General features: G+C 42.6%; 5 protein-coding genes and 1 pseudogene across 5 annotated transcripts in view; 5 read left to right on the forward strand and 1 right to left on the reverse strand.

The window, feature by feature from the left end:
- KRT33A (keratin 33A) overlaps positions 1–3085 on the forward strand; it is a 5385-nt gene extending 2300 nt beyond the window's left edge. Inside the window, exons 3-7 of the mRNA XM_006041485.4 lie at positions 253–409; positions 1565–1726; positions 1821–1946; positions 2118–2338; positions 2557–3085. Of these exons, the coding sequence (XP_006041547.3) occupies positions 253–409; positions 1565–1726; positions 1821–1946; positions 2118–2338; positions 2557–2674 (784 nt within the window). The 3' untranslated portion in view covers positions 2675–3085. The remainder of the gene's footprint in view (positions 1–252; positions 410–1564; positions 1727–1820; positions 1947–2117; positions 2339–2556) is intronic.
- A 25283-nt stretch (positions 3086–28368) lies between these two features.
- Positions 28369–29173, forward strand: LOC102416247 (keratin-associated protein 17-1). Its single transcript, XM_025279224.3, has one exon. The coding sequence runs from the start codon at positions 28433–28435 to the stop codon at positions 28766–28768; it is 336 nt and encodes a 111-aa protein (XP_025135009.3). The 5' UTR covers positions 28369–28432; the 3' UTR covers positions 28769–29173.
- A 7825-nt stretch (positions 29174–36998) lies between these two features.
- On the forward strand, positions 36999–39420 carry LOC112583516 (keratin-associated protein 16-1). The gene has a single exon (XM_044938971.2). The coding sequence runs from the start codon at positions 37068–37070 to the stop codon at positions 39021–39023; it is 1956 nt and encodes a 651-aa protein (XP_044794906.2). The 5' UTR covers positions 36999–37067; the 3' UTR covers positions 39024–39420.
- Positions 39421–40473: 1053 nt separating this feature from the next.
- On the forward strand, positions 40474–41152 carry LOC112583517 (annotated as a pseudogene).
- Positions 41153–47149: 5997 nt separating this feature from the next.
- On the forward strand, positions 47150–48602 carry KRTAP29-1 (keratin associated like protein 29-1). The gene has a single exon (XM_006051527.4). It carries the CDS (start codon positions 47188–47190, stop codon positions 48253–48255), a length of 1068 nt encoding a protein of 355 aa, XP_006051589.3. The 5' UTR covers positions 47150–47187; the 3' UTR covers positions 48256–48602.
- A 19642-nt stretch (positions 48603–68244) lies between these two features.
- On the reverse strand, positions 68245–69118 carry LOC112583676 (keratin-associated protein 9-9-like). The gene has a single exon (XM_025280155.3). The coding sequence runs from the start codon at positions 69055–69057 to the stop codon at positions 68470–68472; it is 588 nt and encodes a 195-aa protein (XP_025135940.3). The 5' UTR covers positions 69058–69118; the 3' UTR covers positions 68245–68469.
- Between the last annotated feature and the right edge of the window lie 2086 nt (positions 69119–71204).

Raw genomic sequence — 71204 nt, forward strand, 5'->3', positions numbered from 1 at the left:
AGGGTTGATTTCCTTTGGGATTGACTGGTTTGATCTTGCTGTCCAAGGGACTCTTAGGAGTCTTCTCCAGCACCGCAGTTCAAAGGCATCAATTCTTACCAGTGCCTTTTCCTCCAGGCGCTTTGGCTCCATGTTGAAAACTTGAGTCTATGAGATGGCTGTAAAAACCACAAGCCCCAGCTCCCAGATGTCTGACAAATCAAACCAAACTAGAGTGAAGGCCAGGCCTGACCCTGATTCTCTGCATCATAGGTACGAGACAGAGGTGTCCTTGAGGCAGCTGGTGGAGGCAGACCTGAATGGCCTGCGTAGGATCCTGGATGAGCTGACCCTGTGCAAGTCTGACCTGGAGGCCCAGGTGGAGTCTCTGAAGGAGGAGCTGATCTGCCTCAAGCAGAACCACGAGCAGGTGAAGCTCCCCAACAGGACCAAACTTGCTGAGGCCTGTTTCCAACCACAGTGGGGTGCGGGAGAGGTTCAACGAGCCAAGGAATGTTTTCCAAACAAAAAGGGATTTGTAGAGAATGAGTCATCTGATAGGAAGCAAGGGTTTTTCTGCTGGTGGTGAGAATAAGGGTGAAGGAAGTTGGCAAGCTCAGTAATAAGGAAAGGTCAACAGCCAAGCAGCACCCACAGCCTCTTCCATTCCCAGGGTGGAGCACATGGGGCCACAGAAATCTTTTACCCCAATTCTTCAGTTAGTCACTGGGGACACCAGCAAGACCACCCTGCAGAGAGGGCTGAGCTGGAAACACAAGCCCACTCTACTCATTCAGAGCTCCTTCTGTTATTCGCAGAAAAGCACTCACATCATTGCTTCATTAGTTGCATGGTAAAGAAGACAGATATTTTGTGCAAATTTTAAAATCCAGAACAATGTAAATGGTGATAGTTAATATTAATTGAGTGCTTGTTGTGTGCCAAACACTGTGCTAAGTGCTTTAGAACTCCAGAGATAGTTCTCATCTTACAGATGAAGCACTTGAGGTTTCTAAAAGCGTCTAGTCTAGAAAGTGGTAGGCATGAGATCCAATTTGTTAGCCTTGAAATGAGCAGATAACTATTTCCTTTATCAAAAGCTAAACTGGTGAAATCAAGAAATGACCAGTTAGGTCTATTCTGTCCCAGGATGGCAGATTATGAAGTATGCATTCTTTGCTTCCTCTTTAGCTGGGCTCTATCCTTTTTTTTTTTTTTTTTTCTTTTTAAACTCATGGCTAAGATTCAAACCATAGGCTATATGGTATACTGGCAAGAACACTAGACTGGGTGTTCGGGCTTTTAAAATTATGGTCTAGTGCATCTCAACTCAGTCCAAACCACTGCACCTCCAAGTAAGGACTGGTATACTGAGTACAAGGGTGGAAAGAGGCCATGGACTTGAAAGCACTCTGTAAAGTAGAAGACACAGGTTACTCACTGAATATAGAACCCAGTTAATGAGAGGATCAGATGGAATGGGGCTTCTGAAAGCTTAAGAATAATCACCAATGGAATTGCACTCTCCCAGAAGAGAGCATCAGGATCTTCTGAGATACTTTGAATTGTCCCCTTCCTCCACCAGGAAGTCAACACCCTGCGGAGCCAGCTGGGAGACCGCCTCAATGTGGAGGTGGATGCCGCCCCCACTGTGGACCTCAACCGTGTGCTCAATGAGACCAGGGCTCAGTACGAGGCCTTGGTAGAGACCAACCGCAGGGACGTGGAGGAATGGTACATCAGGCAGGTGAGCATCTCGGCACATGGTCTCTCAGGACCCTCAGCCCCTTGGGGCCCTTCAGGCAGGGTCTGATCCTGCCTTCTGCCCTTTGGTGTTTCAGACTGAGGAGCTGAACAAGCAGGTGGTGTCCAGCTCAGAGCAGCTGCAGTCCTACCAGGCGGAGATCATCGAGCTGAGACGCACGGTCAATGCCCTGGAGGTGGAGCTTCAGGCCCAGCACAACCTGGTGGGTATTGATGAGACTCCTGGTGAGGAGGTGAGGTTGGGGAGTCAGGGGCACTGGGATGCCCTCCGGACCACCCTCTCCTGAACTCTTGGAGCTTGTGACTTGTTTGGAAGCAATGGAGAAGCCCCTGAAGGAGCAGCTCTGTGACTTTCCTCCCCTTCCCTCTGACAGAGAGACTCCCTGGAGAACACCCTGACGGAGACGGAGGCCCGCTACAGCTCCCAGCTGGCCCAGGTGCAGGGCCTGATCGGCAACGTGGAGTCACAGCTGGCGGAGATCAGGAGTGACCTGGAGCGGCAGAACCAGGAGTACCAGGTGCTGCTGGACGTGCGGGCCCGGCTGGAGTGTGAGATCAACACGTACCGGGGGCTGCTGGACAGTGAGGACTGCAAGTGAGTAGGAGGCTAGTAATGTTCTCCTTGGGGGCTCATGAGGTGGCTATGAGGATGAAAGATCTTCTTGATAGAAATTAACTTATAGTTTCAAGCTTTTGACTGGAGGCACTGGGAGGAAGTAGCAATACAATACTCTTATACAAAGTGTGTTTTGTATCTTTCTAACTCTTCATTTCACTTTCCTGTAACATGCTGTAATGGTGTTCTGCCTCCAGGCTCCCCTGCAACCCATGTGCCACAACCAACGCTTGTGAAAGGCCCATCGGGCCCTGCATCTCCAATCCTTGTGTCTCACGTGCTCGGTGTGGACCTTGCAACACCTTTGTGCACTAGAGGCCTCAGTGCCAGCAGGAGGTCAAGGGCTCTAAAGTCACATCTCAGTTCCACTTCTGGGACCAGCCTTCAACCAGCATCAGCTTCCACTGAATTCCCAGCTAGATCCTTTAACACAAGGGGCTGCAAAGTCCACCAATGGCTCAGCCTGTCTTCTGAGTCCCACGAAGAAATCTACAGCAGGATCAAGTAATGTCTATGCTCACAATGATATATTTGCTTAATGTGTTATGCTCTAGCAAATACTTATCTGTGATTTTAAATAATTACATTAAGTATGATTGAGCTGGTAGGCAAGCTGTGAAACTGAACATAATTGGAAGAAATCTTCCTTGTCACTCTTTTGGTCTTTGGAGAAGTGATAAATATCCCTTGTTAATCTCTTAATAAATTCTTATTCTGGCACAAAAATAGTAATTGTCCTTTTCATTCATTCATTTCAAAATTGGGTGTCTTCTGTAGATAAAACAGAATCAGTGTTCTTCCCATCAGATGAAGGAGTCATCACCCCAACAGATGGTCTGTTGTTCAGTCACTAAGTTGTGTCTGACTCTTTGCGACCCCATGGACTGCAGAATGCCAGGGTTCCCTGTCCTTCACTATCTCTTGGAGTTTGTTCAAACTCATGTCCATTGAGTCCGTGATGCCATCCAACCATCCCATCCTTTGTCATCCCCTTCTCCTGCCTTCAATTTTTCCCAGCATCAGGGTCTTTTCCAATGAGTCAGCTCTTCACATCAGGTGACCAAAGTACTGGGGCTTCAGCTTCAGCATAATTCCTTCCAATGAATATTCAGGGTTAGTTTCCTTTAGGATTGACTGGTTTCATCTCCTTACTGTCCAAACTACCCTCAAAGGTATCTCCCTCTGCCGTGGATTTTGTGTTTTGGAGGAAGATGATAGGAAAGGGATGACAAATCCACCGGAGAGTATCTGCAAGCATTTTCTGTCAAGTTCTTCAGAGGGAATCTGAGAGAATCACAGGAAGGGAACAAGAGCATCATGTACCACTCTGCCCTCAGGGACCAGAGTCCTGTAGGACGGAGAACAGATGTTTCTAATCTACTCCAAGATTTGAGAATCAGCCCTTTTCAGCAGAGAGGATCACTGGCTGAAATATCGGCAGAGGACCACATGCACAAAACAATTCTTTAGAGTTTGGTAGAGAAGAATCAGTAGAAAATATTAAAAAAATCAACTTCCAAAATGATTAACATGGATACAAGATAGGTCTCAAATCCACATAGAAAGTCACATCATCATTATTAATAAATGTTGCTTGCTTAGAATAAGAAGAGAAATAAATGGGTCTGGAACTCTCTAGTTCTAGTTAAAAAACTCTCTAGTTTCTTAAATTGTCTTTCAGCAGCAACAAAGAGGCAGGAAGAGAAAAAGAGAGCTCTCTCACAGGTAAGGTCCTTCCATTCAACTCTGGGCTCTCCAGGCTTAAGATCAATTTCTTTCTTCCATGGGGGCCTCAGCCCACCATCACCAAGGTCGTCAGTTCCTAGACACAGTGCTGCCATAGCCCAGAAGCAAGAGTACCAGAACCTGGGAACTGCCTCCCAACCCGTCTCTTCCCTCCACGTGAAACATGCAACACGAGGCTGGGACAAGTCTTACTCACCAGATGACAGCATCAGATGTTGTTTACTTCCTTAAATTTCAGACTGTTCCTTTGAGAGAGCACCTGGGGCTGGTGTCTCATGCTATGATGGTCCCTGTACTTGGAGGCATGGCATACATACACATAATAAAAGAAAAAAAAGTCACCAGAGAAGCTCCATACATGTAACAAGCCTTAGTATTATTGCCATTGACCCTTTTAACCTTGAATACTAATTCTTGGGCTCTGGGTCTAATTTTAAGATTGTATATTCCCAGCTTCCTCTTAGGTCCTCTTTCCCTCCCTTTGACTGGTGTAACCTGGACTCCTGTTTTTCAATGTGGAGCTGGGGGTCATGCAAGACTAACTTTCCCTTCTGTAGAGATGACTAATCTCTCCCATTAGTCCTGGTGTCCCTCTTCCCTGCTTGCTCATGGAATTCTAGGGCCCAGAGTAGCATGAGTTTGACATGAAAGGAGGAATCATAGAGACTGGAATGTGATGGGGAGCTTTGTGGTGAGCAATGAAAAGAATATTTTCTGTGGGGAAATGTGGGAAGATGTGGGGTAAGGAATGTGGGATGGTCTTCCACATCTCTCCTCCTGGATGCCTGTTTTAACCTCTTGTCCCTTACTGGCACCTGCATTAGTTCCCTTTTGAGGGTAGCTATATATGGGTGGCTCTGAGAAGGAGTCACTCACAGGATGGATTATCAAGAGGCTCAAGGGAGGACCTTGAGCAGAAGCAACCTGGAAACACCTACGACCTCCACTTGACCAAGAAAATGTGGAATATCCACCTGAGGGGATTGCCGTTTGCTCTGGAAAATCCTATAGCTGCTAAGGTCCGGAAGTCTTGTTCCATTGTTCTGTTGAAGAAATTAACAGAATTGTTCTCAGTCAGTTCAGTCACTCAGTCATGTTCAACTCTTTGTGACCCCATGAACAGCAGCATACCAGGCTTCCCTGTCCATCACCAACTCCTGGAGCCTGCTCAAACTCATGTCCGTTGAGTCGGTGATGCCATCCAACCATCCATTCCTCTGTCATTCCCTTCTCTTGCCTTCAGTCTTTCCCAATATCAGGGTCTTTCCCAATGAGTTAGCTCTTCGCACCAGGTGGCAAAAGTATTGGAGCTTCAGCTTCAGCATCAATCCTTCCAAGGAATATTCAGGACTGATTTCCTTTAGGATGGACTGGTTGGATCTCCTTGCAGTCCAAGGGACTCTCAAGAGTCTTCTTCAACACCAAAGTTCAAAAGCATCAATTCTTCGGTGCTCAGCTTTCTTTATGGTCCAACTCTCACATCCATACATGACTACTGGAAAAACCATAGTTTTAACTAGACAGACTTTTGTCGGCAAAGTATGTCTCTGCTTTTTAATATGCTGTCTAGGTTTGTCATAGCTTTTCTTCCAAGGAGCAAGTGTCTTTTAATTTCATGGCTGCAGTCACCATCTGCAGTGATTTTGAAGCCCAAGAAAATAAAGTCTGTCAGGAGCCTTCATTTCCTCTCAGGAGCCTTCATTTTTCATCCAAGTCCTTGACTATTTCTAGAATAGTCAAGTCAATTTCAAGAAGCCAATTTTGCATGGTTTTGGGTGCACCCAAGGTGGGATCTACTCCATGAAGTCCTAGAATACAAAATGCTGTTGATGTTGAAAAAGACTCAATCCCAACCCCTGCCTCAGGCCACTGTTTGTTCCTCATCTGCCCATTTTGAAGGTTTACCCCACGTCCATGCCTGGTGGGTGGGACAACCTTGATTATCCAACTTGCGGAAGAGGAACCTGCTCACGGGTGGGGTGGTCTGGTTCCAGAACACCTGCTTCCAGCTGCTCTCCCAGCCTGTGGGTCTTGTGCTGGTGAGGGCCCAGAACAGCAGAACTGCTGTGGGTATTGGTACTTCCTTCTCAAATATCCTCTTATCCACAGCCACATCCGGGCTTGTTCTATGTGCCAGCCGGGGATACATAGGCATCACTATCTCCATTAAAATAAAGCTTCATTGATGGATAACTGACATACAATAAACCACACATATGTAAAGCATGGAGAAGGCAATAGCACCCCACTCCAGTACTCTTGCCTGGAAAATCCCATGGGTGGAGGAGCCTGGTGGACTGCAGTCCATGGGGTCGCTGAGAGTCAGACACAACTGAGCGACTTCACTTTCACTTTTCACTTTCATGCATTGGAGAAGGAAATGGCAACCCACTCCAGTGTTCTTGCCTGGAGAATCCCAGGGACCGGGGAGCCTGATGGGCTGCCATCTATGGGGTCGCACAGAGTCGGACACGACTGAAGCGACTTAGCAGCAGCAGCAGTAGCATGTAAAGCATGCAGTTTGGTAAGTTTTGACAACTGTACACACCAGAGAAGCATCACCACACATATCCACCATCCCCCAAAGTTTCCTTGTGCTGCTTTACAATCCTCCCACTCCCACTCCTTCACCGGCCCCTTCTCCATTTTACAAACAGGCAAATTGAGTTTTCTGAATATCTGGAGCAAGAACACAGACCGCCTGGCTCTTCCCTTCTCCCTGCATATGTGGCTCATAAGGTCAGCAAGGTGGCCAGTAGCAACAGGGTAGGGCTTCCAATGCTTGATAAGAGAGGAGCTTTTATCTATTTACTGCCTACTTTTTGCTTTAAACCAGGGAGAACAGGGAATTATGGTCACTCCGTAGATGGAAAGCTGAGAGTAGATGAAGGAAACTTGGCCAAAACCTGCAGGTCAGCGGTGGAACCAGGTTCTCATCTTCCTACCCGTGAAATCCGGCTTTTCTCCCCATTCCAGCTTGGATCTGGTATGGTTGCCTTCACCTCCATGCCTTCAATGGAGCTGTTTTTAAAAAATTGTTTATTTACAAATAAATAAATTTATTTATTTACAATAAATAAATTGTTTATTTACAAATAAATAAATTTATTTACTTACAATAAATAAATTGTTTATTTACAAATAAATAAATTTATTTATTTACAATAAATAAATTGTTTATTTACAAATAAATAAATTTATTTACTTACAATAAATAAATTGTTTATTTACAAATAAATAAATTTATTTATTTACAATAAATAAATTGTTTATTTACAAATAAATAAACAATTTTTAAAAACAGCTCCATTGAAGGCATGGAGGTGAAGGCAACCATACCAGATCCAAGCTGGAATGGGGAGAAAAGCCGGATTTCACGGGTAGGAAGATGAGAACCTGGTTCCACCGCTGACCTGCAGGTTTTGGCCAAGTTTCCTTCATCTACTCTCAGCTTTCCATCTACGGAGTGACCATAATTCCCTGTTCTCCCTGGTTTAAAGCAAAAAGTAGGCAGTAAATAGATAAAAGCTCCTCTCTTATCAAGCATTGGAAGCCCTACCCTGCTGCTACTGGCCATCTTGCTGACCTTATGAGCCACATATGCAGGGAGAAGGGAAGAGCCAGGCGGTCTGTGTTCTTGCTCCAGATATTCAGAAAACTCAATTTGCCTGTTTGTAAAATGGAGAAGGGGCCGGTGAAGGAGTGGGAGTGGGAGGATTGTAAAGCAGCACAAAGAAACTATTTATTTGACTGTGTTGGGTCTTAGTGGCAGCACACAGGATCTTCATTGCATCATGAGGATATTTTGTTGCAGTACATGGACTCTCTAGTTGTGGTGCATGAGCTCAGCAGTTGTAGAGAGTGGGCTTAGTTGCTCCACAGCATGTGGGATCTTAGTTCCCTGACCAGGGATTGAACCCGCATCTCCAGAATTGCAAGGCAGATTCTTAACTACTGGACCACTAGGGAAGTCCCTCCAATGGTGCTTTGACCTTCTCCCTCCATTCACAGGGGAGCTGAAATCATGATTTTTCCTAGACTGACACCTGTCCCACTGTGCCAGGCCTCCCAGGTACATGCATTTAAAGTACCCCTGCAACGTGAGTCTTCCTTCCTTTGAAACAGAATGCCAGATGACACTTTGGAGATGGTCGAGAGATTCTGGAACTTAGAGATGAATGAAATGGGAAATGGACTTCTTCTAGGCCAGGTTCATAGAAGAGACATATCTACAACATTACTTGGGCTTCCCTGGTGCCTTAGTGGTAAGGAATCCACTTGCTAATGCAGGAGATGTGGGTTTGATCTCTCTACCCACTCCAGTATTCTTGCCTGGGAAATCCCCATGGACAAAGGAGCCTAGTGGGCTACAATCCTGCTGCTGCTGCTTCTGCTAAGTTGCATCAGTCATGTCCGACTCTGTGAGACCCCACAGATGGCAGCCCACCGGGCTCCCCCGTCCCTGGGATTCTCCAGGCAAGAACACTGGAGTGGGTTGCCAGTTCCTTCTCCAATGCATGAAAGTGAAAAGTGAAAGTGAAGTCGCTCAGTCGTGTCTGACCTTCAGCGACCCCGTGGACTGCAGCCTTCCAGTCTCCTCCATTCATGGGATTTTCCAGGCAAGAGTACTGGAATGGGGTGCCATTGCCTTCTCCAGGGCTACAGTCCATGGGGTTGCAAAAGGGTCAGACACAACTTAGAGACCAAACAACATCAACAACATTACCTAGAAGTTCGATCAGTGGGAGTACTGTGGATGTTTGGATTCATTTGTTTGTTCAATGAATACTTATTAAGCACTTACCCTGGGCCTGTTCTTGTTCTCAGCACCAGAGTGTCTCAGTGAAGAAGACAGGAAGGATCATGCTCACCGAGACTTCACAGAACAGTGGAGGACACAGGCAGTAAATAAGATGCACTGAGTAAACCAGTCCAGCAGGAAGAGGATTTTATTTTCTTTATTTATTTAAGAAGAGGCTTTTAAACAATGGAAAGCACCTAGAAGAAAGGAAACCAAGGTGATGGATGGGGTCTGGGCAATAGTAGTTACCATGGTCAGGGCTGGGCTTTCCAAGAGGTGGTATCTGAGCTAACCCTGGAAAGTGAGAAGCTGCAGACCAGAGGAAAAGGGCATTCCAGACAGAAGGACATCAAGGGAGGGAATGAGGCTGGTGCCTTTGAAGGAGGAAGGAGGGCCAGTGATGGAGTGACAAGCCAGGGAGGAGCCATAGGACCTGGGGCTAGCAGTAGCCTCCCCAGCTCTGGGAACATCTGATTGCATTTTTAAGTGAAGAGGAAAGCCTTAGAAAGGCTAAAATGGTGCCCCTAGCACCAGAGACTTGGCAATATAATGCTATTTTAAAATACTCAGTTAGGTAAGAAGATTCTGCCTAAATCAAACATAGAGATGATTCTTGGCTGAATTTAACATTGAGAACTGTATTACCATTTAGAGATTGATTCCCAGTATTTACCTTCAATTGGCCTCTTGAGGGCATTTATCTAGTTTGGACTTTCTTCTCATTTCAGCTCTTTATAAAGTGTTTACCTTCTCTGAAAAGAGTTTGGAGCCCAAATAATAATTTTTCACAGAGATATCCAAGAACTCTTGTAGTGGCTAAAGGAATATCTGACCAAATGGAAAAGAAATAAAATGGTAAAATTATAACCCTGAAAAACGTTTATTTTGGGGTTGTCTCAAGCAGGCTTCTGGGGGCTAATCACTAAGTCATCAGCCAGGGAAATGATCTAAGCTGAAGATACTCACTATTTTAACCCCCTGAGATCCACTGATGCTTAGAAACATTGATAAAAAAAATTCCGTATCTCTGATCTTTCACACAGAGCACAGGATAGGAATTGACTAAATAATGATCAAATTTCCACCTCCTTCCCCTGTAAAAATAAGACAATAATCTTTCAAATACAGTCCCATGTTTGGCAAGTGATTTCACAAGAACACTTGGAAATCTGAGGGAAAAAACAGGCTAAAATGACGGATTTGATTGACATTGATGTTAAAAGGAGCAATTAGTGGCTGAGTGGGAAACAGATCAGCTGACACTAACATTTAAAACTAGAGGGTAGTGGATGACTTCCCAGGTGACGCTGGTGGTTAAGAATCCATCTGTCCTATTTGAAAATTACCTACATTATCAGTTTCTAAGAATAAAAAGATTCTTCATAAAAAAAAAAAAAAGAATCCACCTTCCAATGCAGGAGACTCAAGAAACGTGGGTTCAATCCCTGGGTCAGGAAGATCTCCTGGCATAGGAAATGGCAACCCACTCCAGTATTCTTGCCTGGAAAATTTCATGGATAGAGGAGCCTGGCAGGCTACGGTTCCTGGGGCTGCAGAGAGTTGGACATGACTGAGCACAGAGCACAGCAGATGATGTGCGTGTGCATGTGTGCGTGTGTGTGTGTAAGTTGCTTCAGTCGTGTCCGACTCTTTGTGACCCTACGGACTGTAGCCCACCAGGATCCTCTATGGGATTCTCCAGGCAAGAATACTGGAGTGGGTTGCCAGGCCCTCCTCCAGGGGATCTTCCTCACCTAGGGATCAAAGCCACGTCTCATGTCTCCTGCCTTGGCAGGTGGATTCTTTACCACTAGCACAGTGGATGGCAGTTCTAGTCAAATGCTTTGTTCTGTTTTGTTTTGTTTCAAAGAGTGTCACTGTGCTAACAACATCTCACAGTCCTCATCCAAAACAGGAAAGTCAGATAAGAAGTATCCAAAGTTAAAAGAACTGATAAAAAGAAGACGTGATCGTGATGAGACCTGTCCCTTGTTATTGTGAAACTCACAGACACCTTGATGAGAGTGTGTCCCAGGCAGAGAGATGGGCTCTTACCTGAGCCCACGGCAGGTGTGCTGGAGGGTATTGGTCTCTTACTCTCACTTTTTGACGTGCAGGGACAAGCACGGGTCTGAAATTTAAAGGAAGTCAGGACAGATTCGTTGCTCTCTTGGTCAAAGACAGATTTATAAGACATTAAACCATGTGCTCAGCAGTGGCAAGAAATGTTGGCGTCTACGTGAGATGATTTCATGTAGCAGCAGAAATGAAATTTGTGGTGGCCCTGATGAACTAAAGCTTGGAACATGACACGCTGAAGGGTGCATGTATTTAAAGTTTTTAAAATGGTTCAAAGACCAAAAGAGGGAGAATATGAAGCAAGTCCCAGAAAAATCTTGGCTTTGAAAAAGTTTACTTCTGTTTACCATCACACATTGAGGACTGAGATTCAGATTGAGGCTGCTGGATGAATCCTAATCTGGAATCAGGATTGCTGGGAGAAGTATCAACAACCTCAGATATGCAGATGATACTACTCTAATGGCAGAAAGTGAAGAGGAACTAAAGAGCCTCTTGATGAGGGTGAAAGGAGAGAGTGAAAAAGCTCGCTTAAAATTCGACATTCAAAAAATTAAGAGCATGGCAACCAGTCCTATCACTTCATGGAAAATAGATGGGGAAAAGTGGAAACAGTGACAGGTTTTAGTTTCTTGGGCTCCAAAATCACTGTGGATGATGACGACAGCCATAAAATTTTAAAAGATGCTTGGTCCTTGGAAGGAAAGCTATGACAAACTTAGCATATTAAAGAGCAGAGACATCACTTTGCTGACAAAAGTCCATGTAATCAAAGCTCTGATTTTTCCAGTAGTCACATACAGATGGGACACAACTTAGTGACTAAACAACAACAGCAGCCGTTCTCTATCTGAATGGCAGCCTCTATCTGAACCTCAGCCCTCAGTGTGTGGCTTGACCTGTCTGAGCTTCAGACTCTTAATCTTTAAAGTGGGGAGAATAAGACCCACCTCATAGCTTTTTAAATAAGGATGAGATGATGCTGGTAAAGGTGCTTAACCCAATGCCTGATACACAGTATGTGCTCAGTCGCTTCAGTCATGTCCAACTCTTTGCAACCCTTTGGACTGTAGCCCATCAGGCTTCTTTGTCCATGGGATTCTCCAGGCAAGAATACTGGAGTGGATTGCCATGCCCTCCTCCAGGGGATCTTCCTGACCCAGGGATCGAAACCTCACTTATGTCTCTTGCATTGGCAGGCAGGTCTTTTACCACTAGTGCCAATTAGGAAGCCCCTGAAAGAGAGTAAATTCCCAGTAAGCATTCATGTCCTTAGGGTCCTATCCCTGTGCTGTGATCCCCAGTTCTATTGACCAGGCCCGAGGCACAGCCTTGAGATTCAAAGGTTTTGCTGACTCAGATCTTTTGATGCCCAGATTAGGAAGCTTGCTTTAAGTTAGCTCAAGTTCAGGGCTGTAGGAAACTGGCAAGATGAAGGTAACAGGCTGAGGAATCTGAGCTGGAGAGCGGAGACTGAGAAATAAGTGAATTCAGATGTGTGTGTGTGTGTGTGTGTGTGTGTGTGTGTAGTGTTGGGAGGGAGGAGGAGGATTAAAATATCAAGCTAGTGGAACTTTCACCAATTGTGGCAATCAGGATTTCCAAACTGAAAGATAAAAATAAAGCAGAAATCTGGTGTCAAGGTCATGGTCATTTAAGTCATGCATGCAAATTGGTTTCCACTTATATCTATCTTCTACATGGGGAAGCAACATTGAAGTTTATTGTGAAAGACCTGGATAAAATTTAACATGTATCTCATTTTAATAACAATTTCATACTGGCATATGCTACCTTTATCATTGTTTGTGGAGCCTGGCTGGCTGTTGACCATGGAGACAAGTTTGTGCAGAAATATTGATTATCTGCAACCTGGACACTGGGGGATGGAGGCACGTGTGGTCCATCCTGCAAGGGCACTCTCGAGCCATGTGCAGTAAGAGCAAGTACACGCCACCACGGAGATAGGGTCTGAGGAGGGTGTGCTCTGGGGGCGGGCAGAGAGCATTGGTGGGAGAGTTTCACGTCTGTTCTTGTTAGAGTCTTAATGAGGTCGGTTCTCCAAGGCAGCGTACCTTGTCCTGAGATGCAGAAGCACAGGTGGGCTGGTGGGACGATGGGTGGGGAAGTCTCCAGAATCACACAACTGAGATATGGTGAGCCCCATGCTGGCAGGACTGGCTCCTGAGGCTTGACATTTGGACTTCAAGGATTTTAGAAAAGAGAATGTCTGTTTTGTTCCTCGTGTTTATGAGGGTTCACCTTTCTGCTCTGAGGCTGGTACTGAGAGAGAAAGAGACAGAGAAAGGCAAAGAGACAGAGAGAGGAAGACAGAGTTAGAAAGAGAGAGAAGAAGAAGAGGAAGAGGAAAGAGGAGGAGGAGGAGAGGGAGGAGGACAGGAAGCAAGCAAAGGGCCAGGCAACCCGACTGACTCTACTGCAGCATCTTAGCCCCTCTCAGCGTACTTTACCACTCTGGTCTTTGTGACCCTGTTTCTGCTCTATCTTGGCCTAATCTCCCACTTCTAGTCTCAGGTTTGCCCTTTATTTGTTGTCATGTAGTCACTAAGTCATGTCCGTCTCTTTGTGACCCCATGAACTGCAGCACGCCAGGCTTCCCTGTCCTTCCCTATCTCCTGGCGTTTGCTGAAACTCCTGCTGCCTCCTTCACTTCTTTGCCCTTTATATTTAATGGGAAATCCAGTTTTTCTAATGCTCAACTTTGGTGCCCAGGGATACTGTCTGCCCCCATCCTCCAGCTCACGCTGCTTTTGTTCTCCCCATTCAGGTCTATAATAAGCCATGTGTGCCATTGGTGAAGTGGATAAAGGCTCTCTTTCTGGCTGGACACAGTCCACAGGTGCCTGGTTTGGCAAACAGGACATAAACTGGCTTTCAGGTTCTATGCAACCCCACAGCTGGGTGCTCTTGTGCCTGGCATGACTCTTACAACTGTGTGTGGCAACCATGAGATACAACCTGCTCCAAGTCTGACCCCTGGACTCCATACAGGTCTTTGTGTCTAAATAGGCCCTTGAGTCAGATAGCTTAACAACTTTGAAGAATTTTCACATTTCCTAACTAATCCTCATGGTGCTTTGTATGGCAGACACATAGAAGACACACAACATGTGCTCTGTAAGTAACAACCTGCCTGCCTGAAATTGCCAACTCATTTAGGGCAGATGAGGCAATGAGCCCAGAGAGGTTGCCTGAGCAATGTCACACAGCAAGAAAATACTTTTTACTCATTAAGAGGAGATGCTCTTGGGTATCTCTGAGAAGAACAAGAAACATGCAGGTACACGGTTATTTTTTTCTAATGAGAAGGGAGTAATTCCTGTTTCTTTTAACCTTGGCACTGTGTTCTTTGAAGGCGGTATGTCATTTCTACATTAACAAACATGGCACTCACAGGATTAGACATGAAACTTCATTGTGAAAGAATTTTGGTGACAAGAACGGGGTACAGAGAGTAATTTTTGAAATAAGCCCAATATAAAAGAGACATTAAGTAAAGAACTAAAGTAGTTTGACTAAACAAAGATGGGATTAATGCCAAGAGTTTTTCTTGTTCTTCTTGGAGGTGCTTAAGTAGGCCCAGAAAGGTGTCTGTGATGCTCATAACACAGTGCTGCCTGGTGAGCCAAGACTTAAAAGCTTTGGTCTCTCCCTGTTGCTTTTTTTACAGAGGGCAGGGCTCATTCTGCTAAACAAAAAGCTGATCAACAGTGACAAAGAAAGGTACACATTCTAGAAAGGTTTGAATTTTAGTTGAGAGGGGCAGGGTGTGTCTAAAGAAACTTGTTTCTTCTTTAGTTAAGCTGTGACTAATAATAAAGGAAGACCTGGTGAAAAATGAACCTTTTGATTGAAACAAAGAGTTCTTTCAAACTCATACTAATTGCATATCCAATTAACTAACTTGACTGAAAAATGCTAGTTAATGTTTATGTCTGTAATTTAAAAATCTTGGACTTGTATATATCTTTATAAAAGCATGAAATGCTAGAAGGACATACAATTAAATTCATGATTGTGTTTGTCTCTGGGAAGAAGGGAGTGGAATTCAAATGGCTATGAAAGTCAAAGAAGTTCTCTATTTTATCTCTGATGCTGAATTTACTTGAATTCTTAACATAGAGCAAATAAGAAAAAAAAATATTGACACCTTACGATCAGTATCCTAAGTAGAGAAGCACAGACCTTAAGATATATTTCCTCTGCTCTTTCCTTCTTCTTCTTCTTTTTTTTTTTTTTTTGTTTTAATGTCAAGGTCTTTAAGTTTTGTTGTTGTTGTTGTTGTTGTTCAGTAACTAAGTCATGTCTGACTCATTGTGATCCCATGGACTGCAGCATTCCAGGCTTCCCTGTCCTTCACAATCTCCTGGAGTTTGCTCAAACTCATGTCCATTGAGGCGGTGATACTACCCAACTGTCTCATCCTCTGTCATCTCTTTCTTCTGCCCTCAATCTTTCCCAGCATCAGGGTCTTTTCCAATGACCTTTTTAAAATTCTCGTCAAAACAAACCAGACACAGAACTGAGTAGAAAAGCAAGCCAGTCTCTTTATTTCAGCCAGTGCTGGCTGCGGTAATCCCGGGCATTAGACCTTCAAATCTTAATGGTGCAATTGTTTACCTGATGGAAACTTTTGGTAGAATAAGCTGAGTAACCAAGGGGATACACGTTCTTGTGCTAGGTCCTGGACTCCCAACAGCCACAAAGTGATGGCAAATGACATTTGGCCAGATCCTTGCAATTAGGTAGTCCTGTAAAGATATCTATGATTTTCATTCTTATTATAATAAGGGTAAGGGAGGGTAAGTGAGATAAAGGCCTCATTATAAAAGATCTAGCTGTTTTATGCTTTTAATCTAACTGCTTTTTCTTTATGTGCAATATCTGAAGTATTTAATATCTCAAAGTTTATTGAAATTAGAGAAATGTGAGGAGCAGAAAAGATAGTCCATGGTGAATTGTTGAATCTCCATTCTCAAGAAGTCTGGGGTTCTCCTGGAAGCACTATACAAGTTTGTACATAACGAGCATCCCTCGCTCCATGATAGACTGGGAAACACCATATTCAAGATGAATACGGAAATGTTCTCAAGCAGAGAAGCATCAGTAAATAAATGTATGGTTACCAAAGGTGACTACACGTGGGCAATCAAGTTTCTCTAAGACATCTGTCTTGTGGACTCGTTATCCTTCTTGTTCAGATCAGAGAAACTTTTTTTGTTCAGAATGGAGTTTCCTTTTTCAAATACAATTCCCTGATTTTTACTAAAAATATCTTCCAATAGTATGCTTCTTTGTGAGAACTTTTACAACAGATGATTAATGTTATGTATCAACTTGATTGGGCAAAGGGATGACCAGATAGCTGGTATACATTATTTCTGGGTGTGTCTGAGAGGATGTTTCCGGAAGAGATTAGCATTTCAGTCAGTAGTCTGAGTAAAGATCACCCTCCCCAATGCAGGTGAGCATTAGCTGATCCACTGAGGGTTTGAATAGAACAAAAAGGTAGAGGATGAGTGAATTTGCTCTCACTGCCTCCGCTGGGAGATCTATCCCCTCTCGCCCTTGGACACTGGCACTCCTGATTCTTAGAATTTCAGACTCTGACTGAAGTTACACCCCCAGCTCTCCTGGGTCTCTGGCTTGCAGATCATAGATCATGGGACTCAGCTTCCATAATCACGTGAGCTAATTTCTATAATAAATTCCCACTTATCCTTATATCTATCCTTTTAGTTCTGTTTCTCTGAAGATCCCTGACTAATACATGGAGGCAGGGTTCCAAGATGGAAGGTACTAAAGTTTGTGGTGGCATGAATATGCCCCAAACACAAAGCACAGGATTGGGAAGCTTTTCCTGGGAATAGGAGACTGGGAATGGAGATGCATGTGTATTCAACATCAACCATCTTTTGTGATCCTCAGAGTTCTCTGATGTTGGAGATATTGAATTTGCCTTCAGAGCTGGATGAAAGGGCTTCTCTTCCTTTTTTTTTCCCCCAATGTCCTTCCCATAATTTCTTGCTAATGGAGAGAGAGAGAGAAGAAATAGACTGAGATGTGAAGTATGGTTCTGTTAAAGAGTTATTAGCCAAGCTGAAGAAATGGCTAGTATCAGACACCTTTGGCTTTGGTTTTGTTGTTGGGGAGAAAGAAGGGAGAACAAGCAAAAAATAATGACAGTAGGTCATTAGCATTCGACAGGTGGTTGGGGGAGGATTGCTTTGGAGGGGAGAGAGACTGTATGAGGAGAGAACTGCAACAATGTCTCTTATCTCCTGTCTTCTTACAGCAGACTTTGCTGGTTTTCCTGTTGACATAAACCCTCTCTAGGAATCAAGGTGAGTTTCTGACTGTAGAGGAAGTGACACTATGTGACTTTTTTTGATAAAACATGAACCATTTATTTGTTAAATTATTATTTACACATAATAAATTACTATTATGTGTAAATATATATAAATAATTCACAAGAAATAATAAAATATAAATATAATTCACAAGAAATAATAAAAACACATAATAAAGCAAGAAAATGCTACTTCAATAAAATTTTTTAAAAATGCAAGTCATTAGGTTAAATATTAATTTCAATGTATACAATAATGGTTACCTCTGCTATTTAAGGAAGACATTATTCTACTGTGTAGTCGACAAGCACATTTTTTAAAAAAGTATTTATTTTAATTGGAGGATAATTACTCTATGATATTGTGACAGCCTCTGCCATATATCAACATTAATCAGCCATAAGCATACATGTCGGAGAAGGCGATGGCACCCCACTCCAGTACTCTTGCCTGGAAAATCCCATGGACGGAGGAGCCTGGTAGGCTGCAGTTCATGGGGTCGCTAAGAGTCGGACACCACTGAGGGACTTCACTTTCACTTTTCACTTTCATGCATTGGAGAAGGCAATGGCACCCCACTCCAGTGCTCTTGACTGGAAAATCCCATGGATGGCGGAGCCTGGTAGGCTGCAGTTCATGGGGTCGCTAAGAGTCGGACACGACTGAGGGACTTCACTTTCACTTTTCACTTTCATGCATTGGAGAAGGAAATGGCAACCCACTCCAGTGTTTTTGCCTGGAGAATCCCAGGGACAGCGGAGCCTGGTGGGCTGCCGTCTATGGGGTCGCACAGAGTCACATGACTAAAGTGACTTAGCAGCAGCAGCAGCAGGCACATGTGTATCCTCTTTCTCCTGAACCCCCTCCCACCTCCCTCCCAAAAGGGCAATTCAGCTTCCACCTGGTTCTCCTGGACTGCTATGAGGAGACCCAAGCAGCATTCAAGTAATCCCCAGCTTAAAATCTTTCCAAGTAAGGCTCCAGACATCATGGAGCAGAGACAAGCCATCCTACTGTGGCTTTTCAGAATTCCTGGCCCATAGAATCCATGAGCATGATAAAATGTTTGTTGATTTATATCACTCTTTTTGAATTGTGTATTTTGCAGCAGTAGAGATTGGAACAAGGACTTTCTCTAGAGCCTCTGGTCTGTCTTCACTTTAAGAGGGAACCAAAATAAAGCATCAGTTACATCATGACTTCCCAAGAAATTCTAGGGGCTGGCTTTCTTTTGTCAGTTGTATTTCCAAAGACCATGCTGCTGCTGCTGCTAAGTCACTTCAGTCGTGTCTGACTCTGTGCGACCCCATAGACGGCAGCCCACCAGGCTCCACCATCCCTGGGATTCTCCAGGCAAGAACACTGGAGTGGGTTGCCATTTCCTTCTCCAATGCATGAAAAGTGAAAGTGAAGTCGTTCAGTCGTGTCTGACTGCTAGTGACTCCATGGGCTGCAGCCTACCAGGCTCCTCCATCCATGGGATTTTCCAGGCAAGAGTACTGGAGTGGGGTGCCATTGCCTTCTCCTCCAAAGACCATGCCTGTACCTGTAGGTATTTTCTAGCTTGTCTTTTCTTTCTTTAAAGATAGCACTGTACTTGATTATAATTTGTGTTTGATCATCTCAGTGTCTGAACCGTAGTCTATTTATGATCTCTCACTGCTACTGGTTCTCACTCATGGTGTGCTTAGTCGTATGTATGACTGTGAGCTGGTCATTGTATCTGTGAGGGTAGGCTACATTGCAGTTATTGCAGTAATAAACAACTCTCAAATTTCCCAAATCTTATCACAATGAGAGCTTATTTCTTGCTTATGCTCCATGTCCAACACAAGTGATTAGGAGGCTCTACTTACTCAAGAACTCAGACTGACAGTAGCTCCAATTCTAGATATGCTTCCACAGATCAGCCTGAGAGGGTGAAGAAAAAGTGGCAAATTGCATATTGCTTCATAAACACATTTACATGTTATTAGACAAAGCAAGTCCCTTAGTCATGCCTAACTTCCAAGGAGACAGAGAGGTGCATTACTGCAATGATCCTGAAAGGCAGAGAGAGAGAGGAAAATATTTGGTGATAGGACTAATGATTGCCACACTAATTTTCTTTGGAACATCATTTGTGGGACTTTGTTGAGGTAGGATGATGGTATGTTCCTCCAGAAAAGATTTGCTTTTGTTTCTGCCAGTGCACTGGGACACCATCAGTCAAAGCCTTCTTTCAGTTCATGGCCTGAATTTTTATAATCACCCAGGTAATATATAAGACAAATTTCCCTAAGTGCCTTGGTGGTAGGAGTGTGCGGGTGGAGCCTGTGTCTGGGTCGAGCCTGTGTCTGGGTCACCATTGCACCAAGGGTGTGGCCCTTTGGGGGGGGGTCCCAGCTTTATGGAGGAGAGTTTCTCCTAGAGGCATCTCCACCTTGGGTAGATTCTGGATCTTCTGTTTCTGTCTGAGAGGTCATGAAAATTGTAGTTCAAGTTTTCCAACTTTAGCAAAGTTTTTGAGAGAGAAGCATTTTTAGTGTTCAGTTCACCTCTCTGAGTACCTGCTTTACTTGTTCTTTGATAATCACTTGGCACTTTGTACTATCTTGTCAGAACTTGATGCTTTTAAGAAGACTCAAACCTAAAAAAATATGGCATATTTAGTTGTTTTCATGATGCAGGTTAATCCAAGTAATCTAACCTGACATACCATCTGAAACAGACCCTTTGGGGCTTTACTGTGTAATACAGAAGCCACTGGCACATGCAATTATTTCAATATAAATGTATTAGCAATAGATAATATCAAAAATTCAGTTTCTCCATCACAAAAGCCACAGTTCAAGTGCTCAATGGCTGTAAGTGTCCAGTGGTGATCCATGTTGGACAAAGGAGATGGACATTTCTATTATTACAGAGAGTTCAGTACTGTATCTGGATCCAGGATTGAGTGAATCATTGATTGAAAATGATGAAAGGTGAGTGAGATCCCATTTGTTTATTTCCACTCCTGTTGCCCTTGCCTGAGAGACAGATTCAAAAAAGTATTCCTAAGACTGAAGTCAAAGAGTTTATTGCTTATGTTTTTTTCTTAGCAATTTTATGATTTCAGGTCCTACATTTAGGTCTTTAGTCTATTTTGAATTTATTTTCATGTATTATGTGGGAAAATGTTCTAGTTTGTTTCTTTTACATTTTCTTGTTGTTGTTCAGTTGTTCAGTTGTGTCCGACTCTCTGTGACCCCATGGACTGTAGCACACCAGGCTTCTCTGTCCTTATCATCTCTAGGAGCTTGCTCAAGCTCATGTCCATGGAGTCAGTGATGCCATCCAACCATCTCATCCAATGTCATCTCCTTCTTCTCCAGCCTTCAATCTTTCTCAGCATCAGAGTCTTTTCTAATAAGTTGGCTTTTCACACCAGGTGGCCAAAGTACTGGAGCTTCAGCTTCAGCATCCGTCCTTCCAAAGCATATTCAGGATTGATTTCCTTTAGGATTGATTGGTTTGATCTCTTTGCAGCCCAAGGGACTCTCAAGAGTCTTCCCCAATGTCACAGTTCAAAAGCATCAACTCTTTAGCCTTCTTTATGGTCCAACTCTTATATCCATGCATAATTACTGGAAAAACCATAGCTTTGACTGTATAGACCATTGTTGGAAAGGTAATGTTTCTGCTTTTTAATATACTGTCCAGGTTGTCCAAAGCTTTTCTTCCAAGGAGCAAGCGTCTTTTAAGTTCATGGCTGTCTTTACAATTATTAAGGTAATATATAAGACAAATTTTATAATATTTGAAATTAAACCTTAACCCTAACCCTAACCTAACCCTAATCCAACTGCAGTGATTCTGGAGCCCAAGAAAATAAAGCCTGTCACTGTTTCCATTGTTTCCTCATCTATTTGCCATGATGAGATGGGACCAGATGCCATGATCTTAGATTTTTGAATGTTGAGTTTTAAGCCAGTCTTTTCACTTTTACATTTATCCATCCAACGTTTCCAATACCACTTATTGAAGAGACAGTCTTTCCCCTCATTGGATACTCTTGCTAACTTTGCTGTAGATTAATTGACTTAATGTGTTTGGTTTTATTTCTGGGCTCTCTATTCTGTTCTACTCATCCATGTCTCCAGTCTTGTGCCAGTACCATACTGTTTTGATTACTATAGCTTTGTAGTATACTTTGAAGTCAGGGAGTGTGATACCTCCAGCTTTGTTCTTCTTTCTCAAGATTGCTCTAACTCTTTGGAGTCTTTGGTGGCTCCATGTAAATTTTAGGTTATTTGTTCTAGTTCTGCGAAAAATGCCATGAGTATTTTGATAGAGATTGCATTGAATCTGTAGATATCTTAGGGTAGTATGGACATTTTAACAATATTAATTCTTCCAACCTATTAACACAAGATCTGTTTTCATTTTTTGTGTTTTCAATTTTTCACCAATGTCTTATTTTCAGAGTACCGGTCTTTCCCCTTCTTGGTTAAATTTATTCCCTGGTATTTTATTCTTTTTCATTTGACTGTAAATGGGATTGTTTTCTTGATTTCTATTTGTAATAGTTCATTATTAGTATATAGAAAAACAACAGATTTATGTATATAATTCGGTATTCTGCACCTGCATTCATTCATTAGTTCTAATAGCTGTTTTGTGGAGTCTTTAAGCTTTTCTATGTGTGGTGTCATAGCATCTGTAAATAGTGAGAATTTTACTTCTTCCCTTCCAATTTGGCCTTTTACAAGTCTTTTATTTGTCTGACTGCTCTGGCTAGTAAGTTTTTGCACAGTGAAGCAAACCAACAAGACAAAAGGCAGACAACCCACTGAATGGGAGAAGATATTTGCAAACAGAATGCCCAATAAGAAGTTAATATCCAAAACATACAAGGACTGTATACAACTCAATATAAAAAAAATAAACAACCAGATTTCAAAACAGGTAGAGGACCTAAATAGGCATTTTCCCATAGAAGACATGCAGGTGGCCAAGAAGCACGTGGAAAGACACTCTACACCACTAATCACCAGGGAAAAGCAAGTCAAAAACCACAATGTGATATCATCTCACACCTGTCAGAATGGCTATCATCAAAAGATAACAAATAGCAAGTGTTGGTGAGATGTGGAGGAAATGGAACCCTAGTATACTCTTGGTGGAAATGTAAATTTATGCAGCCTCTATGGAAAATAGAATGGAGGTTCCTCAAAATATAAAAAATAGAACTGCTATGTAATCCAGCCATTCCACTCCTGGGCATTTATCCAAAGAAAATAAAAACATGAATTCAAAAGATATATGCACCCCAATATTCATTGCAGCATTAATTACAATAGCCAAGATATGGAAGTAACCTGTGTCCATCAACAGATGAATTAATACATAAAGAAAATGTAGTATATCTATCTATACACAAACACGATAGAATATCAGTCAGACTTAAAGGAGAGTGAACTTTTGTCTTTTGCAGCAGCATGAATGGACCTGGAGGGTAAGCTCAATGAACTAAGTCAGACAAAGACAAATAATGTGTATATTTCACTTATATGTGGAATCTTAAAAAAAAAAAAGCAAATGAATAAACATAACAAAACAGAAACAGATTCACAGATACAAAGAATAAACTAGTGCTTACAACAGCAGAGAGGGTTGGGAGAGGAGCAAAATAGATGAAGGAGATTAAGAGGTGCAAACTAGCAGTTATAAAATAAATAAGTCACAGGTATATAACACACAGGCCTGGCGTACATGGGGTTGCAAAGAGTTGGACATGACTGAGCAACTGAACTGAACAAGGGATATAGTCAATATTTTATAATAATTTTGTGCAATGTATAATCTATAAAATATTGAATCACATTGTACACTAGAAACTAATACAATATTATAAATCAACTATACTTCAGTTAAAGAAAAGGTGAGTGAAGAAAGGTGACAGAGACCTCATTCTCCTCTAGTTGAATGCTTTGATTGTATTGCACTGCAGGGAGTGATCTCACATTCATTTATGACTTATTTAATTCTTTAAGGAATATTGTACATGCTCACCATACAGTGGCCACTGGATGTAAACTAGTGAATAAAGCAGCTATAATCTCTGTGGTTGTGAAGCTTACAATTACTTTAAGACATTCTTACTTGAGACTTACCTTAAGACAAAGAGGGATTTTTCTGTGGTATCTATAAGAAAGCCTGACATAGAAGAGGGGATGGACTTCAGAAGCAGACAGATCTGGGTTCAAATTCAAGCCCTGCATCTTCCAGTGAAAGTTTTTGACTTTCACAGGCTTCAGTTTCCTCATGTACAAAGTAAAGATAATACTACTTATTGTATATGGTTATCTTGAGTTAAGGGGCATCTCCCGTGGCTCAGTTGGTAAAGAGTCGCTTGCCATGCAAGAGACAGAGGAGATGCAGTTTGATCCCTGGGTTAGGAAGATTTCCTGGAGGAGGGCATGGCAACCCACTCCAGTATTCTTGTCAGGAAAGTCCCATGGGCAGAGGAGCCTGGTGGGCTACAGTCCATGGGGTCACAAAGAGTCGGACATGACTGAAGTGACTAAGCACACATCTTGAATTAACCAAGAAAACACATATAAAGTGTATAGTGCAGTACATGGCACACAGGGGAAGGGCTGATAATGTGCCAGTGATGGCTAATTGGACACATGATTTAAATAAGTGCTATGTAATCAGTACCCCACTCCAATACCCTTGCCTGAAAAATCCCATGGATGGAGGAGCCTGGTAGGCTGCAGTCCATGGGGTCGCTAAGAGTTGGACACGACTGAGTGACTTCACTTTCACTTTTCACTTTCATGCATTGGAGAAGGAAATGGCAACCCACTCCAGTGTTCTTGCCTGGAGAATCCCAGGGGCAGGAGAGCCTGGTGGGCTCCGGTCTGTGGGGTCACACAGAGTTGGACATGACTGAAGTGACTTAGCAGTAGCAGTAATCAGCTTCTACATCAAACCATGTTTCTGTTGAGTTGCTACTGGTGAGGTCAGAATTGGAGCATAGCTTGTGTTTGTCTGTAAAAGAAACACCAGAAGCTGCATGTGTAATGTCACTTGGCAAACACTAGAGGCCAGCAGAAGAGACACCATGCACAGGTTTTTAATAACTCCTGCTGCAACTCTCCCTTCCTGGATCACAGCCTTGTGGTGATTACGCAAGGGGCTTGCGTAACTCAGTGAAGCTATGAGCCATGCTGTGCAGGGCCACCCAAGATGGGCAGGTCATAATGAGTTTTGACAAAATGTGGCCCACTGGAAGAGGAAATGGCAACCCATTCCAGTATTCTTGCCTGGAGAACCCCATGGACAGCGTGAAAAGGCAAAAAGATAGGACACTGGAAGATGAGACCCCCAGGTTGGAAGGTGTCCAATATGCTACTGGGGAAGGGTGGAGGGTAATTACTAACACCTCCAGAAAAAAATGAAGCCGCTCCGCCAAAGTGGAAATGATGCTCAGTTGTGGATGTGTCTAGTGGTGAAAGTAAAGTCCAGTGCTACAAAGAACAATGTTGCATAGGAACCTGGAATGTTAGGTCCATGAATCAAAGTAACTTGGACATGGTCAAGCAAGAGATGGCAAGATTGAACATTAACATCTTGGGAATCAGTGAACTAAAATGGATGAATTTAATTCAGATGACCATTATATCTACTAATGTGGGCAAGAATCCCTCAGAAGAAATGGAGTAGCTCTCATAGTCAACAAAAGAGTCTGAAATGCAGTACTTGGGTGCAATCTCAAAAGCAATAGAATGATCTCAGTTTATTTCCAAGGCAAACCATTCAACATCATAGTAAACCAAGTATATGCCCCAGCCACCGATGCCTAAGAAGTTGAAGTCGACTGGTTCTATGAAGACCTATAACACCTTCTAGAACTAACACCAAAAAAAATATCCTTTTCATCATAGAGGATTGAAATGCAAAAGTAGGATGTCAAGAGATACCCAGAATAATAAGCAAGTTTGGCCTTGGAGTATAAAATGAAGAAGGGCAAAGGGTTTTGTCAAGAGAACATGCTGGTCATAGCAAGCATGCTTTTCCAACAACCCAAGAGACGACTCTACAGAGAGACATCACCAATGTGATGGTTGGTCAATACCAAAATCAGATCGATTATGTTCTTTGCAGCCAAAGATGGAGAAGTTCTATACAGTCAGCAAAAACAAGAAACTGACTGTGGCTCAGATCATGAGCTCCTTATTGCAAAATTCAGGCTCAAACTGAAGAAAGTAGAGAAAACCACTAGGCCATTCAGGTATGACCTAAATAAAATCCCTTATGATTATACAGTGGAGGTGATGAATAGATTCAAGGGATTAGATCTGGTAGACAGAGTGCCTGAAGAACTATGGACAGAGACTCGTAACACTGTACAGGAGGCAGCGACCAAAGCCATCCCAAAGAAAAAGAAAGGCCCATTCATTGGGAGGACTGATGCTGAAGCTGAAACTCCATACTTAGGCTACCTGGTGCGAAGAGCCGACTCATTGGGAAAGACCCTGATGCCGGGAAAGATTGAAGGCAAAAGGAGAAGGGGGTGGCAGAGGATGGGATGGTTAGATAGCATCACTGACCCAACGGACATGAATTTGAGCAAACTCAGGGAGATAGTGAAGGACAGGGAAACCTGGCATGCTGTAGTCCACGGGGTTGCAAAGAATCAGACACAACTGAGTGGATAACATATACACACATAAAAAAAAAAAAACTATGAAAACTAGGAGAAAATAAAGTTAATAATTGTATACTTTGGAGATAAGGAAGAACTTTCAAAGTCATAAAAGCAGTAGAAAAGATTGACAGTGTGCCTATGTAAAAAGAAAATCTGGTGCACAAAAGAACGATAGAATTAAAAGGAAATGATGGCCTTGGACTAATTTTACAACATGTGTGAGTGACAGAAAGGAAAATTGTATACTTAGCATAAAACAAGCTCTTATAAGTATGTTAGAAAAGATTATAGCTTAATCGGAAAATTGGCATGAGCAAATAATTTCTTAAAGAAGAAAAAGTGATCTATTAAATAAACTCAGTGACAAATAAGTACAAAAATATAGCAAGGAGATTTCATGATTGGTCTATCAAATTGTCAGAGACTAAAAAAATAGCTGGCATTGGTGAATGAACTGTGAAATGGGTGCAAATGGAGATAATTTTTCAGAAAATAAATAATTTTTAATATATATTAATAGCCTTCATATTATTAACATGCTGAAGATTTAGTAATTTTATTTCTAGTAATTTACTATAGAAAGATAATAGGAAAATGCATAGAGACTCACATTTAAAGAAATTCACCTCAGTGTTCTGCTTTTAACATTGGAAAGTTGTAAATAGTTTAGATATTCAACAATAGGGAAGGTTTACATCAACTTGAAGATGTAAATTTTCAAATTTTCATAATACTTAATAATTTACATATTCATGAGCATTTTCACAGGTTAAGCACAATATTCAGTGTAAAAATCAATTTACACAGTATGAGTTCAATTTTAAAAAAATATGTGTTAGGAGGAAACCTTGAGGTATTCACTGGTCTTATCTTTCTTCTGCAATTTCTTTCAACACTGCTCATTCCTCTTCACTTGGGCATTAGTGGAGCAGGGTTCTTACTGTGCGAAGGCAGAGGGAATGACTCAAGTCAATGCTTAGCCTATGCAATTCAAGATAGACTTTTGGAGGTGGAGTAAACTGGGTGGTCTCCAGACAGAGAAGATCTTGGGCCTCCTGAAAGGGGTGGTGGGTGCAGAATTCATGCAGAACAGGGAGAACTCAAATATTTCAGCTGTGCCATCAGAGGGAGGATTGTGGCTGAGAATAAGAGAGGACCACGTGCCTTTCTGAGGATGCCCACCGTGAACCAGTTGCCACACAGAATCTTCAGGCACCAGACTGTCTTTATCATTCCTAGAGGATGACAAGGTACCAAAGCCCAAGACAGGAATTTCGACTCATCTCAGAATTTAACACATGGACCAGAATCCTCTGCGGATTCTAGTTGCTTTCTAAAGGAATTTTATTGCCTGGGATGATATTCTTGATGTTTTGTGCGCTAATCCCTCATTCTGCCAGATGGTTGACAAAGTTGGTGCTCTTAAGTGTGCAACACTTGAATTTTAATGGAATGTTTTGGATATTCAATGAGCTGCTTCCTTTTTCCCTCCTTCCTCTTTCCCTGCCTCCCTTCCTCCTTCCTTTCCTTCCTTCCTCCCTTCCTCTTTCTCCCCACCTCTTCCTCCTCCTCCATCTTCACCACCACCACCTGCTTCTATCAAGGAAAGGGCTGGAGCAGGAGGGCTGCAGGCTCTGACCACTGCTCTTCCAGCCCATTTAGAGAGAAGTGTGAATGTTCAGTTCAGAGAGAATGTGGCTCCCAACCTCTTACAGTTTTATCATGAGTGTCTCTCCGTTTCATAGGGAAGTCATGACTGGTGATTGATGCTCACTCACCAAGCCCAAACAAATCTGTGGCACACGCCACATACCACACACAGACACAAATATTTGCCTTGGTCACATGGACCAGGATGAGGATGCCCTTTGTACCTGGGAGGAGCCACATGACAGACCACCCTATCAGCCTCTGCCTACAGCAGAAGGCAGAGGACATACAACTTTTAGTTCTGGTTTTCCAGGACCAGCATCCATGACAAGAAGGTTCACTGCCAACTTGCCTCTAGAGCCGATGTGGAAGGGTAGCACGTGTTCCAGAACAAGAGTCTGGAGCCGGCTTCTCCTCCTCTCTCTAACCTGGGCTAATGACAGCTGGCCCCTGCTTTGGCATGATCACAGGTCTTTTCCAAGATGTATTTTTACCCTTTGGACAAACAGCAGTTGGGACGAGTGGGGCTATTTTATGAGTTGAGGCACTCGGGGCTGGAAAATAAACAGGCAGCTAATGAGACGTTCTTATGAGAACTGGCATAAATAATAACAAAGACAACATCCTGTCCCTCCAGCCAACACCCTCCAGGAGGGGATATAAAAGCTGCTGTCGGGTTGGTGACCATCATACTTGGGGAACTCTGGTCGCGTTCCTGACCTGCGACCTGACCGGCGGGGACCATGGGGTGCTGCCCAGGGGACTGCTTCGGCTGCTGCGCTGAAGAGCAAGACTGCTGTGAAGTGTGCTGCTGCCAGCCCTCCTGCTGCGGCTGCTGCGGTTCCTGCTGCGGTTCCTGCTGCGGCTGTGGCTCGGGTTGCGGAGGCTGCGGGGACAGCTGCTGCGGGTCCTCCTGCTGCGGATCTGGCTGCGGGGGCGGCGGGGGCTGCGGGGGCGGAGGGGGCTGCGGAAGTTGCGGGAGCTGCTGCGGGAGCTGCTGTGGATCCGGTTGCTGCGGCTCCTCTGGGTGCTGTGGCCCCGTGTGCTGCCAGCCCACGCCTGTCTGCGAGACCAAATGAAGACCTTTCCTCCGGCCACTGAGGCAGTGCAATGGAGAACCTCCACCTGCTCCAGGTGGAGACCCCCTTGTGTCCAGGACCTTCCCCACCCCCCGAGATGGTGTCCTGCCTCTCCTGTTAACCTGTAGCTGAAGGCTTGTTCTCCAAAGCCTGCCCTGGCTTTTCAAGGCGCTGAGAACAAGAGCCACATGCTGATGAGAAGTGAAACCTGGGTCCCACCCACAGTGGTACCCGAAGCTCAGAGGGTGAAGCCCTATCTATGACTTTTTTTTCATGAAGTTGAAAGAGCATCTTATTCAAGGTGGCTTTGGGACTGACCCCTCCTCCTCGGCTGGCTTTTCTGCTGCTTTGAGGTGCGAAAACTTCTCTTCAGTTAACTTAATAAATTCAAGAGCACTGGCGTAACCAAAGTAGTTCTCCCGCCTCTTCCTTGGCTCCCTCTTGGGCACTGGGCCAGGAAAATTTACTGTGGCATCCACAATCAGTGTTTTGAAATGTGGCTTCTAGACCACCTGCATCAGAATCACCTGGGGGCTAGTTAAAAATGGAGATTCTGGAGCTCTTTGAGACAAGCAGGATTAGAATCCACAGGGGTGTCTTCTGGCAATCTGTTTTTAACAAAACCCCAGATATATATTAAAGCTTCTTGGTACTGCGTGAGATTCACCTGGGAAGGATTTAAAAATTTGGGCCAGACATTTGATCCTTTAGCTCTAGAGTGGGGGCCCTGGGACCTGCATTTTAAAAGCTCGCAGATAACTGCTGATACTGGTCAAGTTTAATCTTGAGGGAGGGCACGTCTTCCTTCTGCAATATAGTTCTGCAGGTAGGCTTCTGGATTGGTTAGAACTTTCTTGCAAAGTTGGGAGAGGAGGCTTGGTAAAACAAGCTTGGTTCTGAGTGGAAGGGATTCCTGTGGCAAAACCTTATGAGCACAGTTTCTAAGGATGTTCTGGGAAGTCCAGTTTCTTCCTCCAGCCTCATGATTTGGCGAAGTCTCCCTTTTCTGGGTTAGTTTTTCATGCCTGGGATAGTGCTGTAATTCTTCTGCTCCAGTCCCAGGGATAGAAGGGTGAGCATACATCTGCTAGGTAGAGCCAGACTCAGGTGTGTGAGCGTCCATTTGGAAGATTAAAATTCAGAGGATAGTTAATTCAACTCTTTTCTGCTGAACATGATCTTAAACTGCATGTGGAATAAAATTAATTCAGCTCTTGCCCTGGGAGAACATTTATTTTCATTCCCACAAAGCAGTTTCACTCAACAAACAAGTTTTCTGAATATATGCAAAGCGATGAGCCCTAAAAATATGAAAAAATGCAGAAAAATATAAAGAAAGGATAATAGCTACCTGAATTATCACCATTTAGAGTTTATTACTGATATGTATCTTTCCCGGAGAAGGTGATGGCACCCTACTCCAGTACTCTTGCCTGGAAAATCCCATGGATGGAGGAGCCTGGTAGGCTGCAGTCCATGGGGTCGTGAAGAGTCGGACATGACTGAGCGACTTCCCTTTCACTTTTAACTTTCATGCATTGGAGAAGGAAATGGCAACCCACTCCAGTGTTCTTGCCTGGAGAATCCCAGGGACAGGGGAGCCTGGTGGGCTGCCATCTATGGGGTCACAACAGAGTCAGACACAACTGAAGTGACTTAGCAGCAGCAGCAGCATGTATCTTTCCAGAGTCCTTCTAAGCATGTTTAAAAATAAAACTTGGATTATGCTGTTTTTACTTAAAATTTTTTCTTTCATATTTATAAGCCAACTTTATTGATGTATAATATACATATTAATATAATAAAGGACCCCCTTTTTTAATGTACTGTTCCGTGAGATTTGACAATTATATATACTTAAATAACCACCACAGGATTCAAGATACAGAACTTTCCATAAAACCTCAAATTTCATAGTGCCCCTTTGCAGGGAATACTCCTCACTACCCACCTCAGCCTTAGGCAACCATCAGTCTGCTTTATAGCACTATAAACTTCGTATTTCTCTGTGTGTCTACTAGTTGCTCAGTTATATCTAAATCTTTGTGACCTCATGGACTGTAGCCCACCAGGCTCCTCTGTCCATGGAATTTCTCAGGAAAGAATATTGGAGTGGGTTGCCATTTCCTTTCCCAGGAGATCTTCCTGACCCAGGGATTGAACCCATGGCTCCTGCATTGCAGGCAGATTTTTTTTTTTACCACTGAGCCACCAGGGAAGCCCAAACTAAATTAAAAATATTCATCTACTGATGGGCATTTGAGTTGTTACCTGGTTTTTTTTTTTTTTTTTTTTTTTGCTATTATGAATAAAACTTCAGGGAACATTCATGTACACATTTTGATGTGAACATACATTTTCATTTATTTTGCATAAATACCAGGGAGTTGGACTGCTGAATAAACACTAAGAAAATGTTTAACATTATAAGAAACTGCCAAACTATTTTTGCAAAGTGGCTATACCATTTTGTATTCCCACCAACAATGTCTAGAAGATCCAGTTGCTTTATGTCTTTGCTAAAATTTGATATTGTCGTTAAAAAAAATTGTTTTTAGCCATTGTAGCAAGTGTATGGTGGAAACTCATTGTGTTTCTTTCCTTTAAAGTTTTATTCAAAAACCCAGCTGGATTAGTAGCATCTTGCATTTGGAGTGAATTTGAGATTTGGCTCTTCTCTAGTTGAGTTTCAGACTTTATTATTCAGGTCATTTTGGATCTGGCTGGAGTCAGCAACCTAAAAACTGGCTCTTTAACCTCCAAGACAGAGTCACAGCCAGAGGAGGAGTGTGTTAATGGGACCAAGTTGCCAAGAGTTCACTGAGTCTGCACTGAGTGTTGAGTGGCTGATTGTTCCCTTGTTCATGGCCATGGTCTCCCGGATGGGTGAGTAGAGAGTAGTAATTTCTTTGAGTTACTGATAATTGCCCTTTATAGCTGTTCACAGAGGTCTTCATTCATTCATTCAATAAATATTAATTGTGACCCTCCTATGTATCAAACACTGCTCTGGGTGCTGGATGCATGCGTGCTCAGTTGCTTCAGTCATGTCTGACTCTTTGCAACCCTATGACTGTAGACTACCAGCCTCCTCTGTCTATGGGATTATCCAGGCAAGAATACTGGAATGGGTTTCCATGCCTTCCTTCAGGGGATCTTTCCGACCCAGGGATTGAACCTGTGTCTGCCTGCATCTCTTTCATTGCAAGTGGATTCTTTACCCACCGAGCCACTTGGGAAGCCCAGGTGCTGGATATACATTAGCAAATAAACAAGATCCTTGACATTTTCATGCTTGGATAACATCAAAGGAAAAAAGAGCTTAAAAATGACAAAGTAGATATGTGCTAGCTAGTTAAAAGAGTGGTTTATATCATTTAGCAGGGAAAAATTCCTTAGATGATATTCCAGCCAAACAAATGATGTTATATGTTTCTCTGCTAAGAGAGTCTATAAAGGATTTGCTGGGAGCAGGGCCGTCTCCATCTGGAATTTCATTGCTGACTTAGCTGAGGAGAAGGTGAATGGAGAGAACTGGAAAGGTAGGGACCAGGATCTTGGGAATGTCTCTTCTGCCTTACCCTCTGCAAAGCTGTCCAAAAGTCTTCTTTCCTTACTGCCTGAGAGCCACATCTCAAAGGATGGCAGTTCCTATTTCTAATCTTCCATTTTCCACTACTAAGTTCTGTAGATTCTTCCTCTTATTACTGTAGTCCCAAGGCACTGCTCAGTTCAGGTTGATAACATGAAACTTTAGGGTAATTGCTCCAGATCCATGGAATTCCCTAGTAGCTCGGTTGGTAAAGAATCTGCCTTCAGTGCAGGAGACTTGGGTTTGATCCCTGGGTTGGGAAGATGCCCTGGAGAAGGAAATGGAAACCCACTTCAGTATTCTTGCCTGGAAAAATCCCATGGACAGAGGAGCCTGGTGGGCTACGGTCCATGGGGTCGCAAGAGTTGGACATGACTTAGCAACTAAAACACTCCAGACACATCCATAATGATCCCCTTACCTTCAGACTTGCATTCCTTCCCCAATCCATTCTCCAGGGACAGGGAGATCTTCTGAAGGTCAAACCTGGTCAAGTTACTCTGTTGCTTAAAATTCCCAAGTGTCAGTATAAAACCCAAGTTCTGATTATGATCCACAAGGTCTCTCATGAATGCCTAGTAACCACTGTAGTCTGGTCACTGTCCTATTCTGTCCCCTTGGACTTTTGATCCTGGCTGTGGAACCATTTGTTGCTCCCCAAATGTATCATGCTCTTGCCTTTGTTTTCCATAGCAGATTCTTTCCCTACCTTTACCATCCCTTTTTTAGCCTTATTCCTTGAGGATTCAATTTGGTCATCCTATTACTTGAGAAATCTTCTCTAACTACTCCCCAAAAGCATGTTTGTATTTCTCCTGGGTGCCCCCTGTAACTCTTAGTGCATCCATGTACTGTCTCACTTATATGTATGCTATGCTATGCTATGCTATTCTAAGTCACTTCAGTCGTGTCCGACTCTGTGTGACCCCATAGACAGCAGCCCACCAGGCTCCCCCTGTCCCTGGGATTCTCCGGGCAAGAACACTGGAGTGGGTTGCCATTTCCTTCTCCAATGCATGAAAGTGAAAAGTGAAAGTGAAGACGCTCAGTTGTGTCCGACTCTCAGTGACCCCATGGACTGCAGCCTACCAGGCTCCTCCATCCATGGGATTTTCCAGGCAAGAGTACTGGAGTGGGATGCCATTGCCTTCTCTGACTTATACGTATACTGTCCCATAATTACTTATGTATATATCTGTCTTTCTTCTAAACTTGGACTCCTTGTGGAGGAATTGAAAGTCATTTTTTTTTTTGTATCCCTCATACAGAACCCAATGATGACTGAGTTGAATGGATGAATAAAAGAGAAATTTGTAGTCTGAATGGCTACATTAATTAATGAATGAAGGAAGGGATGATGAATAGTTGCCATAATAGTCCAACTTTTCCAAAGGAGAGCCTGCCTTACACTGATATTGAAAGCATGTGGTGGAAACAATGCAGGTCCTTCATTCAGCAAGGGTGTCAGGCCTTGGTGTTTAGAAGCCTAGGCTTCATTTTTTACCTGGTGTCTGTCTCAAGTGGTAGCACTGACAAAATGCTTTGAGAAAGCATTTGTGTTCTTTGTTTTTGTTCACGATGTCTTCTCAAAAGACCTCTTGCCTTTCCTCTTTACATCTTAGAGGAGTTATTTTCAGATCAGATGAGTCGCTCAGTCGTATCCGACTCTGCGACCCCATGAATCGCAGCGCGCCAGGCCTCCCTGTCCATCACCAACTCCCGGAGTTCACTCAGACTCACATCCATCCAGTTAGTGATGCCATCCAGCCATCTCATCCTCTGTCGTCCCCTTCTCCTCCTGCCCCCAATCCCTCCCAGCATCAGAGTCTTTTCCAATGAGTCAACTCTTCGCATGAGGTGGCCAAAGTACTGGAGTTTCAGCTTTAGCATCATTCCTTCCAAAGAAATCCCAGAGCTGATCTCCTTCAGAATGGACTGGTTGGATCTCCTTGCAGTCCAAGGGACTCTCAAGAGTCTTCTCCAACACCACAGTTCAAAAGCATCAATTCTTTGGTGCTCAGCCTTCTTCACAGTCCAACTCTCACATCCATACATGACCACAGGAAAAACCATAGCCTTGACTAGACGAACCTTTTTTGGCAAAGTAATGTCTCTGCTTTTGAATATGCTGTCTAGATTGGTCATAACTTTCCTTCCAAGGAGTAAGCGTCTTTTAATTTCATGGCTGCAGTCACCATCTGCAGTGATTTTGGAGCCCAGAAAAATAAAGTCTGACACTGTTTCCAGTGTTTCCCCATCTATTTCCCATGAAGTGGTGGGACCGAATGCCATGATCTTCGTTTTCTGAATGTTGAGCTTGAAGCCAACTTTTTCACTCTCCACTTTCACTTTCATCAAGAGGCTTTTTAGTTCCTCTTCACTTTCTGCCATAAGGGTGGTGTCATCTGCATATCTGAGGTTATTGATATTTCTCCTGGCAATCTTGATTCCAGTTTGTGTTTCTTCCAGTCCAGCGTTTCTCATGATGTACTCTGCATATAAGTTAAATAAACAGGGTGACAATATACAGCCTTGACATACTCCTTTTCCTATTTGGAACCAGTCTGTTGTCCCATGTCCAGTTCTAACTGTTGCTTCCTGACCTGCATACAAATTTCTCAAGAGGCAGATCAGGTGGTCTGGTATTCCCATCTCTTTCAGAATTTTCCACAGGTTATTGTGATCCACACAGTCAAAGGCTTTGGCATAGTCAATAAAGCAGAAATAGATGTTTTTCTGGAACTCTCTTGCTTTTTCCATGATCCAGTGGATGTTGGCAATTTGATCTCTGGTTCCTCTGCCTTTTCTAAAACCAGCTTGAACATCAGGAATTTCACGGTTCACGTATTGCTGAAGCCTGGCTTGGAGAATTTTGAGCATTACTTTACCAGCTTGTGAGATGAGTGCAATTGTGCAGTAGTCTGAGCATTCTTTGGCATTGCCTTTCTTTGGGATTGGAATGAAAACTGACCTTTTCCAGTCCTGTGGCCACTGCTGAGTTTTCCAAATTTGCTGGCATATTGAGTGCAGCACTTTCACAGCATCATCTTTCAGGATTTGGAATAGCTCAACTGGAATTCCATCACCTCCACTAGCTTTGTTCATAGGGATGCTTTCTAAGGCCCACTTGACTTCACATTCCAGGATGTCTGGCTCTAGGTCAGTGATCACACCATTGTGATTATCTGGGTCGTGAAGATCTTTTTTGTACAGTGCTTCTGTGTATTCTTGCCATCTCTTCTTAATATCTTCTGCTTCTGTTAGGTCCATACCATTTCTGTCCTTTATTGAGCTCATCTTTGTATGAAATGTTCCTTTGGTATCTCTGATTTTCTTGAAGAGATCCCTAGTCTTCCCCATTCTGTTGTTTTCCTCTATTTCTTTGCATTGATTGCTGAAGAAGGCTTTCTTATCTCTTCTTGCTATTCTTTGGAACTCTGCATTCAGATGTTTATATCTTTCCTTTTCTCCTTTGCTTTTCGCTTCTCTTCTTTTCATAGCTATTTGTAAGGCCTCCCCAGACAGCCATTTTGCTTTTTTGCATTTCTTGTCTATGGGAATGGTCTTGATCCCTGTCTCCTGTTCAATGTCACGAACCTCATTCCATAGTTCATCAGGCACTCTATCTATCAGATCTAGTCCCTTAAATCTATTTCTCACTTCCACTGTATAATCATAAGGGATTTGATTTAGGTCATACCTGAGGAGTTGTTTTAGTAGTTGCTAAAATCACCAAAGGCAAGAAGGATTCTGGAGGTCTACCGAATGCTTGAGGTGGGGGCGGTCAAAGGAAAGGAGGGAGGAGAAGCAGAGAGGCTAGGTCAAGTGCTTTCCAGGGATAGGGCGAGCCAGTGTTTTAGGAGAGAGCTGCTCACAAAACAGGATGGAGGACAGCGTCGTGGGCTGAGGCTCCTGAGAAAGGTCTGTCCAGATAGGATGGTGAAGAGGAAGAAGTGTAGCCCTAGATTAGTGGGCAAACTGTGTGTGATCTTTAGCAAGTGACCAACCTTCTGATTCTAACTCCCTTTCTTTTCCTTCACCTATAATCAGGGGGATGAGGATGGAGGTGAATCCTTGCCTCATGGGATTTCTGATGGTTTTAAATGAGATCTTCGTTGTGAAGTGCAGCATTTAAAATGCAGCTCAGATATTCCCTCTCCCACAGAGCTCACCGCTGCTCTTCTCTGCTAATCCCTTTATGTCTATTGTTGAGTTTATTGTTGCATTGTAGTGAGTTTACTTGTATGCTTGCCCATCAGACAGTGAGATCCATGAGAGTGGGTGAGTAGGTCTTATTCATGTGGACACCCTCTGTGTTCTGCCCAGGGCCTGTGCAAAGGACTAGAAGATGGTTAAATTATAAGTTCCTTTCTTCTTCCTTTGTTCATGATGCTCAGAAATGCAGATCATTCAGCTTGGAGGCGATGATGCTTATTTCAAGATGACCTGTAGCTCCAAGGATTCCAAAGTTAGCAAGTCAATAAACAAACAGCTTCTTTATGGGTAGGTAAACAGCTTCCAGATCAACAAACCGTGGCATAATAAGATGTTTCTCTGAAAACTGGCCCAAACAGCAATGAGGAAAAGATGTGGGGGCTCAAAACAGCACGTGCCAGGGTTGGGGGTATAAAAGTGAGGGCTCTGGAGAGCTGCCCCAGTCAGGCAGCAACCTCTCAGCACTGGCAAGGGAGCAGAGGCAACTCCACCATGTCTGGAAACTGCTGCTCTAGGAAATGCCCCTCGGTGCCAGCCATCTCCCTTTGCTCCACTGAGGTGAGCTTCAGAGGGCCTGTTTACTTGCCCAGTTCCTGCCGGAGCCAGACGTGGCAGCTGGTGACTTGTCAAGATAGCTGCGGATCATCCAGCTGTGACCCACAATGCTGTCAGCCCTCCTGTTCTGCGAGCAGCTGTGCCCAGCCTGTGTGCTGTGAGACCACCATCTGTGAGCCTGCCTGTCCTGTGAGCAGCTGTGCCCAGCCTGTGAGCTGTGAGGCCACCATCTGTGAGCCTGCCTGTCCCGTAATCAGCTGTACCCAGCCTGTGTGCTACAAGGCCACCATCTGTGAGCCCTCTTGCCCCATGAGCAGCTGCGCCCAGCCTGTGTGCTGTGAAGCCACCATCTGTGAGCCCTCTTGCTCTGTGAGCATCTGTGCCCAGCCTGTGTACTACAAGGCCACCATCTGTGAGCCCTCTTGCCCTGTGAGCAGCTGTGCCAAGCCCGTGAGCTGTGAGGCCACCATCTGTGAGCCTGCCTGTCCCGTAATCAGCTGTGCCCAGCCTGTGTGCTATGAGACCACCATCTGTGAGCCCTCTTGCCCAGTGAGCAGCTGTGCCAAGCCTGTGAGCTGTGAGGCCACCATCTGTGAGCCTGCCTGTCCCGTAATCAGCTGTGCCCAGCCTGTGTGCTATGAGGCCACCATCTGTGAGCCCTCTTGCCCAGTGAGCAGCTGTGCCAAGCCCGTGAGCTATGAGGCCACCATCTGTAAGCCTGCCTGTCCTGTGAGCAGCTGCGCCCAGCCTGTGAGCTGTGAGGCCACCATTTGTGAGCCCTCTTGCTCTGTGAGCAGCTGTGCCCAGCCTGTGAGCTGTGAGGCCACCATTTGTGAGCCCTCTTGCTCTGTGAGCAGCTGTGCCCAGCCTGTGAGCTGTGAGGCCACCATCTGTGAGCCCTCTTGCTCTGTGAGCAGCTGTGCCCAGCCTGTGTGCTGTGAGGTCCCTCCTGGCCAACGAGTCTTCTGCGTACCCACTTCCTGCCAGCCCATCCTCTGCAAACCCAGCTGCTGCCAGCCAGTGATCTGTGAGCCCAGTTGCTATCAGCCTGTGTCCTCTGGTGTCAGATGCTGTCCATCTATCTGCTCTGTGGCCAGTAGCTGCCAGTCTGCCTGCTGTGACTCCAGTCCTTGTGAGCCATCTTGCTCAGAGCCCAGCATCTGCCAGTCAGCCACACGTGTGTCTCTGGTCTGTGAGCCCATCTGTGTCCGTCCGGTCTGCTGTGTTTCAAGCCCTTGTGAGCCACCTTGTGTCTCCAGCACTTGCCAGGAGCCCTCTTGCTGTGTCTCCAGCCTCTGCCAACCCATCTGCTCTGAGCCCAGCCCCTGCTTACCAAGTGTCTATGTGCCCAGGCCATGTCAACCTACCTGCTACGTAGTCAAGCGCAGTCGGTCCATCTCCTGTGAGCCTCCATCTTGCCAACCTCTCTCCTGCCGCCCGGGGTCTTCTGCATCTGCCGTCTGCCAGCCAACTTGCTCGCGAACTTTCTACATACCTAGCTCTTGCAAACAACCCTGTACTACTTCAATCTCCTACCGCCCGATTTGCCGCCCAATCTGCTCTGGACCAATCACCTATAGGCAGCCATATTTGACATCCATCTCCTACCGCCCGGCCTGCTACCGCCCATATTGCTCCATCCTGCGCCGTCCAGCCTGCGTCACTTCTGTCCCTTACCAACCCGTCTGCTCCCGCTTGCCTTGTGCTGACTCCTGCAAACGGGATTGCAAAAAGTCCACTTCCAGCCAACCAGATTGTGCTGACTCAACTCCCTGCAAGACGGAGGTCTCAGAGGCCAGTCCCTGCCAGCCCACTGAGGCCAAGCCCACCAGCCCCACCACCCACGAGGCTGCAGTCAGCCAGCCTGCTGCCACCAAGCCTACCAACTGCTGAACCAGCCCTGGCCAACCAATTCCTGCAATGCATGCCTCCGGGTAGATAGAAAATTTGTCTGCTTTCCCCAAAGCTCATTCTGACTTAAAATCTTTTTCTTTCTGCACCATCACTTGCCATTTGCTTATGCTTCAAAGAACTCATCAGAAATGTCAGTCTCCTAATGGCCCAAATGGCGATTCCTGGGCACGAGATGGGGACATTCTGGGTCCCTTTCTGCTACTGCCATTGAGCTGAGAAAGTCTGCTTTGCTGTATCATCTCAAGTCTCTTTCCTGGAATAAATATTTTTCTGTCCTCACTCATGTGCTCCCTTGCTGTGTGGGCTCCTCTTCCTTGGAGACCTCTTCCATGATGTAAAGATATTTAGCTGTCCAATAAACATGGTTAAAGTTGAAGTAACAGACTCTTATCATTTATGTCTTGTTCATGTCATATTCTCATCAGCTGACTTGCTTCATCTTTGAGAGCAGCTTTATTCATCTATTCATCCATCTGTCCGTCCATCCATCCATCCATCCATCCATCCCCCACTCCCTCCATCCAAGAAGCTTTGCTAGATAGCTGTTAGATGCCAGGGACTGAGATGAGTTCTGGGAATGAAAAGATAGACGCTTCAGTCCACTCTCAGGAAGCTTATTCTCTGATGGGGAGATAGGCAGAGAGGCAATTACTTCGTCCATTGTGCTAAGTCCTGGGGTAGAGGCAGGCATGCAGTACTGTGAACTTGGCAGGGCATGGAGAGAAACAGGGAATTACTCTTGGGAGAGATAATACTGAAGCTGAATCTTTTAGCACAAGTAGGAATTAACCAGTTAGAAACTAGGAAGGAAGAGCTTCCTAGGCAGAGGAAACATATACAACTGAATGGAGCTTGTAAGCACACTACCACACTACTCATTAAGCCAAGTGTGGGCAGAGGTGTGCTTAGAAGAGTAGTGAACTCTGAGGTCAGATAAGTAAACAGTGGCCTGCCCTCATCAGCCTTGTGTGCTAGACAGAGTCATCTGAGTTTGGTGCAGGGCTGATGAGAAGGTATTGAGGGATCATATGCAGGGCAGTGACATGAAGACTACTGGGTTTTGGAACGTCCCTCTGGCCTTGGTGTGGAGACCCGAATGGTGAAACATGGACTTGGATATAGGGAAAACGAGGGGGAAACCAAGGGCTTTGGGGTCCACAATAGCATGAAAACAAGTGGGGAGGTCATACTTACAATAAAGAAAGTAACCTAGATTTCTTGTGCCAGAGCTCTGATATGTTATCTCAGTCTCTATAGGACACACTTTTTATGTAGATTCTATATGTGTCTTTCAATCTGCAAGGACAGAGTCTATTTACAGTAGTCTCTTTAAACCCCTTGTACTGGAGGCCGCCGTCTTGCTCGTGCGGAAGCGGCGCGGCTGGGTGGGAGTCCCGAAGCGGGAGTCGCAGAAGGTGCGGCTGCCGCCATGCCGTAGTCGCCACTGCGGGTGGCGGTGGTGTGCTCGAGCAACCAGAACCGGAGCATGGAGGCGCACAACATCCTCAGCAAACGAGGATTCAGCGTCCGGTCCTTCGAAACAGGAACTGACGTGAAGCTTCCAGGACCAGCACCGGACAAACCAAACGTTTATGATTTCAAAACCACATATGACCAGATGTACAACGATCTCCTTAGGAAAGACAAAGAACTCTATACGCAGAATGGCATTTTACACATGCTGGACAGAAATAAGAGGATCAAGCCCCGGCCAGAAAGGTTCCAGAACTGCAAAGACGTGTTTGACCTGATCCTCACCTGTGAAGAGCGAGTGTACGACCAGGCGGTGGAAGATCTGAATTCCAGGGAGCAGGAGACCTGCCAGCCCGTGCACGTGATCAACGTGGACATCCAGGACAACCATGAGGAGGCCACGCTGGGGGCGTTCCTCATCTGCGAGCTCTGCCAGTGTATCCAGCACACGGAGGACATGGAGAACGAGATCGACGAGCTGCTGCAGGAGTTCGAGGAGAAGAGCGGCAGGACCTCCCTGCACACTGTCTGCTTCTACTGAGCCCGCCTGGCGCCCTGCCGCCACCCGCCTGAAGCCATCTTTTTGAACTTCCTTTTGTTAATACTTTTTCCTCCCAGATATTTGTTTTTACCTGTAGGTATTCTGCCGGTGGAGAAAAAAGTCAAATAAATAACCTAACTCTACACCTAAAGCAACTAGAAAAGGAAGAAATGAAGAACCCCAGGGTTAGTAGAAGGCAAGAAATCTTAAAACTTAGAGCAGAAATAAGTGCAAAAGAAACAAAAGAGATCATAGCAAAAATCAACAAAACCAAAAGCTGCTTTTTGAAAGGATAAATAAAATTGACAAACCATTAGCCAGACTCATCAAGAAACAAAGGGAGAAAAATCAAATCAATAAAATTAGAAATGAAAATGGAGAGATCACAACAGACAACACAGAAATACCAAGGATCATAAGAGAGAACTATCAACAATTATATGCCAATAAAATGGACAACGTGGAAGAAATGGACAAATTCTTAGAAAAGTACAACTTTCCAAAACTCGACCAGGAAGAAATAGAAATCTTAACAGACCCATCACAAGCATGGAAATTGAAACTGTAATCAAAAATCTTCCAGCAAACAAAAGCCCAGGTCCAGACGGCTTCACAGCTGAATTCTACCAAAAATTTAGAGAAGAGCTAACACCTATCCTGCTCAAACTCTTCCAGAAAATTGCAGAGGATGGTAAACTTCCAAACTCATTCTATGAGGCCACCATCACCCTAATACCAAAACCTGACAAAGATCCCACAAAAAAAGAAAACTACAGGCCAATATCACTGATGAAGACAGATGCAAAAATCCTTAACAAAATTCTAGCAATCAGAATCCAACAACACATTAAAAAGATCATACACCATGACCAAGTGGGCTTTATCCCAGGGATGCAAGGATTCTTCAATAAACCCCTTGTACTTAGTGCATGGGTCAAAGGTCTATCCCTTGTCCTCAAGGTGCAGCATGGGCTATCCTAATTACAAGAGGAAATAGCTCAGGGCTTCTCAACTTTGGTACCATTTACATTTTGGGCTGGATAATTCTTTGTTGTGGAGACTGTTCTTTGTATCATAAGATATTAAGCAGTATCCCTGGCTTCACCAACGAGATGCTAGTAACATCCCCTGAGTGTGATGACCGAAAATGGCTCCAGACATTGGCAAAAAGTGCCCACCTCCAGAGGGGAGGGGCAAAAATCACCCCTGTTTGAGAGCCATTGGGTTAGACAAGGACAGAGGGAGAAACTCAAAAGTGAAACTTGTCCTGCACTTTGGTATTCAAGTTACTGTCTCATTCAGCCATTGGGATCTATCTTTATCTCCTTCCAGAGTCAAGAGATGAGTTGGCCAGATTTTTAAATCTCTCCGCCTAACATAGACCCAGTGTTTTATGTAAAGAATTTATAGAAATTCTGTGAGGTAAGATTTCTTTTCCCCTATTTTACAGGTGAAGAATATGAAGGACAAGCAATCCAAATGCCTGTTAACACAGATAAGAAAATTGTGGTATATTCATTCACACAACAGAATATCATGCTGTAGTGAGAACAGCTGGACAAATGCTACGTGCCACAAAATGAGTGATCCTTAGCACTGCAATGTTGACTGATAGAAAAAGCTCCAGAGGTCGTGCTGTGTGCTGTGCTTAGTCACTCAGTCATGTCCAACTCTTTGCGACCCCATAGACTGTAGCTCACCAGGCTCCTCTGTCCATGGGGATTCTCCAGGAAAGAATACTGGAGTGGGTTGCCATGCCCTCTTCCAAGGGATCTTCCCAAGCCAGGGATCGAACTCAGGTCTCCCACATCACAGGCAGATGCTTTACTGTCTGAGCCACCAGTGAAGCCCAAGAATACTGGAGTGGGTAGCCTATCCCTTCTCCAGGGGAACTTCCCAACCCAGGTATCAAACCAGGGTCTTCTGCATTGCAGGTGGATTCTTTACCACCTGAACTACCTGGGAAGCCCCTGCAGAGGTCATATGTATATTTAAAGCTCAATAACAATATACCCACAAATACATATATGTATACACACATGTATATATAATATATATATATTTACAAATATATATATTATAAAATATATTACATATCTATATATATGATTTTATCTCAATCTATCTATTCACAAGGAAATGACAAACACAAAATTCAGGATATTCACAGCTGGTAAGTAACATAAATGATTAAAATCCTGTTCTGTCCAAGCTGGTGTTTTTAATGCATCAGCATATTTCTTGATGTGACCACAACAGTCCTTTGTGATAGATGTCTTTAGTGCCTTGGATGGAGAAGGCAACGGCACCCCACTCCAGTACTCTTGCCTGGAAAATCCCATGGATGGAGGGGCCTGGTGGACTGCAGTCCATGGGGTCGCTAAGAGTCGGACAAGACTGAGCGACTTCACTTTCACTTTTCACTTTCATGCATTGGAGACGGAAATGGCAACCCACTCCAGTGTTCTTGCCTGGAAAATCCCAGGGATGGGGGAGCCTGGTGGGCTGCCGTCTATGGGGTCGCACAGAGTTGGACACGACTGAAGCGACTTAGCAGCAGCAGTGCCTTGGACCATAGCAAAATCAAAGTTGTTTCTATTGAGAACTTTTTTTTTTTTCCTTCAGTTTATTCAGAAAGAACGGACAAAATTTTGAGATAATTTAAAGTGTACACTGTAATGATTTGATATACATACATATTGTGGAAGGATTCCTCCCATCTAGCCAACACATTCATCACCTCACATATTTACCTTTTTTTTTTTTTTTGGTGAGAACACTTAAGTTCTTTTGGCAAATTTCTATTATATGATGCAGAGTTATCAACTATAGTCTCCATGCTTTCCATTAGATCTTCAGACCTTATTCATCTTACAGCTGAAAGTTTGTGCCCTTTTTTGAACCTATTGAGATGTTTCTTTACCAAGAAGGGAGGCAAGAGCAGAATCAGAGAAAAATTGATGTAAAAATGGATTACTTTGAAACAGTAAATGTGGTATGTATGGGTATAGGGTATTACAGTTTTTCAGATTGAAATTTTCATGCTTTCTCAAATATGTTCATGTTCTCATTTTGATTGACCTGTTTGGTAAGACCAAAAGTAGTTCCCCTTGACAGATGAGAGTTTTGGGATGTAGACTTTGAGGAATAAAACATAGGGCAGGGATCCCTGAAGTCTGCAAGATGCTAAAATGAGTAGCAATGAGACGGAGGGCAAAAGAAGTGACTGATGCCATAGCATGAAAAGCAATTGTTGAAGAAACACATTTTTACGACAAGGGTGAGGATTTTTCAGGCATTGTGATCAAAAAAATTTCTCATTGTTTTAAAGCAAGAATGAAGAGAAGCCATTTTGTCATGGGTACTTTGAAAATTGTGAGGCAGACTATAATAATAAAAATAACCTGAGCAGTAGCCATGCAGTTGATTAACTCTCAGTACTTTGAACTCATGGGTAATGAGCTAACATGCCCAGCAGACTGAGTTTGCAGCAGAGCCAGAAATCAAGACAAGCCCCATCTGCACCCCAAACCCACGATCTCTATCCCATCTTGTATCTTCAGCGTGAACCAGGGCAGGACATGGATGAGTGTGGGATGCTGAAGTTGGCCAGTGATGCAGAGTCTGGACCAGCCCAAAAGAGGAGGGGAAAGTCACTCATGAATCTCTTTTGGATGAGGTCGATTTAACACAAAAGCCTCTTTGCAGAGATGTCCTTCTAGTTATTGTGTTTCATATTTACAGAATTGACATGCTATTGACTCCATAGTATGAGTTTAATCTTTCTTAATGAAACATTTTGTAGTTTTAAATTTACAGGTTAAAAGATTGTCTTTGGGTGTATTGATACCCATTTGATCTAGCTGTTGATTACAGTCACTGGAGTGCGCAGAGGATCCCTAGCATGGGACCTAGACCACCTGTGCTTGAACCAGCGTGGCTGGTCAGCCTTCAGTCATTGTTTTAGAGTCTTCCTCTCCACCTCCAAAGTTGGGAGGTTTAAACAGGTGGTTAAGATAAAAGGTTTGGGGATCAGCCCAACCTAGGTTTGAATCTAGGGGTTTCTGCCCCTTATTACTGGCATAAGTTTGGGAACATGATTTAAACTCTCTGAGTTAGTTTTGCTACCTCTCACGTAATGGTGACAATCGTATCTGCTAAGTAGGATCACTGCAAAGATTCAATTGAAAAATGCAGTCAAGAGCCTGGTACATAGTAAGTATGCTATTATCAATAAAAAATATTGCCCGCCATGTCAATAAACAAAGGATGTTGCAGCCATCAGACCACCACATTACAGCTGCCCTGATATGCTGCAGCCAGCCCTAACAGTGTATCCTGAGGAGACACGGGATAAGGAAAACACAGGGTACCGGCCCCAGATAGCTGGGGTGCATTTCAAAGGAATGATTTCAATAAGTCCAGACTTTGCATCTTCCCATATACAGAAAAGCTCTAATTTCATTAATTTGATATGTCTGATTTTTTTTAAATTAACAATAGTGATTTCACTTTGTGACTATCTGACCTTTTGTTGCAAAAGCTGCTATATATCCCGACTCCTCCCTCGCCTCTTTGGAACAGTTGCTCAGTGGTATCTGAGATGCTGTGTCCCAGGTTTGAAGTCTTCAGAATGCTCACCAAATAAAACATAACTCTTAACTTTTAGGTTGTGCGTTTTATTTTTTTGGTCAACACTATAAATGGAAGCCAGTACTACTGTTCTTATTATTAGTGGTACCAGTAAAGCCGAGTTTCAGGAAACCAAACAGGAAGATTCTAGAAAGAGGTGGAGACACTGAAGTATCGCTTGGGAGGCACCCCTTGATTTTCTGTTTGCCATCTCTACTATCATCCCTCAACTGGGTCAGGGCTTCACTTCCTGATTGTCTAAATGGTGTGGAACTGCATTGCTGGTGGAAGAGTGGGCTGTGGCCTCTTGATGAGAGGTTAACCTGGGGAGAGTCCTGCTTCAGGGAGGCTGGAGAACAAGCTGTAAAAGAGACAGCTTAGCTCAGAGCAGCAGACACAGCAGCAAGGAACCCAAACTCGGCTGTGAAAACTCCCCAACTCAACAGATGAGTTTTTTTTTTTAATTATAGTAGAGTTGCTTTACAATGTTGTGTTAGTTTCTGCTGTACAGCAAAGTAAATCAGCCACAGGTATATATATATGTATCCCCTCTTCCTTGGATTTCCTTCCTATTTGGTCACCACAGAGTGTTGAGTATAGTTCCCAGTGCTATACAGTTAGGTTCTCATTAGTTATCTATTTTATATGTAGTAGTGCGTATATATCAATCCCAGTCTCTCAATGCATCCCACCTATTCCTTTCCCCTTTGGTATCCATATGTTTATTTTCTACGTCTGTGTCTCTATTTCTGCTTTGCAAATAAGTTCACCTATACCATTTTCTGGCCTTCCCTGGTGGCTCAGGTGGTAAAGAATCTGCCTGCAATGCAGGAGACCTGGGTTTGATCCCTGGGTTGGGAAGATCCCCTGGAGGAGGGCATGACAACCCACTCCAGTATTCTTGCCTGGAGAATCTCTATGGGCAGAGGAGCCTGGCGGGCTACAGTCCATGGAGTCACAGAGTCGGACATGACTGAACGACTAAGTACATACCATTTTCTAGATTCAACATATATGTGTTAATATACAATATTTGTTTTTCTCTTTCTGACTTACTTCACTCTATAATGACAGTCTCTAAGTTCATCTACGTCTCTGCAAGTGGCACAATTTCATTCCTTTTAGGGCTGAGCAGTATTCCACTGTATGTATGTACATCTTCTCTATCCATTCTTCTCTTGATGGACATTTAGACTGCTTCCATGACCTGGCTATTGTAAATAGTGCTGCAATCAACATTGGGGTGCATGTTTCTTTTTGAATTATGGGGTTTTTCTCTGAACAGATGAATTCTTAAACTGGGAATGATGTCTCCCAGGCTCCTGAAGCCTGCTAATCAGATGTTTATATGCAAATGGGTGGAAACAATAACAAGGAAAGATGCTCTGTTGTGCCAACACCCCTAGCAAAGGACTATAAAAGCCCTTATGTATTAGATGTTTTTCAATCTCAGGTATACTGAGGTTGCAGCCTCCTGAGAAGGTTAGCACTGGCACCATGGGGGACAGCTGTTGCCTTGGAGACGCCACTGCCATCCCAGCTGTGCCCACCACCTCCGTATGCTCCAGTGGTGGCAGTTTCCAACATGGTATCCATTTGCCTGGTTCCTGTCGGAGCAGAACATGGCAACTGGTTACATGCCAAGAAAACTGTCAGCCATGTGGCAGTGCCCCAAGTGGCTGTGAACCTGCTCCTTGCCAACCTACCTGCCTTCCAGCAACTTCTTGTGTGGGTTTTGTTTGCCACCCCATTTGCTCCTACACGGCCTGCTATGAAACTGACACCGGTCAGTCTCCTGGTCCAGTTAGCTCATGCCAGCCCTCCTGTTTGGAATCCACCGGCAGTTCGGTAAAGTGCTATGAACCTGGCCCCTGCCAACAAAGCTCCTGCCAGGAATGTGTCTACACATCTGAGTCATGCCAGGCAGCTTGTGACCAATCAGTCTGCTGTGATGCTGGGTCCTGTCAGCCAGCCTGCCCTGAAGTCACTTCCTGTCCTGAAACTTCTTGCCTACCAACTGTCTGTGCGGCTAATCTGTGCCAGCCAACTTGCTGCCATGTGGGTTCATGTCAGCCCACTCATGGTGAAGATCAGCCCTGCAAATCATTTTGTTACCAACCGATCTGCTACATTTTGAAGCCTTGCCAAATGGTTCCCTGCCAGCCATCTACTTGTGTGTTCCGTTCTTGCAGTCCTGCATGCTGTGTGACCTTCCCTTGCCAGACACTTCACTATCAACCTGCACCATGCACATCCTTCATCTGCCAGCCAGCGGCTAACAGACAACCTCCTTGTTCTGTAAACAACTCTTGCAAACCAGCTTCCTGTGGCACTGTGCTTTCTGGCCAACCAACTGGTGGAGAACCCACTTTCTGCAATCAAAGTGGCTGCAAATCTCCTTCCTGCCAGCCAGCTTGCTGTGTGACGGGTTTCAGCAAATCAGCCAGTGGTGGCTTCAGTTGCTTCCGACCAAATACCCCAAGTCTCTGCAAAGCTGGCACCTACTTGCCGACTTCCTGCCAACCCAGTTATGACTCCAGCTTCTGCAAGGCAACATTTTGTTGAGGGAGCACCTCCTCTAAAGTCTGCTGCTTTCTACAAGTGCATAGCCATGGTGCCTGACTCCGGCTGAGCACAAACGCTGCCGGCTTGCTAACTTTTCTCTGCGTCCAGTCCCACGTTTCCTCCAGGTGCTGGTGAGGAAATTTATCCTGAGGTCCTATCTCATAGAGGATAACCTTTCAGCAAGCATGACCCATGCTGTAGCTTGCCTTTCCTGGTATTATCATTTCATTTCACTTCAGCAAAGCCTTTCTTCCTGGTTTTTTTTTCCCCACTTTTGATGCTGCCAAGTCTTTAAGGAGACTCTTTTGCTGACAACTGCTAATAAAAATGTGTCTGGTTAAGCATAACGAGTAAGACTCTCATATGCTTTTCTTTCTTTCAATATATTACATGTAGATTTCCTTCAGGTCCCATTTGAACACAAAGACTTTGGGCCCTCCAAATCATTGTGTTTGCCTCGGTCTGCAAGGGTTGTTTGTGTCTAGGATTATAGATGCTCAAGCTGGAAAGGAGCAAGGATATACAACCTTGACACCACCAAGAGCTCTTCTGAGTTGGGTCACCTCAGTTTCCCCACAGTGAATAGATTGGGGAAGGCAAAGACAGAAATGGTCCAAGGAAGCCATAGATTAAAATAAATATGAGGTTTTGGCCATGGAAAATAATTAAGGGTTAAGTCACTTAAAACTGGTTTTAGTGATCAGGGCACCTAATGGCAAATTTAAATGAAATTTAAAACTGTTTAGAAAATTTTAGCAGGTATTGGCTATGTTTTTGACATTTTAAGAGACAGTTTTAAAGACAATTCGTCTAGGGGAAATTTTGACTGAGTTTTGTTATTTCTAGCATGTAATTATTGAATTCAAATGCTCATTCTTTGGGTTGGTTTTCTTTGGGGGAAGATTTAGAGGAAGATGCATAGTGTGTACTTGTAGCAGCGGCACCGAGTCCTTCCTGAAGGGGATCTGACCTCCCCTTTAAACAAGGGGCTCTGGGTGTGCAAAGCATTTTAAGAACCAACCCCCCAAAACTCTTACACAGAATCTTAAAGGGACATATAGGAGAATGTTCACTGTGGCATTTCTGTGATGACATAAATTTTAAAGGAGAACAAAGAGTGGGTAGGCAACATGTGGTGATTCCTTCCATGGAGTATTGTGTTAGGCTGGTTCTCCAGAAAAACAGACCCAGTAGAAGATATATATATATATGTATGTATGTGTATATATATACATACACTTATTAAAAGGAATTAACTCACACAATTAAGGAGGCAGGCAAGCCCATATCTGTAGTGTGAGCCTGAAATGTGGACTGACAGGCAGAGATCAAGGAGAGCTCATGGTGAAGATGAAGTCTGAAGGCTGTCTGCTGGGGAATATGCATTAAACAGAATAAAATAGCTGTCTATTGGAAGAGAATGAGGCATAAGGAAAGCAGGAATTAAATTAACTGATATATAAGTATATAAAGAAAAAGATTAAGAAGGAACTTGCAAGGACAAAAGTGATAATATGCCTCATAAGGAATATAACTAATTCAATTATTTGCAACTGAAATTCAAACAGAAAATTAAAAAAGAAGAAAAAACGGGCGAGAGGGACCTTGATAGAGCAAAAGAATTACCATGGATGGAATGTCTTCTAGAAATGAAATATTGATGGATGCTCTATCTAAAGCCTCTCTCCCACATTGCCCATGTAAATTCCTCGGTCATGCTGGAGGAGGGATGAGGTAAGTGGAATGCATCTTAGCTCAGTCCTGAACAGAGTTTTCAACAATGTTTCTTACATTGTAAGTTTAAGGAATCACATCTCCTTAAATAATTTGTGTATTAATACCAGAATCCTTGACATAGCCGAAATTTCAAATTTTATCTTGCAATGGTTTTCTGACCCATCTAAGTCTATCTTATTCTAAGACTTTCCTGTTGTGAATTTCTGTTGTACTAGTAAGTGTTTTTCGCTGGCCACTTGCCAATATACAAAACTGCATGTTTTAAACATGTCAAGGGTAAAAGGTGTGTTGGGAAGCCTTGTATCTCCTGTGGCTGGCAACAGTTTAAATATAAAGGCATTTATTAGCTCCTTTTAGGTTTGCTGGAACTTGTTCCTTAAACATACAAACCTCCAATTATAAATATTGCTCTACTGAGCCTGCTGAGCCATGCTTACAACTAAATCTTTATTTACATTTATGTCCTGGGTAAGGGAGCAGTTTTAAAAATACAGGGACGTTTGAGAAAGACAAGCATACCTTGTTTTTTTATTGTGCTTTGCAAATATATTTTTTGTAGAAGCTGAAGGTTTGTGGCAACCCTGTGTCGAGCAAGTCAAAAAGGTGCCATTTTGCCAACAGCATTTGCTCACGTTGTGTCTCTGCGTCACATTCTGTAATTCTTGCAATATTTCAAACTTTTTCATTAATGTTGTATTTGTTGTGCTGATCTGTGATCAGTGATTTTTGATACTATTGTAATTGTTTCAGTGCACCATCAACCTCTCCCATATAAGATGGTGAACTTAAGATGTGTGTGTTCTAATGAATGGATAAAGAAGATGTGGTATATATACATACTCAATCATAAAAAGAAATGAAACAATGACTTCTGTAGCAACATAGATAGATCTAGAGATTGTCATACTAAGTGAAGTAAGTCAGGAAAAGAAAGATAAATATCTTGTGATATCTCTTATATATGGAATCTAGAATATGACACAAATGAACTTACAAAACAGAAACAGACTCATGGGCATAGAAAACAAATATTATGGTTACCAAAGGAGAAAGAGAGGGCGGGGATAAATTAAGAGTTTCGGAGTAGCAGATACAAATTACTGATTATAAAATACATACCTATCAAGCTACCAATGGTATTTTTCAGAGAACTAGAACAAATAATTTCACAATTTGTATGGAAATACAAAAAACCTCGAATAGCCAAAGCAATCTTGAGAAAGAAGAATGGAGCTGGAGGAATCAACCTGCCTGACTTCAGGCTCTACTACAAAGCCACCGTCATCAAGACAGTATGGTACTGGCACAAAGACAGAAATACAGATCAATGGAACAGAATAGAAAGCCCAGAGATAAATCCACGCATCTATGGACACCTTATCTTTGACAAAGGAGGCAAGAATATAAAATGGAGAAAAGACAATCTCTTTAACAAGTGGTGCTGGGAAAACTGGTCAACCACTTGTAACAGAATGAAACTAGAACACTTTCTAACACCATGCTGCTGCTGCTGCTAAGTCACTTCAGTCGTGTCCGACTCTGTGCGACCCCATAGACGGCAGCCCACCAAGCTCCCCCATCCCTGGGATTCTCCAGGCAAGAACACTGGAGTGGGTTGCCATTTCCTTCTCCAATGCATGAAAGTGAAAAGTGAAAGTGAAGTCGCTCAGTCATGCCCGACTCTTAGCGACCCCATGGACTGCAGCCTACCAGGCTCCTCCATCCATGGGATTTTCCAGGCAAGAGTACTGGAGTGGGGTGCCATTGCCTTTTAACACCATACACAAAAATAAACTCAAAATGGATTAAAGATCTAAACGTAAGGCCAGAAACTACAAAACTCCTAGAGGAAAACATAGGCAAAACACTCTCTGACATAAATCACAGCAGGATCCTCTGTGACCCACCTGCTAGAGTAATGGAAATAAAAGCAAAAATAAACAAATGGGACCTAATTAAAATTAAACGCTTCTGCACAACAAAGGAAACTATAAGAAAGGTGAAAAGACAGCCTTCAGAATGGGAGAAAATAATAGCAAATGAAGGAACGGACAAAGAATTAATCTCAAAAATATACAAGCAACTCCTACAGCTCAATTCCAGGAAAATAAATGACCCAATCAAAAAGTGGGCCAAAGAACTAAACAGACATTTCTCCAAAGAAGATATACAGATGGCTAACAAACATGAAGGGATGCTCAACATCACTCATTATCAGAGAAATGCAAATCAAAATCACAATGAGGTACCATTTCACTCCAGTCAGAATGGCCACTATCCAAAAGTCTACAAGTGATAGATGCTGGAGAGGGTGTTGAGAAAAGGGAACCCTCTTACACTGTTGGTGGGAATGCAAACTAGTACAGCCACTATGGAGAACAGTGTGGAGATTCCTTAAAAAACTGAAAATAGAACTGCCATATGACCCAGCAATCCCACTGCTGGGCATACACACCAAGGAAACCAGAATTGAAAGAGACACATGTACCCCAGTGTTCATCGCAGCACTGTTTATAATAGCCAGGACATGGAAGCAACTTAGATGTCCATCAGCAGACAAATGGATAAGAAAGCTGTGGTACATATACACAATGGAATCTTACTCAGCCATTAAAAATAATACATTTGAATCAGTTCTAATGAGGTGGATGAAACTGGAGCCTATTATACAGAGTGAAGTAATCCAGAAAGAAAAACATCAATACAGTATACTAATGCATATATATGGAATTTAGAAAGATGGTAATGATAACCCTGTATGGGAGACAGCAAAAGAGACACTGATGTATAGAACAGTCTTTTGGACTCTGTGAGAGAGGGTGATGGCGGGATGATGTGGAAGAATGGCATTGAAACATGTATATTATCATATGTGAAATGAATTGCCAGTCCAGGTTCAATGCATGATGCAGGGTGCTTGGGGCTGGTGCACTGGGATGACCCAGAGGGATGGGATGGGGAGGGAGGTGGGAGGGAGGTTCAGGATGGGGAACACATGTACACCCATGGCAAATTCATGTCAATGTATGGCAAAACCAATACAATATTGTAAAGTAAAATAAATAAATAAATAAAAGAAATGAAAGTTAAAAAAAAAAAAACCATAAACAAGGTCCTACTGTAAAGCACAGGGAGCTATATTCAATATCCTATAATAAATTATAATGAAAAAGAATATGAAATATATATATGTCACTTTGCTGTATGCCAATAACTAACACAATATTGTTAAATCAGCTATACCTCAATTCAAAAAATGTGGTTGTTTTGACTGCCACCAACCAGTCATTCCCCCATCTCTCTCCTTCTTCATAGACTTCCCTATTCCCTAACCCATGGCAAGTTGCTTCAGTTGTGTCTGACTCTTTGAGACCCCATGGACTGCAGCCTGCAAGGCTCCTCTGTCCATGGGATTCTCCATGGAGAATACTGGAGTGGGTTGCCATGCCCTCCTCTAGGGGATCTCCCTGACCCAGAGATCAAACCCACCTCTCTTATGTATCCTGCAATTGGTAGGCGGGTTCTTTATCACTAGCGCTACCTAGGAAGCCTCAATATTGATATTAGGCCAAATAATAACCCTACAGGATAAGTGTTCAAGTGAAATAGAGATTCTCTAAGTTTCTCACTTTAAATCAAAAGCTAGAAATGATTAAGCTTAATGAGGAAGGCATGTCAAAAGCTGAGAGGTCAAATACTCGGCCTCTTGCACCAAAAAGTTAGCTAAGTTGTGGATGTGAAGGAAAGTTCTTGAAGAAAATGAAAAATGCCACTCCAGTGAACACATGAATGATAAGAAGGTGAAACAGCCTTGTTGGTGATATGGAGAGAGTTTTACTGGTCTGGAAAGAAGGTTAAACCAGCGACAATATTCCCTGATGCCAAAGCCTAATTGAGAGCAAGGCCCTAAATCTCTTCAATTCTGCGAAGGCTAAGAGAGGTGAGGAAACTACAGAGGAAAGTTTGAAGCCAGCAGAAGTTTGTTCATGAAGTTTAGGAAAGAAGCAATTTCCATAACATGAGAGTATGAGGTAAAGCAGAAAGCGCTGATGTAGGACCTACAGCAAGTTATCCAGAAGATCTAGCTAAGGTAATTAACAAAGCTGGCCACACTAAACATCAGATTTTAAATGTAGATGAAGCAGCCTTCTATTGGTAGACGATTCCACCTGGGACTTACACGACTAGAGAAAAATCAATGCTGACTTTAAAGCTTCAGAGGACAGGATGACTCTCTTTTTAGGGGATACTTCAGCTGGTGACTTTAAATTGGAGTTAGTGATTCCCTGGTGGCTCAGATGGTAAAAGCGTCTGCCTATAATGCAGGAGACCTGGGTTCGATTTCTCGGTTGGGAAGATCCCCTGGAGAAGGACATGGCAATCCACTCCAGTGTTCTTGCTTGGAAAATTCCATGGACAGAGGAATCTGGTAGGCTACAGTCCATGGGATTGCAAAGAGTCGGACATGACTGAGCGACTTCACTTCAGCTGGTGACTTCAAATTGGAGTCAGTGCTCATCGACTATTCTGAGAATCCTAGAGCCCTTAAGAACTATGCTAACTCTACTCTGTTTGCTATGTATAAATGGAACAACAAAGTCTGGAGTACAGCATCTCTGTTTACAACATGGTTTAACTGAATATCTCAAGCCCACTGTTGAGACTTACTGCTCAGAATAAAAAAGATTCCTTTCAAAATGTTATTGCTCATTGGCAATGCACCTGGTCACCCCAAAGCTCTGATGGAGGTATACAAGATTAATGATGTTTTCATGCCTGCTAACATAACATTCATTCTGCAGCCCATGAATCAAGGACTAATTTTGACTTTCAAGTCTGATAATTTAAGAAATATATTTTGTAAGGCTATGGTTGTCATAGATAGTGATTCCTCTGATGGACCTGGGAAAAGTAAACAGAAAACTGTCTGGAAAGGATTTCTCATTCTGGATACCATTAAGAACATTTGTGATTCATTGGATGAGGTCAAATTATCAACATTGGCAGGACTTTGGAAGAAGTTGATTCCAATGTTCATGGATGACTGAGGTGTTCAAGACTTCATTATAGGAAATAACTGCAGATGTGGTAGACATAGCAAGAGTACTAAAATTAGAAGTGGAGCCTAAAGATTGGACTGAATTGGTGCAATCTCATGATAAACTTCAATAGATGTGGAGTTGCTTCTTATTGATGAGGAAAGAAGGTGGTTTCTTGAGATGGAAACTGTTCCTAATGAAGATGCTGTGAAGACTGTTGACATGACAACTAAGGATTTAAAACATTACATAAACTTAGTTGATAAAGCAGCAGCAGTTTTGAGAGGATTGACTCCAATTTTGAAAGAAGTTCTTGGTGGGTAAAATGCTGTAAATAGCATTGGATGCTGTAGAGAAATCGTTCACGAAAGGAAGAATCAATTGATACGGCAAACATTGTGGGTGCACGCGTGCTAAGTCACTTCATTTGTGTCTGACTCTTCGTGACCCTATTGACTGTAGCCAGCCAGGCTCCTCTGTCCATGGGATTCTCCAGGCAAGAATACTGGAGTGGGTTGCCAGGCTCTCCTCCAGGGGATCTTCCCAACCAAAGGATCGAACCCATGTCTCCTATGTCTCCTACATTGGCAGGAGGGTTCTTTACCATTAGTGACAGCTGGGAAGCCCATGGCAAACATCATTGTTGTCTTATTTTGAGAAATTACTGCAGCTACCCCAAGCTTTGAACAATCACCATGCTGATAAGTCAGCAGCCATCAGTATCAAGGAAAGACCCTACACTAGCAAAAAGATTACAACTCTTAGCTGAAGGCTTAGATGATGGTTAACATTTCTTAGTAATAAAATATTTTAAAATTAACATATTTGCATTTTTATACATAATGCTATTGTATACTTAATAGACTACAGTATGGCATTAGCATAACTTTTATGTGCACTGGGAAACCAAAAAGTTTGTGTGGCTCACTTTATTGCAGTATTTGCTCTATTGTGCTGGTCTGGAACTGAATTCACCACTCAGAATTGACATTCTTCATCATGTGATTTGAATTTTGCTACCATCCCTAGGATATCTTCTCTCCTCAAAGCACTTTCCAGTTACTCAATATTCTTTTAGAAGGTACATCATCAGAGCCTAATTCAAGATCTAGCTGCTCGTTAACAGCCCAGGATGTAAAAACAGTTATCCTCCTTTTTTGAGTATAGCCCATATTTTCCCCTAGGTAATGTCTGCCTGATGATATAATTAGGTACTATTCTTTAAGTTAGTCATCTCAACCCCATTAGGAAGTATGCTGGGATCTGAATGGCTAAATCCCTGTTTAGTGAAGTGGCATGTGACTTCCTGAAAGGGTCATTTCCATCACTTCTCAAATGGTTTCCTGGTCCTTGTGTTGATATTCTCTGTTCCTGTCTTTGCATGCCTAATACTAAGTTCATAATCCCACTCCAGTCATACTAATATCTTTATTGTCATCATTTGGAAGAGGGAGTTTCTTCAGGTTCAGATTTAACATCAGCTTCAGACATATCATTCTTTAGTTTGAGTCCAATTTAGCCATAGTGCCTCCTCCTTAGCAAACTCCAGGTGCTTTGAGTATCAGCAGAAAAGACTACCCCAGTGAGTCTGCTCCAAGCTGTCTAACTGCCTTTCTAGTATATTGTTTATCCAGAGTCTCAGCTTGAGATGGGGGTCAAGTGTTTATTATTACTGAATGATGTGAGATGCTATCACTGGAAATGAGACATGTCTTGGCAGTTACTGAATTCTGTCTATATTTCTGCATTCTCTTCATAAGCTATTATGACAGTCCTTTTTAATTGTCCTGCTGAAATTCAGGTTCATTTTCTACTGAATTTCATTGATCAACTAATAAGGCAAAAATAGGTTAAATTATTTGACAAGATTTGGTCTAAATGGTCCCATGTTCTTTTTCTAGAGGTCCACAAAGGGTCTTTTAAACAACCCATTCTGTGATTTGTAGAGACTTGAAAATGGAATGGCATTTGCTTATCTCAACACCTTTAGTGTCTCTTGCTCTCTAAGATTCCTCAAAATCAATGTTTGTGAAGATTGTTTGGGGAAAGAGTCCCTGTATTTTCCTTATTTGCTGCAAATAATACATTCTTCCTTCTCCTGCTTAAGAAAAAAAAATCAGTGTATGGTTTACTTCAGATCTCTGAGTGCTCTTGGATATACAATGACATGAATTTATTTTGAGAATCTCAACATTTGTAAAATTTATTTGCCTTTGTAAATGTTGATTTTTCCAATTTGATTATTCCCCACTGTCTAAATAGACTGACACCAAGTAAGAGCCTGTCTAGCCTAAGTTTCACGTTCTTTGTGCTACATTCCACGGGGAGATCTCAGATCTTATCTCATTGCAGGTCTCAGCATGAGCTAAGGAGAACAGACACCTTTTACAAGCCTGGGTTTTCACTGCCAGATGCCGACATGTTTGACAGCTCATGGATCATGAGTTGAGTGAGGGGTGAGAGTAGATACAACATGTAAAATATTTTTTTCAGGATCACACTGAGAAGTTTACTTCATATTAAGAGTCTTAATGTATTTTGAAATAAGATTTGATTCCCTTATTTAAATCAAAAAAAGTTAAACTCTCTTTTTCTCTTCTTTCTCCCTCTCACTGTTACAAATTTCCCCATTTAGTTCAGAAGGATATTTTACAATCTTCATTTTTATTTTACTGTAAAAATAGCTCAAGAGTTCCCTGGTTGCCTAGTTAGGATTCAGTGGTTAGGACTGAACCCACTGCTCTGCACTGGATTCAATCCCTGGTCAGAGAACTGAGATTCCACAAGTGGCATGGCATGGCAAAGGCAAGCAAACAAACAAATAGGCTCATGCTTGAGGTAGAAAAAAATGTATGAACAGAAAATGGAACGCCTTGCTCACCAAAACTCCCTGAAAATCCTGCTCCCCGGGACAAACTATTGGTTTCCATTTTGTATGCTTAGTCACTTCTGTTGTGTCTGACTTTGTGACTCCATGGACTGTAGCCCACCAAGCTCCTCAGACCGTGGGATTCTTATTATGCCCTAATATTTTACAGATGGCTGGTTATCTTCTCTATTTGAAAGATGGAAGAAAAACAAAAAAGGAGCATTGATTTCTATATCTCAAGCACAAACACCAGATTACTACACAAAGTAACAGATTTTCGTCTTGCTTACGGGCATCCTTAATGTATTTATATTCACTTAATAAAAAACATATTTCGATGTGTTTTCTATTTTTTTCCCTTTGTGAGCATCTGAAACTTCCTTCATTTTGTGTGTGTGTGTGTGTGTGTGTGTGTGTGTGTGTTTAGTTAGTTGCTAAGTCATGTCTGACTCTTGCAACCCTATGGACCGTAGCCCAATAGGCTCCACTGTCCATTGGATTTCCCAGGCAAGAATACTGGAGTGGGTTGCCATTTCCTTCTCCAGGGGATCTTTCTGATCCAAGGATCAAACCTGTGTCTCCTGCTTGGTAGGTCGCTTCTTCACCACTGAGCCACCAGAGAAGCCCCATTGGTGTGTGCCATCCCTATTTAATGCCTAGTTCATGAACCTTTTGTTGAATTAAATTGTTATGCTTTAAGTTAGCCCCCACCAGGAAATTTGATGGGTTCTGTCCCTGGGACTGGAAGATCCCCTGGAGAAGAGAATGGCTACCCACTTGATGAAAGACAGGGATTTTTTAAAGTCTTCATGGACATTGTAAGATATTAAGGGTCAGCAAGCAAAAACATCTCATATAATGCAAATCCTGGTACATTGTAAACTCTGGGACACTCACTGCTTTCTGAGAGAGTCTGTTTCTTGTTATAGTTAACTCAGATGGTATGAAAATTATCTGATGCAGATATCCATCTAGTCTTTTTTTGCCTTACATTATCCATGGGTTTTCAAAGTTTCAACAACAAGTGTTCTAACTTAGAAAGTATCTTAGTATTTGAGGAATAATTTATCTAAGGATAGCAAACTAGAACTCATTTAGAGAAACCAAATTTTCTCCAAACTGTTTACACCCACATGGAGCTATGGATTCCTCTTTCTAATTTTCTTTCTACACTCATGTTCAAGTATTATCCTTTATATATTAATATATAAGCAATATTGAGAAGTCCTCTTTTCTTAAGTTATAATCATAATTTTACCAGTGGATCTTAAATGAAAATTTATCCCTTCTTAAAATCACCTTTTTGTGTGGTGAAAAACTCTTTACTAGGGAAGGGGTCTTAGTTGTTTGTTTTATATATTAAGTATATTTACGCTTTGCTGTATTAGCTACTGTCAGCAGGTAAAAGGGAATGCTTAGGGAAAACTGGGTTAACTTTGCTATTAATAGATCCCAGTCTTAAGAAGTAGAAGATCATTTGAAATGTGTCCCTTTCTGTCTTAATCATTGTTTCAAGCAAGAATCTGAATGAGGCTCAAGAGCTTGGTGTTTCATTATACCCTTATCTTAGGTTAGGAATTCTTTTGTTTAGAAGGATGGTAAATGGCTTTCTGGCCAGAGACAGTTATGAACACAATCATCATAAAGGAGAGGTGAAGTAGTCATACTTTCCTTATCAAGTTTACACAAACCAGACTTCTGATTTATGATTTGGGCATGGAGGAAGAGTCTGATAAAGGTCCATGTTGGTGTTGTAAATCAAGAGTCTTAAAACAAGAAGGCCTGGGAAGAGATAACACAGGATTCTACTCCTCCTATGAAGGCCTCTAACTGAGATGTTTTTGTGGTGTCAGGAGAGGCTGGGAAGAGTTTGTTGTGTCAATTTTGAGACTGGGCAGGATGTGTCAGGGCCCTGCTTCCATTAACAGTTGTAAATAGACATTTAAAAACATGCTCTTTAGATCTTTCCATTTATGCAAGGTAATGGAGTAGCTGGAAGAAAAAAGATGAGAGTGACCTGAATCGTGGGTTTGACTTATGAGTCTGGCAGAACTGGCAGAAGTTAAAGAGCACTGAAGCCTTGGGCAGCTCAGATAAGAGGTTGGGGATCCAAGGTACTAAATGTCCAAGAAGAGGGAGAGGAGTGAACTGATGGCACAAATACCAAATGTTCAAGGGATGTGAAGATCAAAGGCAAAAGACTTTTGTTTAAACCATGATATGGGCTATAAAACATGCCCATGTTTGCAACTGTGTCAGAGTAATAAATCAGTCTTTTAAATGACACTTAATGTAGTCCCTTCTTATAAATGAATTACTGGGTGCTCAGCTTCATGACAGAAAGAACCAAAAACCTTCTTACCATAAGCCCCCCGATTTTGCCCAAATCTAATGGAGTGGGTGGGTGGAGAGCTACTAAATAGGAATGAAAGAAGAGTTCTGATTAAAATCTGCAATTGATCAGAGACATGAACACATAAAACCTGGCTCAGCTATTTTCTCCTATGTTGGTCTGTTCCATCCTTAAGAAGCTCTTTTGAAGAGTTTCTCCATCTTTCAGGTTACACTCACCAAGGCACATGAACATTTGTCTATTGGAAGCATCTGTGATGTACAATCAGAATGGCATTTCTGAGCATTTCCCTAGCATTATTAGCTCTGCCTTTTATTTCTGCACTGTTTGCCAGGAAATCACATTCCTTTTCCTAAAAATGTGGCAATTATCTTTCTGCTCAGTTCCAGTCAAGCAAGCACTTTTCTTGACTGATTATCAAAAAGTTTAAGATAGTCTGTCTGTAGTAAAATTACCCTCATTAACTTTACTTAGCAAGGCCTCCTCATTGTTAATATCAAGTTCAATGTGGTTTACCTGAATGTTTAGAGCTTTCTGTGGTGACCTAAATGGGAAGGAAAGCCAAAGAAAGAGGGGATATATGTGTATATACATACAGCTGATTCACTTTGCTGTACAGTAGAAACTAACACTAGTAGAAATTAATCCCAAAGAAAGGTAATGACAAAGAATGTTCAAGCTACTGAGCAATTGCACTCATCTCACATGCTAGCAAAGGAATGCTTAAAATTCTCCAAGCAAGGCTTCAACAGTACATGAATCAACAACTTCCAGATGTTCAAGCTGGATTTAGAAAAGGCAGAAGAACCAGAGATCAAATTGCCAATTTGTTAGATCATGGAAAAAGCAAGAGAATTTCAGAAAAACATCTATTTCTGCTTTATTGGCTATGCCAAAGCCTTTGACTGTGTGGATCACAACAAACTGGAAAATTCTTAAAGAAATAGGAATACCAGACCACGACCTGCCTCCTGAGAAATCTGTATGCAGGTCAAGAAGCAACAGTTAGAAACAGACATGGAACAACAGACTGGTTCCAAATTGGTAAAGGAGTACATCAAAGCTGTGTGTTGTCAAGGCCGGGCTGGATGAAGCACAAGCTGGAATCAAGATTGCCAAGAGAAATATCAATAATCTCAGATATGCAGATGACACCACTCTTATGGCAGACAAAGAGGAAGGAACTAAAGAGCCTCTTGATGAAAGTGAAAGAGGAGAGTGAAAAAGCTGGCTTAAAACTCAATATTCAAAAAACAAAGATCATGGTATCTGGTTCCATCACTTTATGGCAAATAGATGGGGAAACAATGAAAACAGTGAGAGACTTTATTTTCTTGGGCTCTAAAATCAGAGCAGATGGTGCCTGCAGCCACTAAATTAAAAGACACTTGCTCCTTGGAAGAAAAGCTATGACAAACCTAGACAGTGTACTAAAAAGCAGAGACGTTAATTTGCCAACAAAGGTCTGTCTAGGCAAAGTTATGGTTTTTCCAGTATATATGGATATGAGAGTTGGACCATAAAGAAAGCTGAGTGCCGAAGAATTGATACTTTCAAACTGTGGTGTTGGAAAAGACTCTTGAGAGTCCCTTGGACTGCAAGGAAATAAAACCAATCAATCCTAAAGGAAATTATCCCTGAATATTCATTGGAAGGACTGATGCTAAAGCTGAAGCTCCAACACTTTGGTCACCTGATGTGAAGAACTGACTCATTGGAAAAGACCCTGATGCTGGGAAAGATTGAAGGCGGGAGGAGAAGGGGGCAACAGAGGATAAGATGGCTGGATGGCATCACCGATTTGATGTACATGAGTTTGAGCAAGCTCCAGGAGTTGGTGATGGACAGGGAAGCCTGGTGCGCTGCAGTCTATGGGGTCGCAAAGAGTTGGACATGACTGAGCAACTGAACCGAACTGAACTGAGAAACTATCACAACCTTGTAAGGCAATTATACTTCAATAAAAATTAATTAAAGAAAAGAACTTTCTACTCTGCTTTAGCCTGAGGTCTTACATGCAATACCCAGAGATTTGGATGTCCCTTCATCACTTTTCCATTCATACGTGCCCATTTTTGGTTTGTATTTTCAATGCATCATCAATTCTATGCATCTGGTCAGGAAGGCTATAGATCATGTCCACTTAATGAGAGGTCATTTATGCATTACTCCTTCTATGCTCATCCATGTGTTTTCAATCGCAGAAGAAGACAGGAGAGGTGGGGCCATGGAGATTGAAATCAGAGAGATGAGTATCTACATCATGCATGTTCTGTTACCTACTAACTGCAGGCTTTGGAAAGAATTACTCTATATATTCCAACCAGTCAGTGTTCACTGTTTCTGCATATAAATTGTTGGGGAACTTCTGCACCCATTTAAAAAAAATATCTATCACCCTTTAATATTTTTCATGCGATAAGTTGATTCATGGAATCAATATGAAATTTCCTTCTTTCTTTCTTCCTTCCTCCTCCCTTCTCTCACTCTTTCCCTTCATCCTTCTCTCCTTCTCCTTCCTACCCCTCCTTTCTTTCTTTCCCTCTGTTTGAGTCAGCCATATACAATTCTGCTTACATATAGCCCTCTCAAACCACTTTTTCCATATCATTAATGATATATACTCATAATTCCTACTTCTGGTGTATAAATTTTATTTCTTTGTATTCCACTAAGTACAGTGAGAATCGGGAACTTGAAATTCTTGTTTATTTCTATAGTGCCAATCACTTGGCATGGTACTTAACACACAGCTAAGTACTCAGTGAAACTTGTTGAGGACTTATGGACACAGCAGGGGAAGGAAAGGGTGGGACAACTCGAGAAAGTAGCATTGAAATATATACATTGCCATATATAAAATAGATGGCTAATGGGAAGTTGCTGTATAACACAGGGAGCTCAACGTGGTACTCTGTGACAACCTAGAGGGAAAGGATGAAATAGGAGGTAGGAGGGAGGTTCAGGAGGGAGGGGACATATGTATATCTATGGCTGATTTATGTTTATATATGGCAGAAACCAACAGAACATTGCAAAGCAATTATCCTCCAATTAAAAATAAATAAATTTAAAAAGTAAAGCTTGTTGAAATAAAAAAAAAAACACTTTCACTTCCAGATGTAACTCTTAGTTTTTATTCTCTCTTGCAAACGCATAACTACTGATAAGAACGTGAGATGAAAATGTGTGAAAGCACCAGGTAATTTGCCTTCATGTTCAAGGCTTCATAGACCAAGTTCTCTCCCCAGCCTGCTGGGAGCAGGGAGCACAGGGCACCCAACGAGTATGATGCAAACAGCCTGGTGCTTGAAGCCAAGTAAACTGTTGGCTAATGGCACAACCTGAAGCAAGTCCCTTAGCCTATATCTCCTCCTCTGTAAAATGGGGAAATTAAAACCTTTTATTATGGCAAGATTATGAATTACAAATGATGAGAAAATATCAAGCTTAATACTTGTATAACTCAGTAAATGACAGTCCCTCAGCTCACCCTTCCCCATTATGAAGAAAGCCTGGCAGTCTCTTCACAGAATCCCTGTCCCTGTGAGATCTTCTAGGATCTAACACAAGAGGATAGCTCTGGTCACAAAATATTCTTTTCCTTCCAGAGCCAACATCAGGTCTTTTTTCTAGTAAATATCTGGAGATCTTTATTGTTCAGTTCTTCTTCAGAAAATATGTCTCCCACCTTGCAGGACTACACCGCCATGGCTTCTAGGAGTACCCGGTTTCTTTTCTTTATTGAATCCTTCCATATTCAGCTAGCACTTTGATATTGAATCTTTTAAGCTCCATCTTTGCCTTACAAAACCTAGAAACTGGTTGGATCAGAGGGTTACATATTCATTGCTCAATTACTCCTAGGGTTTCCCAGGTGGTGCTAGTGGTAAAGAATATGCCTGCTAATGCTGGAGATGTAACAGACTTGAGTTCAATCCCTGGGTTGGGAAGATCCTCTGGTGAAAGGCATGGCAACCTACTCCAGTATTCTTGCCTGGAGAATCTCATGGACAGAGAAGCCTGGCAGACTACAGTCCATGGGGTTGCAAAGAGTCGGAGGTGACTGAAACAATTTAGCAAATCTCTGGAGAGTAAACAGGACTATACCTACTGCTGTGGCCATTTTTTTGTGGGGGCGGGGGAGGGGGGTGTGGAGGAGGGTGGGGGAAATAGTGTCTGACACCAGATGAATGAGACCAAGCAAGACTTCCATTTCCATGCTATGGAGGAAAAAGTACTGTAGGTGAGTTTCCTTTTCAATGCCCTCTGATAGTCAGGAAACACAGTGGAATGAACTACTCAGCTGCAGACCAGAGCCCTCAGGCAATGAGAGTCTCTTTTCACTTTCTTGAGTCATCAAAACCAGTTGCTATTTTTTGTAGTATGTGGGAAATGGAGTTGGAAACTGCCATTTTAGGTAGAGAAGTGACCTGCCTGTGCAAGGTATTATTATTCCCATTGGCAGACAAGCAACTCAAATTGCAAAACTTCCCCAAACTCAGTCACCAGAATTATTTTCATTTACAGTAAAATCTAAATGAAAATGTCCTGGATCAGGAGTCAGACCATCTGGTTTGGGCTATCAGACTCAATTCTATCAGTTATTAACTGTTTCACATGAGGCAAGTGACTTTTTCATTTGTGGAAATGATCATCCTTGCTCTGTTCGATTTGTGGGGTTCCTATGAGACTCAGTATGAGACTAGAAGAGATAAATGAGATGCAATAAATGTGTAAGGACTTTGAAAGGAATAGCCATGCAAAACAAAATCCCAATGTATGGTTCACTTCCTTTGTGGCTCAGCTGGCAAAGAATCTGCTGCAATGCAGAGACCTGGGTTCGATCCTTGGGTTGGGAAGATCTCCTGGAGAAGGGAAAGGCTACCCACTCCAGTATTCTGGCTAGAGAATTCCGTGGACTGTCCATGGGGTTGCAAAGAGTTGGACACGGCTGAGCTAATTTCACTTTCTTTTTCTTTTGGAAGGTAATTCTAAGTGCTCATAAAAGTGAGGAGCAGGACACGGGGGTAATGAGCACATTGATATAATGTGGTTGATACTGATCATTTGCAGATATACTGATCATTTGCAGATCCTTAAGGGAATAAGCCTAATAATTTGCTTACTAAGATTCTTTTTTAACCTGCACATATTCTCTGATATACTTATTTTGTTTGTTTTTTTTTAAGTTGATTTACAATATTGTGCTAATTTCAGGTATACAGCAGAGTGATTCAGGATGTTTGCAGATTATACTCCATTGTAGATTATTACAAGATAATGATTATTATTACAAGATAATGTAATTCCTTGTGGTATATATTCTTATTGTTTGTCTATTTTTTTAAAACTTTTAAAAAATTTGAGTATAACTGCTTTATAATGTTGTGTTAGTTTCTGCTGTACAATGAAGTAATTCTGCTATATATATACATATATCCCCTCCTTCTTAAAGAGAAAGGATATAAACGTTTTTCTAAGACTGAGATCATGATTTTGTGTTGAGGACAAATGAAAGACACCACAAAGAGCTGGCACAATGATCTACAGGAAATCAGGAAGACAAAAATCAAAGCAGGCTCCACTCTACTGAGAGCCTCACAAATTAACAAGATAATTAGCAGAATGTTTGATTGTCAACAAAGTTGGGGAAGTGGAGTTTACTGGCAAGTTTGATTGACAGGTCTGTCATTTAGGAGAGTTTTTTTTTCAGTTTGTTTCCTAAAGTGGCTGTGCAAATTTATGTACTGCCCTCCACCCAACTCCAAGATATAAGGGATTCTGTGGATTTACATCTTCTCTAATTGTCAAACTTTTAAACGATCTTTCAGATTTCAAAATAGTTTTCCAATACAGTGGTGTAAACTACAATCTAGTTGAAGTTTTATTTTCTCAATAAACTTAGGATTTTGAGTATTTTTTCACATGCTCATTGGCTATATGTGTTTCCTCTAAGGTAGCATTCCTATCCACATCTTTTACCCAATTTTCCATTTGGTGGTTTATGCTCACTCATCTTCAGGAGTTTATATATTCTTGAGGCCAATCCTTTGCCCCTTGTATGTACTGTGAGCATCTTCTCTAAGTCAATGCCGTGTGGTACAAAAGAACTGAGCTTAGTCGGCCAAAGAAATCATGAGACATAGTAAACAGTTGTACTTTAGTAATAAATAATTTGTTACACAACAACAGATAATTAAAATCATGTTTGCTATTTTAAGTCTCTGTTTAGTCTATATTTTATGCCTAATTTTTCTTTTATAATATTAATTTTGTCTTGTTTCTTTTTAGCTGCTCAATCTTCCTAGAGTTTTTTTCTATTTTGTTCACTTTTTTAAAAGACCAAATTTTGGCTTTGTCAAGCTTCACTATTTTTCCTTTATTTTCTGTTTTACTCATCTCCACTCTTCTGAGTGTTTGTTTTCTTTTAGGTGGTTTGTGGGCAGTGGTGTAGTTTTCCCTTAATTTCTTAAGATGAGACATCTAACACCTTAATTTTGAGGTCTTCTTCTCTTCTAATATGAAGATTGAAACCTATAAATTACCCTTAAAAGATTACTATTGTAACATCCTATGAATTTTGATGTCACATTTTATTATTATCCAATTTTATATATCTATGCAGTTCCTCTGTAGATTGCACACTTGTGTTTTTACCCTTTGTCCACCTCCTCCATCCGTCTCAGCTCTGTGTGACACAAGCTAGAATGGGACGCTGGTGGCATTTTAGTGGGTAGAGTCAGGATGCTGTTAACCTTTCTCCATGTTCACAACATTGCCCCCCACCCACCAATCCAAATATTAACAGTTCTAAGTTGCAGAACGCTGATTTAGACTACTATCTAAATATAATTAACATATTATTACCCCACGTTATCTCCTTCCCCTATTATAAACTAAGCAGTGTCTTCAGAGAATCCCAGACACATCTGGATTTGATTCATGTTTCAGTTTCATGTCATAAACCTCAGGATGTTTTGTAGAGACTGTGGATAGCTCTAAGGTAAAATTTCCATGGTGTGGTTAGCTCGTTTCCCAGTTCTGCATACATACATAATTGTCTTGATAATATTTTAATTTGGAGAAAAAAAATGAACTTAGAATTTAGAAGTATAAGAAATATGGCTGAGTGTACATGCTTCACCAGATTCCTTTTTAATATTCCATACTATGTGTGGCCTTAGGAAACCCCAGATTTATCTAACCAGACCATCCCAGAATGACACATTCTGACATAAAAAAGCAGGTGTTTTTAGACGAGCTTCTGGGTTGAATGTGCCAGCAGAGTGCCAGGAATACAAAGATTCTTAAACCTAGTAGTTGGCTTTTAAAACCAGCCTATTGGCCTTATGTGGGCAAATGGTCACTGAAGTTTGGGAAATAGCTGAGAGAATACATTTGTAGACAGGACAATTATCTGCACAAGGAAAGGTTTATATTCAGTGGTACACAGGCAATCCAAAGCACACATATTCCCAGTGCTCAGATCACTTTGTGCTTGTAGTAAGATCTTATTGTAAGACCCTGGAGCACAAACCAGAGATCCTAGATCTCAATCAAATTCTACCTATGAATAGTCCAGGGGCTTTTATTCATCCATAGGAGGGAGGCAATCATCTTGGTACTGCCAGTTTAGGGGTCACTGTCAGGCTCAGAAATACAGTATTAATGAGAGGACTTAAAAGAAAATTCTGTATAAAAGTCAAATCGGAATATAGGCTAGAAGACAGCAAAGACTTTATGCGGAAGGAATCAGAGAAGCTTTCTCTGTTGCGAAGACAACACAGGGTAATCCTAAGGAGGAGAAAGTGAAATAGAATGAATCGTTTTCTCTAATGAGTCCATCAGACAAAAAAATGATGAAGTAGTAAACATGAAAGAAACCTAAGAAACCCAGCACAATGATTTGTGCTTTAGGTTACTTAAGAAAAGTGGTGATCATTTTTGCAAGGCTGACACAATGACTGCAAGGCAAGGAGACCTAAAACTTGTAGGTATCACAGAGTTTAATAGAAAAGGAAGATGGAGAAAGGCAGACTAAAGTCAGCTGCATGCTACGAGCCTCTTAATCAGGAATATGACTCATAGAAAGATGGTGGCTGCCCGCTGGATGCTGGTGAAGCCTGGCAGTGGAGCTTGTGGCAGTAACTGGAGAACTCATAGGTTAGCTGTCAGAAGATTGATGTGTCTCACATGATTCCATGACGGGAGGATCAGCAGGAGGAAGGGCAGCAGCTGGACACACAGCTGGGGCGGCAGCAGGTGGTCCTACAGCAGGTGGTCTGACAGCACACAGGGCGGCTGCAAGGCTGGCAGCAGCTGGATCCACAGCTCTGGTCTCGGCACCCAGGCAGGCAGCAGCATGTGGGGTGGTAGCAGATTCTGTGGCAGTACACAGGTGCACAGCAAGCTGGCTGACAGCAAGACTGGCCGCAGCTGGACCCACTGAAGGTTTGTCCACAGCTGCTGGACCCACAGCAGGTGGGCTGACAGCAGGTGGTCACACAAGTAGGCTTGCGGCAGGTGGTCCTACAGCAGGTGGTTTCACTAGTTTGATAGCAAGTTGGGGGGCAGGAGGGCTGGCAGCAGATGGACTCACAGCAGGTGGGCTGACAGCAGGGTTTGCTGCAACAGCTGGGCTGGCAGCAGGTGGTCACACAGGTAGGTCTGCAGCAGGTGGTCCTGCAGCAGGTGGTTTGACAGCAAGTTGGGGAGCAGCAGGGCTTGCAGCAGCTGGACTCACAGCAAGTGGTCCTGCAGCAGGTGGGCTGACAGCACGGGGAGCAGCACGAGTGGGTCATTGTGTCAGTGGTGGAGGGTGGACTCCGGCTCAGAGCTGAGTTTCTCAGATTCTGAGGACTCCTCCTGTTCTGGAGCTTTTATATTCTGGACCCCCAATGTTGGGACCAATAAGCAGGACTTTCCTCATTGTTATTTATGTTACTGTTGTAGTTTTGGATAATTGTCATGGAGGAAGTTGCTTTCTTAGTGTTTTATAGAGAGGCCTCTGTAAATGAGTGTTTGATCTTTTCCTTAATTGGGTCTGGTACTTAAGAATCTTTCCTAGAAATGAAAAAGTCAGGAATCATCACCAGCAGCATTTCTGGTCATGTGACATCATCTGGTCATGGGGTAGTTCCTGCTGGCTGTGTGAAAGTCAGAATAGCTCTCCTTTCTCAGCTTTGTTCCTTTGGCTCTACTTAGATTGAGACGTGCCTCGAAAGGGTCGGGATGCTGATGCATTCTGTGATGAATGAAGCCTGCTTGAGTTCAAGCCTGATCTCTGACAAAGTCAGAGTTAAGACTTCCACATGTATCTACATATATCTATATTTGGCAACTAGTTTGAAATGTTTCCCAGTTTTATTAGGGTCATCTGAGTAGAGGCTGGTTGCCACATTGTTTTTCAAATGAAAATCAGCACCAAAACTGGAATAGAGGCAAAGCTGAATCCTATTTTCAAACAGCATCCCTTCCTTACTGCTTCATTGCTATTTTCTAGTTAGGTTAATGACCTCTGGTGAGACATCCCAACTTGCATATACTTTCTTCTGTAATTTGTGACAAGCAGGTTAGATAGGAGAATAACTAAGGTATGTTTCAATCTGTAGATTTACATACTCTGACAAATGTGGAATCTCAGCCACAATATCTTAAAGCTTTTAGGCCCCATTTTCTCTCTTTCAGATATATATGTTAGAGTATAATTGCCATGTAATGGGAAAACATATAGTCAACAGCAGTAGAAAGGATAAAATGATATAGTAGAAAGGATAAAATGATAATGTAGAAAGGATAAAATGATAATGTAATTCCAGTGGCAGAAAAAAGGAAAAAAATTAAAATTTGTATGGAACCACAAAATAGCCAATGCAATGTTGATAAAGAAGAACAAAGCTGGAAGCATCATTTTCCTTGATTCCAAACAGTATTACAAAGCTATATTAAACAAAACAGTATGGATTGGAAAAAACCGGTACCTAGATCAATGGAATAGAATAAAGAGGCCAGAAATGAGTTCACACATTATATGGCCTACTAATTTATTACAAAGGAGCCAAGAATATATTAATGCAATAAGGAGATTGCAATCTTTTAAATAAATAGTGGTGGGAAAACTGGGCAGCCATGTGCAAAAGAATGAAACTGGACTTCTCAAACTCACAATGATATTCCTGAGGGATATCTTCCCATTTATGACAATGCGAATGGACCTTGAGGACATTAAGCTAAATGAAATAAGTTAGAGAGAGACAAATACCATGTGATCTCACTTATATATGGAATCTTAAAAAATTTTTTCTAAAACTGAGCTCATAGACAGAACAGATCAATGGTAGCCAGAGGTGGGAGGTGGGGTGGGTGAAATAGGTAAATGGGATCACAAGGTACAGGCTTCCAGTTATAAAATAAATGCATGGGGAATGTAATATACAGCATAATGACCATAGTTAAAAATACTGAAACCTTTGAAAGTTGCTAGAAAAGTAGATTTGAAAAGCTCTCATGCAAGAAAAAAGACTTTGTAACTATCAATTGTGACAGATATTAATGTTAACTAGACTTACTGCAGTGAAAACTTTGCAACATCTATGAATATCAAATTATTATGTTGAACAACTATAAATAATATAACGCCGTGTCAACTAAAGCTCAATTTAAAACAAACAAACAAGGATAGATACATACCAGTAGAGTTCAGAAGTCTCGTAACAGGAGAGTACATGACACGACTGCAGTGAAATACTGAAACACTTTCATTGTTTCTACCGCTGCTGATGATATGCTTTCCCTATGACACGGCAATTACACTCTTACATATGTACCTGAAAGAGAGGGCAGAAAAAACTCTAAGAAATTATGGCTGACACATTTCACATTTATGGAAATATATCAATCTATAACTGTATCATCCTATCTACCTATTTGTCACAAATTATGAAAGAAA

The sequence above is a fragment of the Bubalus bubalis genome, chromosome 3 (assembly GCF_019923935.1).
Source record: "Bubalus bubalis isolate 160015118507 breed Murrah chromosome 3, NDDB_SH_1, whole genome shotgun sequence".
NCBI classification, from domain to species: domain Eukaryota; kingdom Metazoa; phylum Chordata; class Mammalia; order Artiodactyla; family Bovidae; genus Bubalus; species Bubalus bubalis.

What these genes read in the sequence shown, in the direction of transcription:
- LOC102416247 (XM_025279224.3), top strand. Translation starts at nt 28,433, where the DNA reads ATGGGGTGCTGCCCAGGGGACTGCTTCGGCTGCTGCGCTGAAGAGCAA.
- LOC112583516 (XM_044938971.2), top strand. Translation starts at nt 37,068, where the DNA reads ATGTCTGGAAACTGCTGCTCTAGGAAATGCCCCTCGGTGCCAGCCATC.
- KRTAP29-1 (XM_006051527.4), top strand. Translation starts at nt 47,188, where the DNA reads ATGGGGGACAGCTGTTGCCTTGGAGACGCCACTGCCATCCCAGCTGTG.
- LOC112583676 (XM_025280155.3), bottom strand. Translation starts at nt 69,057, where the DNA reads ATGACCCACTCGTGCTGCTCCCCGTGCTGTCAGCCCACCTGCTGCAGG.